This window comes from Cololabis saira, chromosome 12 (assembly GCF_033807715.1).
Source record: "Cololabis saira isolate AMF1-May2022 chromosome 12, fColSai1.1, whole genome shotgun sequence".
Taxonomy (NCBI): domain Eukaryota; kingdom Metazoa; phylum Chordata; class Actinopteri; order Beloniformes; family Belonidae; genus Cololabis; species Cololabis saira.
In genome coordinates, this window is record NC_084598.1 from 1291308 (window position 1) to 1363396 (window position 72089).

A 72089-nucleotide genomic window follows, 5' to 3' on the forward strand; every position below is an offset into this window, starting at 1 on the left:
ACCAGTTCTAAGTTTAGCTGCTAGGCGCCAGTCGAGGCGACTAGGCTCCCCACCCATCCCTTGGAAATACGGAATTGTTACGTAATTGCGAATTAAAAGTTGCGTTCCGTATTGAACCAATAGACACATATTATGCTCTTATTTATTGATGTCATAACATACAGGTGAAGGTCGGAAAAGTTGAATATGTCGCAAAACTTCATTCGTAGTAAATTCAACTAAAGGTGAAACAAATATCTTATTTCCCACTATATTCAAAGTGAGATACTTCAAGCCTTTTGTTATAATTTTGGTGATTACGGCTCACAGTTTATGAAAACCCCAAATAAAAAATCTCAAAAAATTAGATTTTATGAAATCAATAAACAATTCAACCATCAAAATGATAACGAATAAAGGCTTAGGATATCTTGCTTTGCATGCATTGAGACTATGTAATATATTAGTTTCACCTTTTAAATTGAATTATTGAAATAAATTAACTTTTACACCATATTCTAATTTCCCGACCTTCACCTGTAGGATTTATTCTACATCTGGGCTGATGTGGACATACGTAGCATAGGAGACTATTTCAGTTGCTAGTATGGTTGTCTGTCTGTACAGTCGTGCAAGTCCAATGCTATTAAAGCACTTTAAATCAAAGCATTTAGTTTTTTCATATAAAATAAATACATTTCTATGCAGTTTAGACGTTTTGGGGATGTCCCTTTTTTTGGCGTCTCCGCTGCTGAAATCAGGCGTTCCTTATTTCTATTTCTGAAAGGTGGTAACCCTAGAGGGGACCCGCCGGGGGCCCGCGTTAACGGGTCCCCGACGGGCGCCGCAGCTGGGGAGATCCGCGAGAAGGGCCCGGCGCGTCCAGAGTCGCCGCCGCCATCCGCCGTACCCGATCCCCCCCGCTGGTCCGCCTTCCGCGCGGCGCCGGACACCGCCCTGCGAAAAGACCCCCGCCCGATGACGCGCGAACGCCGCCGGACAGAGGCCCCCCGCGAGGCGGGCCGGACAACCGCGCCTCCGGCGGCGGGGAGAGGAGGGCGACGGGGCGACTGCTCCCCCAGCCGCGGCTCGAGCCCAGCCCCGCTTCGCACCCCAGCCCAACCGACCCAGCCCTTAGAGCCAATCCTTATCCCGAAGTTACGGATCTGATTTGCCGATTTCCCTTACTGATCCAACACCTTTTTGATTGGCTAATCCAAGGCTCTGGCAGCTTTATTGGTTTACAACAGCGTCAGTTTAATGCCTAACATGATTTAATTGGCTAGTCTAAACTATACCACAACAAAACGCACATGCAAAGCTTTTTTTTTTCTTCCCTCATTTTCCAATTGACGGAAATCCGTCTAGAGACGGAGAACTTTAATCCCTGTGATAGTGATCGGTGATTGATTTGCCTGGCATCGATTGATTTGGTTTCAGAACCGGACAGCTCCTCCAAAGAGCTTCTGAAAGAGCGAAACTAAAGGACGGTGTTAAGAAGTCATCTGGGAAACACCCGTATCTTAGGGTTCTCTCTTAGTTGAAACCTTCTTTGAACCTCTCTTAAATCCTTAAGAGAGGTTGGATCTGGGAACCCCGGCCCATTTCTATACAAATGGTCACATTGCTGACTTGCAACTACTTTTTTCCAGAATTTTAGATACAAATGGAAGATTGGAAATTGGTCTACCATTAGCTAATATGTCTGGGTCAAGAGAAGGTTTTTTAAGTAAAGGTTTAATTACTGCAACTTTGAAAACGTGTGGTACATATCTTAAGTTTAGGGATAAGATAAGATAAGATAAGATAAGATAAGATAAGATAAGATAAGATAAGATAGGGATACGATAACTAGCAATTCTGCTAAAACCTGGTGTATTTACACTGCTTAATGTAGTGTTCATGAATATGCATTGTCCCGTCTAAATAAACTTTGAAACAAGTTGATCTGGTCCTGACAAAGCGTGACTTTGTCAGCCTGGCTACAGTGCTGAACGAAAACGTGGGTTACTTTTGTTATCCTCTATCAACGATGAATAATAAGCTGTTCTGGCTTTGTGAATGGCTTTTTTATATACAGTACTATTAGAATATCTTTCCATTCACGATAGGAGTCTACAGACTTACAAGAGTACCACTTCCTTTCCATTTTACGCACGTTTTGTTTCAACATGCGGATATCTGAATTATACCAGGGAGTTAAGCTCCTGTGGCTAAAAACCCTCCTTTTCAAAGGAGCAACTTCATCTAAAGCTGAATGCAGCAAATCAGCAGTGTTACTAATGTTGTGCCACAGCGGGTTAGCTTGGCTGTCCAGTTATCGAAGGCTATTAATAATTTTATTAAAGAATTATTAATAATTAATAAAGTCGACTATTTATCAAGTTGAATTATCAAAATGATAATAATTCTCGTATGGGGCACCACCCCGGGGCCTTAGTCCAGGGAAATGATAACTTAACAGCAGAAAATCAGTCTCAGATGATTAGGGTTATTCTGCAGAACAGTAAATCTTACTATCACTTACAGAATAACAATTGAAGGCGTGCAGTTCGAGCACTGAGCTCTGTCAAACAATCAGAATGTGACCAAAATTGCATGAAACAACATAAACAACTCATTAAAAATCATTCAGAATTTATTTACATACGGGTATCAAAGCAGATGTAAATAAATACCCAAATAAATCCTGATGGCACACTACATTATTATAAAACCATTAATTAACCAGAAAACATCAATAGAAATGAAATGAAAGTTAAATGCATGGAATGAAAAAGAAATCAAAGCAATAATAAAGATGATAAAGAACATCTACAGTTCAAACATTTAAGGATGGCGGGGCTTCTGTGGTATTTAAAGATGGCGGCGCCCTCTTTGGGCCACGTGCGATCAGACCAGATGGCAAACGCAGCATTTAAAACGTGCCTACGGCAGAAAACAACGACTACCAAATAGTCAAACACGATAATGATAACAATGATGATGGTGTATGCAGTAATCTCAGTTCGGAACACAGATTTAGCTCTGAAACGCTCCAAGTTACTGATAACCAGGGATCACGACTTCACACTCAGTTCTGAACCGCTCTTAAGTCCTACTGATCACCAGGGCTCACGACCTCACGTCTCCTCGGGATCCAGATCGGTTGTCGACTGCGGGTAGCGGTCCTGCTTGGGAACTTCCCAGTCACTCTCTCGCGTCCCGTCTCTTCCCCTGAAACGTATTAGACAGCGGCGGGGCCGTCTCGTGCCGGGCCGTGCTTCCGGACCAACGGAGGCTCTCATGCATTCCTCGGCGCGGCGGGGGACCGGTCATTCGTTGCCGTGCTTCCCTGCTCGCCGGTCGCCGACGCGCGGCCGTCCGGGCCCCGGGAAAGCTCACAACCGGGCGAGACGCCGGCCGTCCGCCCAGGAAACCGCCATGATTCCTGCGCGATCAGCAGACAGGGGCTCGGACGGGGAAGGGGCTTCAGTCGGAGCGTTCAGTCGCAGCGGTGTCCCAATCTGATGGCCGGGAGCGCGTGGGCGTCATGAGCTCGGATCTGTAAAACTTAAACAGGACAGAGTTTAGTGGGAGCCGGAGGAATCCTCCGGGGATCGCGGCTCCGTGGACCGCAGGTCCAACGGGCGGGCCCGATCTGATGCGGGCCTTACGCCTCCCCCCAGCCGGGGGAGAAAAGGAGATGGGATCTTGGCCCGGAGCCAAAGATCCAGCTCCGATGAAAGGTGGTGTGGAAGAGACAGAAAAAGGAGCAGCGGTGGCGTTTTGATCCTACGGGCGCTGCGGTGACTTCATCAGTGCCTCGTTTGCAATTGGATGCGCGCCGCTTGTAGGCACCGCCCCCCCCACGCAAGGCATGCTGGGGGTTGTAGTTCATGGCAAGGCGGCCATTTTAGGAGGCACATTATAGCCGATTTTCGGTTGGGCAGTTTCAAAGTTGAATATACACATTCACAAAATGTTCATACATTTATAAGTTCAGAGTTCACATGAGCATATGGGGGTGGCCCAACATCCCCCCTCTAGCTGCGAGAGATGGAATGAAAGGGTCCGTTGTCGCAGCTCGAAAATGGTCAGTCCATGTGGTCATGAAACTCTGGTTGAGGGCGTGAGGCTGGCCTGGTTACCTCCACTAGGCGAGCCATGCACGAAAATATGAAAAGAAAAACATATTCAAAGCAATAACATAATTCATTTACCTAACACAGTGATGTCACTCTTAAAGTGCGGTAGATGAAAGATAAAATGAGGGGTTAGTTAGGTTTCAGTATGTACACTGTACCTAAAAACAAAAGCTAACAATTTAACCACTCTTCGATTAATTGCTAGGCGACAAAAACACACAAATTAACTTATGTTGGTTGTGGAAGCCTGGAAAGTGTGTGTAGGTGTGAATTCTTCTTTAACGCCCCAAGGTATCCTACCCCCCCTTCCAGGTGTGGAGCGGAATTCAACTTCTGGGTCAGAAAAATTGCGAGGAGTCCGCTGCATAAAAGGTAATGCAGCTGTTCAGTGTCAGGAGGATCGGATCAGCGGATCGCGCTTTGACGTCCGCCGGCTTGCCTGCAGGGTCTTCGACGCGACACACAAATGCGCGGCTGCAGATAGTCACATCCGCAGCCGGAGAAATCAAAGCGGTTGTGAGCTCTAACGGCCGATTAGACTGATCATTCCACTGGTCCCACTCTGGAGTTGGGTCGGGAGTGAGATCACCCGTCCGCTCTGAGATTCAACCGGGAGCCGTGGTCCGATCACTCAGCAGTGAAAGCTCACAGGCGGAAAACAGTACAAACAACGCGTCACACAATATATAAAACCCAATAAACAGAATGAAAACAACGCAAAACACCTTAAACTAAGTCTGCCCAGACGCTAATTGCCTCTTACTTGGAATTGGACCAGTGAAAGTGGCGGCGTCTTCAAAGGGGGGGGGGGGGGGGGGGATTTAAAGCTCCCAGGCGCGTTCAACCCGTAGCGCGGTCTGCGCTTTCTGAGCGGACCGGGTGGCTCCTGTCTCACTCCGTTCGACTCTGGAAAATGGAAACAAAAGCGGCGTTGCAGGACCGGGCGTGACTGAAGCAGCATGAAAGCTGCACCTTTGATACCGACAGTTTTCTAGGCGTGACAACAGGGTCCTATGATCAACAGTATCAAAGGCAGCGGTCAAATCTAAGGTCACCAGGATAGCAGCACAACCAGAATCAACAGTTAAAACCAGATTGTTAAACACTCTTAAAAGAGCAGTTTCAGTGCTATGACAAGGTTTGAAACCTGGGGTCCGTTTCACAAAGCAGGTTTAGTGAAAACTCTGAGTCTGTTAACCCTGAAATGAGGGAAACTCTGAGTTTTCCGTTTCACAAAGGGAGGTAACTCAAACCAGAGAAAGAGGAGTAACTCTAGCCTGTTTCACAAAGAGAGGTAACTTTAGCTCTCGGTCAGTTACCGTAGTAACAGACTCTCTGAACCTAACCTGGTCGGGACCAGGTTTATTTCAGCGAACCTGGAGTTTCTCTCTGTCTCCTCCCTCAGTGGCGTCAATTCAGCCAATGGGTCTTTACGCAATACGCATCCGTTTTCTGCACCACGGACAGCAAGCGGCAGAGTTAGAGAGCAGAAAAGGCTTATCTAACAAACGCAATTTAACTTGTTCACTTTATTCACTAATATGTGAATAAAGTGTCCAAATCCAAGATGGCCGCTGGTGCAGCAATTTGTTTGTGTCTTTCTCCTTGATCCTTGGATTATGATTTTTATTTGATTGATTCTATTTTCTAAGGGATTTTATTCAGATTTTATTGTTAACTACAAAATCCACAACCAAGAATAGTAGCTGAAATTGCTGGGATGCACATCCTGTGCTTACAAGTGAACAGGAGCTACTGTGGTGGAAAGAGGCCTAGTGAGGCCCATTGAGGTCCAGCACGGCCTCTGCTTTGGCAACATTCAGCCTGCCAGCTGTATTATAACTGGACTCCTGCATTCACCGGAACATCTCACAGGCTAAAGCTGTGAGAACCTTCAGCCTGCCAGCTGGATTATATCTGGACTCCTGCATTCACCAGAACATCTCACATGCAGAAGTTAACTGTGGAGAAGCTCTGAAGCTACACAGAGGCCCTGTCGCCAGCTACATAGAAGATCTGAAGCTACTGCACACTACATTCTCCAAACAATCATGATGACTTGGTGGGTTTATTTATTAATTATCATCACTCTTCTTGGACCTTCTGGACTAGTTTTGTTGCATACATGCCCACTTCCTGACTTTCCAGACTCACACTCTCCTGTTGACAGAGACAATCTTAATCTTCACAATGAAATTCACCCTAGGTTGCAACAAAAACTGTTTAATACGCAAAGGAAGCAAGGAAGCATGTTGTTATATTTGGAGTCGCTAAAAGCACTAAATGACATTTTTAATCCGTATATACACTGGTTGAACAGTATGAACAATGTCAATGTTTCCTCATCTGTCAAAATTTCATGTGCAAAGAAACTCAAGAATGTTATTTTATTGTTGCTGTTGGTTTCAGGTAATATACAGCCAAATCCTGGTCCTGCACAAAGTATTCTTACACCAGAAGATTTCAAAAGTAGATCAGGTCTAGGCTTCATGCACCTCAATGTTAGAAGTCTTTTACCTAAATTAGACATGATAAAGCTATGGACTCTTACAACTGATGTTGATATCTTGGTTCTTTCAGAAACTTGGTTAAAAAGGTCAATATCCGATGATCTAATTGCTATTGATGGCTACAATATTTATAGATCCGACCGAGTAGGTAAAGGAGGCGGGGTTGCAATCTATGTAAAATCAAAATTCTCTGGCTCTGTGTCACTTTCAATCTCCAAAGCTAAACAATTTGAGCTGCTTGCAATTAAAGTCAATTTGAATAAAAATCATCACTTGACTGTAGTTGGATGTTACAGACCCCCATCAGCCACTAAAGAAGCAGTATCCTCACTGTTTGAGGCCCTACAAAATCTCTGTGACACTGAGGTTCTTCTCATGGGCGATCTTAACTGGGACTGGCTTTCCTCTGCATCTGATGGTATCAAAGATTTATGCAATTCATTGAACCTCACACAAATGATAAGTGCTCCTACTAGGCTAAACCCAAAAGATCAGAATAAAGCCACCCTACTAGATCTAATACTTACAAACATGCCCTATAAATATCCATCAACTGCAGTATTCTGCAACGATGTAAGCGATCACTGTACAATTTCCACAGTAAGAGATTCCAAACTAAGTAAATCCAAACCTCGCTATATTTTTAAAAGATACTTCAAACATTTTCAAAAACAAACCTTCCTTGGTGATTTGTATGAAAGTGATATGGGCAGAGTCAGTCTAATAAATGATGTGGAGTGTGCTTGGGAACATTTTTACAAGTCATTTAAAATGATTTGTGACAAACATGCCCCTATAAAGAAATTTAGAATATCTGGAAAAGATAACCCTTGGTTTACAGAAGAACTTGCCAAACTAATCAGGGAAAGAAATTTATCCTGGACTAAAGCACGCTCCACTAATGCACCTGCTGATTGGACAACCTTTAAGGCCTTAAGAAACAAATGCACAGCCTTGACTAAGAAAACAAAATCAGAATACTATATAAATTCTATTTCAGAAAACCTAAACAAGCCAACAAAGTTTTGGAAACAAATAAAATCCTTATCCAATACCAAAATCAAATCAAGCTTACCAGAAAAAATTAAGGTTAATGCAGTTGAAACTACTTCCAAAGAAGGCATTATAAAATGTTTTAATGAGCACTTTAAGTCAGCTGGTTCTGTCTCCAACATATGTGCAGCTGAAAAAACCCCAAGCTCAGCTGGTGAGACGCATTCATATAACACTGACAAAAGTCAAAACTGCTTCTCTTTTCAACCTATTCCATGTGTGGAAATAAGGAAAGCTCTTAAAGCTATTAATCCAAGAAAATCTCCTGGACCAAATCAAATCAAATCAAATAAAACTTTATTTATAAAGCACCTTTCATACAAAAAAAATGTAACACAAAGTGCTTTCCATAAAACATAAACATAAAATGTATTAATGCTCCCCCCCGCCCTCCCCCTCCCCCCTCCCCGCACACACACAGACAGACACACACAGACACACGGTGCAGACATGGCTAGGCACAGAGGATCCAGGTGAGGAAACGGTAACGGGGAGCCGTCCACGCCAGGAGGTCTCATAGCCCGCAGCTACAAGGGGGGGGGGGCCCACAGAGACCATCCCGGCCCGGACGGAAAGAGGAGTCCACACCACAGCGGTGAAGCCGTGGTGCAGAGCTCCACAACCATCCAGGCCAGAACCACCCCCAGGACGACCCCCTGCAGGCCAGAGTCACTCCCAGCATGGAGGCTCCCCATGAGGAAACACTGGAGCTAAAAGCTAAGAAAGCAGGATAAAATACACTAAAAGAGTTTTAAAAAGTATAACATAACATAAAATCCTAAAACTATGTCTAAAAAGCAAGACATTAAAAACTAAAGGAATAAGACAGTAAAATGTATAAAATAGACCATAAATAATGACTAAAATATTTAGATAAAACATTAAGATAAAACAATGAAAATAAAATATGATAAAAAAGGATAAACTAAATATAAAACAGAGCAGTAAGATTCAATAAAAATAAGGGTGAGCATAAGAAATTTAAAAGAGTTAAATGAGTCAGTTAAAAGCCTGATTAAAGAGATGGGTCTTGAGCCTCTTTTTAAAAACATCAACAGTCTCCCTGAGGTTCTCCGGGAGGCTGTTCCACAATCGGGGACCATAAAAACTGAATGCCGCCTCCCCGTGTGTCCTGGTTCTAACTTTTGGTATGGTTAAAAGGCCGGCACCGGAGGACCTCAGGGTCCGTGAGGGTCGATAGGGTAAAAGTAGTGCAGACAAATAAGAAGGCCCAAGACCATTAAGACACTTAAAAACTAGTAAAATAACCTTAAAATCAACCCTGAAGCGCACCGGGAGCCAATGCAGCGATTTTAAAACAGGTGTAATGTGCTCCCGCCCTCTGGTCCTCGTCAGCACGCGTGCGGCTGAATTCTGTAATAATTGTAGATTGTACATGTTCTTTTTGGGAAGACCAGAGAGCAGGGCGTTACAATAATCTAAACGACATGAGATAAAAGCATGCATTAGCACCTCTGTACTAGCCTGAGAGAGAAACGGGCGGACTCTGGCTATGTTCTTAAGATGGTAAAAACCTATCTTTGTTATGTTTTTAATATGTGGAATAAAAGTGAGCTCAGAGTCAAAAATCACGCCCAGATATTTAACTGATTTTGAGGGTTTAAAATCCTGTAACTTTGGTAAAAGTTTCTCTCTCTGGCCTTCAGGACCGATGAGTAAAATCTCTGTTTTGCCCTGGTTGAGCTGTAGGAAGTTTGCTGCCATCCATGACTTGATGTCTAAAATACAGTTAAAAAGGGCATCAATTGGCCCAGTGTCATCAGGAGACACGGCGATGTACAGTTGCGTATCGTCAGCGTAACTATGGAAGCTGATGCCGTGTCTCCTGATGACGTCCCCAAGGGGCAGCATGTACAGATTAAAAAGAGTTGGACCTAAAATTGACCCTTGGGGAACCCCACACCTTATCTTATAGATTCCTGAGGAACATGTATCCAAACTTACAAAGAAACTTCGATCAGTGAGGTAGGACGTGAACCATTTAAGAACAGTACCAGAGAGGCCGACCAGGTGCTTCAGTCTGTTTAATAAAATGTGATGGTCTACTGTATCGAAGGCGGCGGTTAGATCCAGCAGAACCAAGACTGTGAGTTTTTGGTTATCTAAATTGCACCTGATGTCATTTAAAATCTTTAAAAGTGCTGTCTCTGTACTGTGGTTCATCCTAAAACCGGACTGATGAGCCTCTAAAATGTGTGTTGAGTTTAAAAATTCATTCACTTGGTTAAAAACAAGTTTTTCTAAAATTTTACTTAAAAACGGTAAGTTGGATACAGGCCGGTAGTTATTTAAAACATTGGGGTCCAACCCACTCTTCTTCAGAAGGGGCTTCACCACCGCCATTTTAAAGGCGGTGGGGAAGACACCCGTCTGAAGAGAACAGTTGACAAAGTACAAAAGCTGTTCCTCAAAGAATTCATAGAGTGTTTTAAAAAACGGTGTGGGAATGGGGTCTAAAAGGCAGGTTGTGGGCTTTACCTTGGAGAAAACTCTACAAAGTGTCCCCGCATCAACCAAGGCAAAAGTCTCCAGTGTTTCCTCAGGTAAAAGCACTGATCCAGGTGTGTTAAGAGTTAAAATCTGTTGAGATAAAAGACTGGATCTAATGTCATCAATTTTACCCCTGAAGTGGTCTGCAAAATCCTCACAGTAACGGTCTGTTGCTGTCTTATGGGATCTGTCAGGGTTTCCATTTGTTAAAAAATCTATTGTGGAGAATAGGAATTTGGAATTGTTTTTGTTATTTAAAATTAAGTTTTTGAAATGTGAAATGTGAAATGTGACCAGATAATTTGGACCCTTATCTCCTGAAAACTGCAGCTGATTTTATTGCTGAACCCATTTCTCATATTTTTAATCTGAGCCTCCAAATGAATATCATCCCCACAATATGGAAATCAGCTTTTGTTGTGCAACTTTTTAAAGGTGGGGACCCAACTGATCTCAACAACTATCGCCCTATCTCAAAATTGCCAATTCTAGCTAAAATATTAGAATCTCAAGTAAATTTTCAGATAAAACAGTACTTGGTAAACAATAATATTCTGTATGAAACGCAGTCTGGTTTTAGGGCAGGACATAGCACCATAACTGCAACGATGTCTGTGCTTAATGACATCTGTAATGCTTTAGACCAGAAGAAACACTGTGCTGCACTGTTTATTGATTTAACCAAGGCTTTTGATTCTGTTAACCATGGATTACTGCTTAAAAAACTCAAAGATATTGGCTTTTCTGACCCAGCGGTTCACTGGTTCAGGAATTATCTTACAGACAGGACCCAATGTGTAGCTACAGATGGGCACCAGTCAGACCTTATCACAATTTCCAATGGGGTCCCTCAAGGTTCTGTTTTGGCTCCTGTCCTATTTACAGTTTTTATTAATGACATCGGGAGGAATCTGAACAGTGCAAAAATCCATCTCTACGCAGATGACACAGTTATTCATTCGATCGCCCCCTCTCTTTCCCAAGCCATCAATGATCTCCAGTCTGCTTTTGAACAGCTCCAGACATCACTGACTGAACTAAAGTTGGTCCTCAACGCCAAAAAGACCAAATTTATGACTTTTACCAGAACCCGTTCAACCAACACCATCCATCCTGGTATACAAACTACAGGAGGAGAAACTATTGAAAGAGTAGCATCATATAAATACCTGGGTATCTGGTTGGATGACAAACTGTCATTTTCAGAACATGTGTCTCATCTGGTAAAGAAACTGAGGGCTTTGCTGGGGTTTTATTATAGAAACAAAACCTGTTTTAACATTGTTGCCAAGAAAAAGCTGGTACAGGCAACTTTTTTAAGCACTCTGGACTACGGGGACATTATTTATATGCATGCTGCCTCCTCAAAACTTCATTACCTTGATACAGTTTATCACAGTGCTTTGCGTTTCATTACCAACTCAGCGTTTAGGACACATCACTGTGTTCTCTATTCTCTGGTCTCCTGGCCCTCACTGACCCTAAGGAGACAACAACATTGGATTATTTTTATTTACAAAGCCATTCTGAATAAACTCCCCACATATCTGTCCAACTTGTTGTCTCCAGCTCATAGTGTTTACAGCTCCCGCTCTTCCACACGGAAGCTGTATAAAGTCCCCAGGATTCATACAGAACTTGGCAAAGCAGCTTTCTCCTACGCTGCTCCCTGGTCCTGGAACAACATTCAGAACTGTCTTAAACTTTCTGGACTCATCTCCTTGGGTGAATTCAAGGTTCTTCTCAAACAGAAACTAACAGAAATGTGCACCTGCTATTTTTAATGTAAGGTATTGTAATGTTGTTTGCACTGTTTGTTGTTGTTGTTAAATTGATTTTATTGTTGTTGCACCAGTTAAGCCTCTTGGCCAGGTCTCCCTCGTAAAAGAGATTCAGTCTCAAGGGATTTTCCTGGTAAAATAAAGGTAAAATAAATAAATATGTCAGTGCAACAATATCACAGGGACATCCCAGTTTAACTTCAAACAGTTAAAGTCCAAATGCAAAAAGGAGAGGGAGAGTAAAAAAAAGTCAAATATTTCCCTTAAACAGTATAAGAGGATTTATATCTTACTTTGAGATGAACTTGCATAATTAATCCATCAGTGGCTAACAGCCTCGTTAATATCTTCTGGACCCATCACTTGCTTTCTTTCTTTTTTTTATTGCGTGGTTGTCTGCTTCCTTTTCATTTTTGTAAGTTAGTAACACTGCAGAGCGCACTAAAAACGAGATTGATAGCGACCACTGTCGTCAGGGACGCTGGGACATTTCAAGATATGAGGGGGGTACAAGTGTTGGGAAAGATAATACCTAGTGAAATCCATCATGTTGTTCTGATATGCATTTGTAGTTATTTTATATGTATGAAGTAATAGAATAAATCAATACAAATAGATGCAGAGTAATTCCATAAATGTATTTTTTTTTTAAAACATTTACATTTTCCCCTGAAGCCGAGGTGTGGCAGCTGCCGTACCCAATTGACGGCCCTGATCTAAATGACAATAACATTTCTTTTTTTTTTCTCCAAAATATGCTCTCATACTCGCCATATGCACGTATTAACACTTCTAACTCCAGTGGCGTGAAGTATGTGGATCTTGAGATGCAAACTAATGTTTCCTCAAAGGGATTTTGTAAATTGAAAAGATAAATAAAGTTAAAAAGAAAAAAAAGAAAAAGTATGTCGCTCTTTTGTGTCGCCGGTTGCCATGGTGAATCCTTGTATCAGCGCTCTACTGATGATGGCTTTTTATTTCCCTCACGCTCTCGCTTAACTCCAGGTGAAACTACTTAGAGTTGAGTAAATTACCTAAAATCCGCTGTTCTGGAAACGAAAACTCAGAGTTTCTGATCTCAGAGTAGATCAACTAAGAGTTCAGGATTAGACTCAGAGTTTGTTGAACCTGCTTTGTGAAACGGACCCCAGACTGAAACTTCTCATAAATATCATTGTTTTCTAAAAACGAGTTTAACTGAATAGAAATTACTTTCTCCAACACTTTGGACAGAAAGGGCAATTTAGAGATGGGCTTGAAATTAGAAAGAACGGAGGGGTCCAGATTTGGCTTTTTGATTAGTGGCTGCACAATAGCATGTTTAAAAAGAGCTGGAAAACACTCTGTGCTAAAACAGGCATGAATCAAAACAAGAATAAAAGTGAATCAAAAACCTATTTAAAAAGGTGAGAGGGAATACTGTCCGAGAAGCAGTTAGTGGGCCGTAGCTCACGAACAACATCAGACAGTGAGGACAGTGATATGGGCTCAAACTGTTCAAAAACAGCTAGGCATGTAGGAGGAACAGAAGAGTCAGGAGCTGCTAGGGATGGTACAGCCCAAAGAGAGGAGATTTTGACAATAAAGAAATTTAAAAAGTCACCACAGAGAACAGCCGTGGGTACAAGGGGGGAAGTATCAAGAGGGTTAACAAGTAGCTGTAGTTTTTGGGGTTAGGTAGCGGTAGCGGTAGCTTAGCTCAGACTGCGATCAGATCTCAAGATTTGGGTCGATTGCTTCTCGTGTGTCGAGTGGTGTTTTGTTGTTGGACTTCTGTGCGAGTCACAGTTTGTCCATCACGAACACCATGTTCAGGCATAAGGGTGTCTATCAGTGCACGTGGCACCAGGACACCCTAGGCCGGAGGTCAATGATCGACTTTGTTGTCGTTTCATCTGACCTTCGGCCGCATGTCTTTGACACTCGGGTGAAGAGAGGGGCTGAGCTGTCAACTGATCACCACCTGGTGGTGAGTTGGATGCGCTGGCGGAGGAGGAGGTTGGACAGACCGGGCAGACCCAAACGGATTGTGAGGGTCTGTTGGGAACGTCTGGCTGAGCCCTCTGTCAGGGACATCTTCAACTCCCACCTCCGGGAGAGCTTCTCTCGGATCCCGGGGGAGGCGGGGGACATTGAGTCCGAGTGGACCATGTTCTCTGCCTCCATTGCCAACGCGGCGGCTCGAAGCTGTGGACGCAAGGTCTCCGGTGCCTGTCGTGGCGGCAATCCTAGAACCCGGTGGTGGACACCGGAAGTACAGGATGCCGTCAGACTGAAGAAGGAGTCCTACCGGGCTATGTTGGCCGGTGGGACTCCTGACGCAGTAGACGGGTACCGGCAGGCCAAGCGGGCCGCGGCTCGGGCAGTCTTGGAGGCAAAAACTCGGGTCTGGGAGGAGTTCGGGGAGGCCATGGAGGAGGACTTTCGGTCGGCCTCGAGGAAATTCTGGAGGACCGTTCGGCGCCTCAGAAGGGGGAAGCAGTACTCTGCCGGCACCATTTATGGTGCTGGTGGGGAGCTGTTGACCTCGACTGGGGACATTGTCGGACGGTGGAAGGAATACTTTGAGGATCTCCTTAACCCGACTGACATGCCTTCCACTGAGGAAGCAGAGGGTTGGGGCTCGGAGGCGTGCTCATCCATCACCCAAGCCGAGGTCACCGAGGTGGTTCGTAAGCTCCTCGGTGGCCGGGCACCGGGGGTGGATGAGATTCGCCCTGAGTACCTCAAGTCTCTGGATGTCGTAGGGCTGTCTTGGTTGACACGCCTCTGCGACATTGCATGGAGGAAGGGGACAGTACCGCTGGGGTGGCAAACCGGGGTGGTGGTCCCTCTGTTTAAAAAGGGGGACCGGAGAGTGTGTTCCAACTACAGGGGGATCACACTTCTCAGCCTCCCGGGGAAAGTCTACGCCAGGGTACTGGAGAGGAGATTACGGCCGATAGTCGAACCTCGGATTCAGGAGGAACAATGCGGTTTTCGTCCCGGTCGTGGAACACTGGACCAGCTCTATACCCTCCGCAGGGTGCTCGAGGGTTCATGGGAATTTGCCCAACCAGTCTACATGTGCTTTGTGGATCTGGAGAAGGCATTTGACCGTGTCCCTCGTGCCATTCTGTGGGGGGTGCTGAGTGAGTATGGAGTCCGGGGCCCTCTACTAAGGGCTGTCCGGTCTCTGTACGATCGAAGCAGGAGTCTGGTTCGCATTGCCGGCAGTAAGTCAGACTTGTTCCCGGTGCATGTTGGACTCCGGCAGGGCTGCCCTTTGTCACCGGTCCTGTTCATAATTTTTATGGACAGGATTTCTAGGCGCATCCAGGGGCCGGAGGGGATCCGGTTTGGGAACCTCAGGATTTCATCTCTGCTTTTTGCAGATGATGTTGTCCTGTTGGCTTCATCAGACCGGGACCTCCAGCATGTGCTGGGGCGGTTTGCGGCCGAGTGCGACGCGGCAGGGATGAGAATCAGCACCTCCAAGACCGAGGCCATGGTTCTCGACCGGAAAAGGGTGGCATGCCTTCTCCGGGTGGGTAGAGAAGTCCTGCCTCAGGTGGAGGAGTTCAAGTATCTCGGGATCTTGTTCACGAGTGAGGGAACAATGGAGCGTGAGATTGACAGGCGGATCGGTGCAGCGTCCGCAGTAATGCGGTCGATGTACTGGACCGTCGTGGTAAAGAGGGAGCTGAGTCGAAAGGCGAAGCTCTCGATTTACCGGTCAATCTACGCCCCTACCCTCACCTATGGTCATGAACTTTGGGTAGTGACCGAAAGGACAAGATCGCGGATACAAGCGGCCGAGATGAGTTTCCTCCGCAGGGTGGCTGGACGCTCCCTTAGAGATAGGGTGAGGAGTTCGGTCACCCGGGAGGAGCTCGGAGTCGAGCCGCTACTCCTCCACATTGAGAGGAGTCAGCTGAGGTGGCTTGGGCATCTCCCCTTTACCCCGCAATTAGAAAGTTGGACCACACCCCCTCACATATCCCTCCTCACACACACCTCCTCACACACACCCCCTCACACACACCCCCTCACACACACCCCCTCACACACCACCACCACCTTGTAACAAATACGCCAAAACAGGTGATCCGTCAAAGACTTTTTTTTTCTTCAAAAGGATAAAGAAAAAAATACAAATTTCTGTATAAAAACATATTGTACAGTGTAAAACGTATTGCATAAAAACATAAAACTAGGCACAGTGTTGAAAATATAGGCACATTCAGTCAATCAATGCAACAAATAAAAAATACAGTGCATTCAATAACGATATAACAACATATTTAGATCTCAAACTGGCATGTCAAGGACCCCAGTATTATCTGCATTTGGCCATCACCCTTAATCTCAATTTTTTTTTTCAGAGACCCTCACAGAAGCAAAGATTTGAGACATGCAAACAACAAAAACACGGGGCGAACCACAATAAAATAACAATAATAAACAAATAATAATTCACAAGTTTCAACACAAAATATGACAAGTTAATCATTTGTTTGCATATTTTACCAACTCTGGAGCAGCGATAGCATGCTGCTAAGCTAGGACGGGAACAGGAAGTTAAGCTTCGTCAATAACGGAAGTAACAGAGGAAGAACGGTGCTCTTCAAAATAAAAGCATAAAAATAGAATGTAAAATGACAGAAGTGCTTAATTCACTCTGCACGTAATCTGCTGCCATTTACACGCACCACCAGCTGAAAAATAGCAGATCTACAAACTTATAGCGCAGCACTCTGCCCTGAGTGCAGCGATATGAGCTTGTAGATCTGCTATTTTTTAACACCTACTTTAAATATTGTAAAGTAGCTCAATGGGCATTATGGGCGGGCGCCGAGGGGCCCACACGCATCTAGGGGCCCATGGCCGAGCCTCTTTGTTTTTGTTTTTTTTTGTTTTTGTTTTTGTTTTTTTGTTTCTTTGAGGGATTGGGGCAGCTAGAATTGGAGAAACCCGGAAGACTGTATAACCAATAAAAATCACATAGATTTTTTTTTTTACCAAAATGGAATGTTTTGATTGGTCAAACAGCTAGCAGTCGGATGTCACTGTCCTTATAAACGCAGCACTGACAGCACCGAGTTGTGGGAAAGTAGGAGTGGGATTAGAGAAAGATGAGTGAGAGAAGCGGTTGCAGTAAGAGAAAGCGGAAAAGAAAAAAGGAGGAGAGGGAGGCAACTTTTTTAAAAAGTGTGCCTTCCATTCACAACTTTTTTTCCAAAAGAAGCAGGGATGAGGAGGAAGAGCCATCGTCGGCCCCGTTGGTACAGCCACAGGGACAGCTATCACCGCCACCACCGTCGCCAGTCCCGCCGGTACAGCCACAGGGACAGCTATCACCGCCACCACCGTCGCCAGTCCCGCCGGTACAGCCACAGGGACAGCTATCACCGCCACCACCGTCGCCAGTCCCGCCGGTACAGCCACAGGGACAGCTATCACCGCCACCACCGTCGCCAGTCCCGCCGGTACAGCCACAGGGACAGCTATCACCGCCACCACCGTCGCCAGTCCCGCCGGTACAGCCACAGGGACAGCTATCACCGCCACCACCGTCGTACGTATTTTTCTGCCGGTACAGCCACAGGGACAGCTATCACCGCCACCACCGTCGTACGTATTTTTCTGCCGGTACAGCCACAGGGACAGCTATCACCGCCACCACCGTCGTACGTATTTTTCTGCCGGTACAGCCACAGGGACAGCTATCACCGCCACCACCGTCGTATGTATTTTTCTGACCCTACCAGTCACAAACTGTGAAGGAGAAAGATCATTTTCACAGATGGCAAGATATAAAAATGAACTCCGAACAACACAAACACAACAGTGTCTTAGTGCACTGTCACTGATGAGTCTCAGCTTGTCAAGAAGTTGGACTTTGATGAGATTGTAACTGAGTTTTGCTAATAAGAAAGCAATTCCCACCAATAATTTCTGCCCAGGGGCCCCTGCCCTCTTAATCCAGGCCTGCCTCTCGTGACTTAAATCCAATAGGAGCTGAGTTGAAAGGCGAAGCTCTCGATTTACCGGTCAATCTACGCACCTCCCCTCACCTATGGTCATGAACTTTGGGTAGTGACCGAAAGGACAAGATCGCGGATACAAGCGGCCGAGATGAGTTTCCTCCGCAGGGTGGCTGGACGCTCCCTTAGAGATAGGGTGAGGAGTTCGGTCACCCGGGAGGAGCTCGGAGTCGAGCCACTGCTCCTTCACATTGAGAGGAGTCAGCTGAGGTGGCTTGGGCATCTGTACCGTATCCTCCTGGACGCCTCCCTAGGGAGGTGTTCCAGGCATGTCCCACCTCCCTAGGGAGGTGTTCCAGGCATGTCCCTCCGGGAGGAGACCCCGGGGAAGACCCAGGACACGCTGGAGAGACTATGTCTCTCGGCTGGCCTGGGAACGCCTCGGACTCCCCTGGAAGAGCTGGAGGAAGAGATGGAGGAAGAGCTGGAGGAAGAGATGGAGGAAGAGATGGAGGAAGAGATGGAGGAAGAGATGGAGGAAGAGCTGGAGGAAGAGCTGGAGGAAGAGATGGAGGAAGAGCTGGAGGAAGTGTTTGGGGTGAAGGAAGTCTGGGCATCTCTGTCGAGGCTGCTGCCGCCGCGACCCGGGAACGGATGAGTGGTGGAAAATGGCTGAATGGATGGATGGATGGATGGACCTAAATCCAGTCGTCATCCTGGACCAGCAGATCTGCGTGGTCCCTGAAGACTCGCTCCCTCCAAACTCTTCGATGTCTTCTAGTTGTGCCAAAGCTTCCTCAGTTATACAATTAGAGGTGTCATTTGTAGGAAATATATACTTGTCTGACCTTGTCATTCTTGTTCTTAGTTAACATGATCAACAATGCTGTTTTCTTTGCATTTCATGTCTGTGCTCCTTGAAACACACATCAATGAACCAATCAGTCATTGCTGTGTCAAAATCTTCATGTGAAATAAACAGAGAAAACTTATCAGTTTACTTTGGATTTAGGTTGTGGCAATCATTTTAATGCATTTATGTGAAAAAAATGTGGTTCCAGTGGTATTTGGTATGTGGTATTTCATTGTGTTTCATTGTGTATGTATAAGTGAATAAGTGGAACGTGGAGACTTTTTTTTCAAATCCCAATTTTGCTGCGTAAAAGTGAGTTTCACTACTTTATTGTTGGGCACTGTGAAGTGACATTTGCGAGGTGGAATTCACATTTTCACACCAGGTCAGAAATGTGTGTGCCAGTATGCACAAATCCAAAATCCATTTTTTAACATCCCAACGTGTGCGGGGAAAATGACGTCCCCTGATGGGTGCAAAATTTGGTGAGTTGTCATGTTAAGGCCTCCAAAAAGGCGATTCAATTAGGAGAATAATAATGATGATAACAATGACAATAATAATAATAATAATAATAATAATAATAATAAATATTGCAGGTACAGTTGGGTCTTCACACCCTCAGTGCTCAGGCCTTAATAAACAGAGCAATTACAAAAGGGTCCTTGAACCCTCAGTGCGCGGACCCTAATTAATAAATGACAGTTCCATATTTCATCCATCTCCTTTGTTTGTGATATTTACAATGGGGAGAAGAGGCTGGATCCAGGTTAGCTCAAGGATGCAGCAAGGTGGCCCATCCAATGTCCAGAAAATTGTCTTTTCTGGGGTTTGCTGACTTTTATTGCAGATTCATCAGGAACTAAAGACAGGAAGCTGCACTTCACACCAAGCTCACCTCTTCCTCTGTCCCATTTTTCAGCAGTGTTTGTCAAAACATCCCTACTGTAGTCATCGTTTCAGAACTCGCATTGGTTTGCTCAGATGATATTTTGCAAACCTAATCTGGGGTGTTCTTTTTAGAGAGATGAAAGATGAATTATCCTGATGACCTTTCCAGAGAAGCCTCACATGTGCAGTCCCTTCCAAAAGGGAATAAATATATAAACAAAAATAAAATCAAAACAAAAGGAAAGCATGATCATTTTGGATTTGCTTTCACTATGTCATAGTGTAATTGTGTATGTTCAGATAGTGCGTGCGTGTGTTTCAGGGGGGGGTGGGCAGAACAAACAGCTGAAAACAATACCAGGAAGAGCTCCCCATCCCCTTCTGTGCTCTCAGCACAGCCAGAACATATCAGGAGGTGAGCAGACCGGGCTGCATGAACCTCAGCGGGGAAGGGAAGTATTTAGACATGCACACACATCCTCACCATTGCATTAAAACAACATCCTTGAAACTGAGCTACAGATTGATGTTGCTTTAGCTAAGTAGTAGGTAGCAGGTAGCAGGTAGTAACTGAGCACATACCTGGTTTATTGAAGTAAACATTTAGATGAGCAGGTTCAGAAAGGACATGGAAGATGATGGCTTCACAGGAAGAACAATCACTTCTGTTTAAATGATGCAACTTACTTGCCTAAAGAAGCTACTGCTGACTGATCTCAGATATATCCTCACATGTAGGTGAACCGAGGTTGACACTGTTGTCAGTGTCATATGGAGAGACCACGGACGTTTTGTGTTGGCCATAATTCATACTGATAAATGGGGGGTACTTGCTGAACATGGTGTTCTTATTGCTGCCACAGATCATCAGCAGTTTTTATCTGACTGACCCTTGTAGCTGTACCCTCTGTGCTGCTGCTCTTCCTGTGTGAATAGCATTGTCTCAATCAACTTGTTTTTCTGGTGAAATGAGGAGGAATCAGTCAGCAAATTTTGTCTGCTCTGAAGAAAAAAAGGAAGGAACCAGTCAGCAGAAACAAGTCTATTGGAATGGGAAAGGGCAGGGGGGAGGGGTCTCTTTTTCTAAGAAAAACAGTGTCAGCAACTACAGTTTCCAACCAGTCTCATGACACAATGCATGATAGCCATGTTGCTAATACACACATACACTCAATGGTTGCTCAAATAGGATTTACTCAACACTGATAATACAAAAACAAACAAATATTTCTCTTGAATTGTGCCTGAATGGGTTCATACGTGAATCAGATTCATTCTGAGTCTTTTCATATCAAAGAAGTGTCTCAGGATAAAGTTAAAAAAGTGATTGTGAACATGAGTAACTCCATGTCAAAGGACATTCATAATCTACATGCTGTCTTAATCAAGAAGCATCTGAATTGTCTGCTGGAGCCAATTACTTATTTAGTAAACCTGTCAATAAAAACAAAATCATTTCCAGACAGATGGAAAACTGCAATAATTACTCCGGTCTATAAATCAGGAGACAAGGAGATAGCAAGTAACTATAGGCCTATTGCTACCCTCCCTGTAATATCAAAAGTCCTGGAGAAAATTGTAGCTGAGCAATTGATGGAACATTTAGAGTCTAACCAATTGCTTTACTCACGGCAGTTTGGATTTAGACAAAAATACTCCACAGAAACAGCTAATTGCTATTTGCTTGAAAGAGTCAAAGGTCTACTGGATAAAGGACTTGTTGTGGGGGCAGTGTTCTTGGATCTAAAAAAGGCCTTTGATACTGTTAACCATAGCATCCTACTGAGTAAGTTAAATCAATTCAAAATGTCACCAGAAGCTCTGCAGTGGTTTAAGTCTTACCTGGAGGGGAGACAACAATGTGTCAGGGTCAATGGGGTGAAGTCAAGCCTTCATACTAACAGCATGGGAGTACCACAAGGGTCTGTACTCGGACCACTGTTGTTTTCCATGTACATTAATGACTTACCAAACTGCTGTCCGCGTGTCAACTGCCAGATGTATGCTGATGACACTGTCATCTACGTGTCCGCAAAAACACCAAGCTTGGCAGGCGAGCAGCTGACACAGGCACTACTAAACATTCATAAATGGCTTGAGCTGTCATATTTAACTCTTAATGTAAAGAAAACTGTCTCCATGTGTTTCTCTATACGTGATAGGGCTGCTAATGACATATTTGAGGTATGGATCGACCAGGAAAAAATTGATGTAGTGACTGAAGTCAAGTACCTAGGCATTATTCTGGACAAGAATTTAAAATTCAACAGTCAGGTTAAGCAAATTTCCAAGAAGGTCAAACCAAATCTAAATTTATTTCGTTATATTCGAAGGAATTTGTCATGTCAAACTGCTCGATTATACATGCATGCAATGATCTTTTCACATTTGTCATATTGCATCACATCATGGTCATTTGCCTCTCAAACAACTGTAAAACCTATAACATCATTATACAAGCAGGCAATAAAAATTATGGATCAGAAACCTATGAGATGGCACCGCTGTGAAATTTTAAGAAAACACAACCTTTTAACTTTTGAAAACTTTGTGAATTTTAGTAGTCTTAAACTGGTTTGTAAATGTTTACATAATCATGTTTCTCCCCTGTTCTCTGAAGTGGTTATTAGGCATCAGAGCTCTGGTAGAGTAACCACACGGGCCTGCACCAATGGTGATTGTCGTATCCCAAAGTATAAGACCTCTTTTGGTGAGTCGGCTTTTTCTGTGAAGGTGCAAAACTCTGGAATTCTTTACCGACTAATTTAAAATTAGAAACGTGTGGCAATATTTTCAACAGAGGACTCAAACTATGGCTCAAGTCTAAACAGTGCGTACATGAATAGGTCAGGTCTGGTTCTGCTCTTGAATGTTGTCTTTGCTTTATATCTTATGTCATCCTCTAATTTTATTGTATATCTTATTGTATTGTATTTATATTATTTTTTTAAAAGCCTCCTGTGGACAAGTGTTGCAAATTAGCATGTATGCTAAAACACTCAAACAGTGCATTTGGTTTGTCCTATGTTATTGTGATGTCCATACCAAATAAAGAAATATAGGCTAATAATAATAATAATAATAATAATAATAATAATAATAATAATAATAATTAATAATAATAATAATAAATAAAAATAGAAACTAAGGAAATTAGGCCTGAAATTTGAAAAAACAAAATGGGACCCTTAACTTAATATTGTGTCATGCAATTTCTGCGACTATCAATGAGACTTCTACACAGGACACACACGCACACGCACGCACGCACGCACGCACGCACGCACGCACGCACGCACGCACGCACGCACGCACGCACGCACGCACGCACGCACGCACGCACACACGCACACAATGTCACAAAAACTGACTTATCTGTCAGGAGCAGAGAAAAGAAGGAGGATGAAAGATGAAGAGGAAAAAAAACGGAAAGATAAAGGTATGTTTGCATGTCTTAGTGTAACGTTTGGTGTCAAGGAAATTGTGAAAAGTTTCCTCAAGTTAGGAAAGTCCCCAGTGGGGGCAGTTGCCGACTTTGCAAAATATTAATTGAAAGATTTTTCTGCAAGTTTGTTAATCTGTTGTTCTGCTTCCATGGTCTTAATCACTGTGGATTGCAATCTAACTACAACAAAAAGTTCTTTCATCTAGTTTTACAAGTGTATTTGTAATGACAGGGAAGAACATGAAATAAGTTTATAGTGGGTGTGTGACTGATCAATAATCAGTATTATTGGCAGTAATAGAGGGCCCCCTAGGGCCCCATGGAGGCTTGGGCCCTGTCCTGTTCCCTCTCAGGATGTGGAGACGCGGCTGAGCCTCCTCTAGGACCGCTGTGCTGTCGTGTGCCCAGGAACTCAGAGATCTGGACTCCCAGGAACTAGAACTGGAGAGGGAAGTGGGACGGTTCTGTTCCTCCTGAAGTCTACGATGATCTGCTCTGTTTCTGCTGAGTTCAGTGTCAGATTGTTGTGTGAACACCAGACTGCTGATCATCTGCCTTGGAAATGAGTCCAACCACGCTGGTGTCGTCACAATGTTATTTAAGTTTAAGATTAAGATTCCCAGAATATTCTAATTTTTTTAGATAGGATATTTGAGTTTTCTTAAGCTGTAAGCCATGATCAGCAATATTAAAATAATAAAAGCCTTGCAATATTTCAGTTGATTTCAGTTGACATTTTTGTTTTTGTAATTGCATTACAGAAAATCACAATATTCTAATTTTCTGAGACAGTCCTGTAGATCAAATAAAATAATTGTTGGTTGTTTTCCTAGCGTGAGAATCCGGTGTGGCGTAAGAGCGTGTGAATGCTCTCATGCTCAGCTGTGCTGCGGTTGCTGGGGTTTTCTTCTGAATAACTCTCCACTTTATCTGTTACAGTAATAACATTAAAGTATGTAACACCAACTGTATAACCACAATAGTTCTATATTTTCTTATTAAATTCTGTAAGTTTGAATGTACAAAGAATTGATGCACATAAACCAATTTACTCCCAATATGCATTTACTTTAACAAACACATCGCTGGAGTTTAAATCAACAGACTCAAATCTCCAGTGCAGACTCTCAGTCAAACAGATGTGGTGAATGAAAAAGGCTTGAATCAGTTCCTTTTTACCTGGTTTTGGAAGACATTTCACCTCCACCCAGAGGGCATCCTTAGTTCAAGTGAAGCTCCTGGATCAAAGATGACTGTCTGAAAGTTTCCTTTCAAGCTTTTGTGGCAAACTGAACTCTCCAGATTTAAATCAGGGTACACACACACCCACACCCCTTTTCTCCATCCACATTATGTGTAGTTTTGTGCAGTTAGAACTAGGGCTGTCAGTTCAGTGCGTTAATTAGATTAATTCATGACACTGCTAATTAACGCGTTATGAAAATTAAACGCAATTAATTATGAGTGGCTAAATGCGGGGGTATTTTAAATGTGTCCCATTGAGGGAGCCGTAGTTCACTGGGCAGTAACAGGTCACTTCCCTCCTGCTGCTGGTCAAACTAACAAAGACCTGGACGACTCAGGGGAGACTCAGCTAATCTCTACTGGGCCTTTGAACGGCAAGTTTATGTATAAAAAGAAAGAACACGGGACTATCAACAATAACGCTGTGATTTGTACATTTTGTATAAAAGAATGTTCCTATCAGCGGAGCTGCTCCAGCCTGAATTATCATTTAAACACTAAACATGTCCGGACAAGTTCCACTGTAAACGTTACAGCTACTAGTACTTGAATTGCTGTATTGAGTCAGCTTTAGTTTTCATTCTGAATTGAGAGTCTGCTTAAGTGCCTATTTGAGACTCGGCTGTATTATATTTCTGAATTTTATTTATTTAACTGTATTTGTATTGCATTTTTGAATAATGCACCTGGCCTAATTGGTTTGCTGATCAGCTTGAGCTTTTTCTTTTGAATTTCATTCATGAAACAAACCAATAAAAATGTGGATTTCAAATCTTCTCTTCCTGTATTGTGTATTTAATTGATTAGTCATGCACTGCAATTTTGCAATGTCCTACAATTCTAATTCTTTATTTGGAGACCTTTAGCAGATATGAGATTCAAATGTGATTAATAATAAATCGTGTAATTAATTAGATTCATTTTTTTTAATCACCTGACAGCACTAGTTAAAACTGAGATAAAACTTTCCTGCCAATCATGTGCAAACACAAAACATTTTCATGAAAATAACAAGTCAAACACTTTCCATAAACTTAAAATATATTTTGGTCAAAAAGCTGATTTAAAGAAAAAATAAAATAAGATACATGTCCAGTTACTGGGTGGACGAGGCGTCGTACAGAGAAGATCCTCGCATCTCCACTGCCCCGTCGGCATTTAGGAATGGTGAATCATCTCATTGTTGCGTTAAGGCCAAGATGCTGAAATTTAGTGTTCCTGTCAATGTTTAACATAGCACACTTTCTATAAGGAAATATTAAATGTTAAATTGCTTGATGGTCCCTATTACTACTCTTTTCTAAAACCTTGCTTATCACAATGCTTCATGCAGTATTGCCACTTCAAAACACACTTTTACAATGTATTCATAAAGTCTTTTCAGAAGTATGATGGAAAGGTTAACCTTCAGGAAGTTCTCATATTAAATCAAACAGTGACAAAGGCTTCATGATGACAGGAATGATCCGGTTCCTTCATGAGCAGCTCCAGCGTTGTGGCTGCAGACGTACCAGCTCATTCTCTCCAGGCCCTGCCGTCTGAACAGTCCAGGCAGGAAGACTGTTCACAGGCCAAATCCTTTCACACAGTAGACATTTCGTCAATCAAATGAAGATTTTCTGAAAATGTAAGGAATTTATCAACATTTCTAGAAAAAATAAATATTTGATCTATTGGAATAGTTTCCTCTGCTCTGCCACCAAGCCAAATCAACTAGATGTAAAGTGCAAAATCTGCTTTGATAAAGCTTATGTCCCAAACATATGGCACTAAAAATCCAGATAGCCTACATCTATAAACATATGTAATGTTCAATCATCTCAACTAAAGCCATTTATCAATTCTACCTTCTATTAATGTTTAGAGTTCAAGAAATAACTCAGAAAATGCCCAAAGGCTTGTTACCCATCTGTGTTGCTCTTATTAGAGAGATTATTCATTTCCAATGTTTAATGAGACTGATATAAATATATCATATATCCTTGAAAGCTTCAGGATATTTTCATTTTAACATTTGAGGTGGAAACAGCTAGTTATGTTACCTTTGAATAAAGCTAGACTTGTTATACCAAGCTAAGCACGCCATCTGAAAACTACTGTTCATGTATGTGAGTTATATTTATTTTCATCTAAGTCAGTGTGAAAAAACAAATCTTTAAATAAACATTTTCTATTAACTTCAGCTTATGGCTAGAAATCCTGAGCAAAATGAAAAGGGGAAATCTAATCTGCTGCTAACATAATTTAATAGTTTCCAACACTAATCAGCTCTCAGATAAACTATTGCTCCAGGGTGACTCCTTTAATAGTGTTTAACATCTATAGAAATGCATCCTCAATAAATATATGCATCATAAGTATTAAATGATATTGCTACAACTAAAATTTTGCCTTAGATCATCAAATTGAAGAATGATCCATGTCTGTGTACTAGCATTGGTCTATAGTCCGAGTCTTTAGCCATCAGCTGAAGTGACTTGTGGCAGTGTTTCCGCTCAAGTGTTATGCAAAAATGTTGGTAATGAAGTCACGAAAACGTTTGGCATATTGCTCAGGGTGGACTGTGGATATTTCAGCGCCAGCCTGCAACAGAGAGAAGAGAAGCCACAAAGAGGAAATCAGCATCATCTGGATTGACTAAACATTTATGGAAATGTAAGCAGAAACTGTTATTCTGTGCGTGAGAGCAAAGGAGTGTGTTGGAGATCCTGCAGCTCGCTCTTCTCCTGTGCTACTCACCCCATGTTTGACAGTTTTGGCTGCATGAGCAGCTTTTTTCTTGGTGTCGTACTGTGTGAGGACATCTATCAGGCCCATAAAGTAGACCTCTCTCTGAGGGGCTCCTGAAATTAAAATCAGAAAATACCTGGGGTTATTTTACCGAGCCCGTGTCAACAGCTGCAGTCAAAGACACGGAGCCAGAAGCTTGTTGTTTAAAAATTAATATCATCAATATAGTCATTTCCTTCAGTGTGTTATAGTCAAAATAATAAGATACTAGGGCGGCCCCAGATACCGATACCAGTATTGGTATCTGGGGCCGATACTGCTCTCATATACTCGTACTCGCAAAATGTACTGTAATTATTTTCTGTATAAAAATTGAAGTTTGGTGTTCAAAGTCCTTTTTCAAACTTGAGTCTTGAAAGAGAGGGCATTGTCTTATATTCGGGCCAATACGGTATATGTTTGATATTTTCTTAAATGTGAAGACAGTGCCAGTGTGGAGACTTTTTATTTACACAAAAGATTATTTTTTGTTTGAAATAGTTATTCTACTAATTTTATTTATTTTTATTGAATTTATCTGTTGCAAATAAAACTTGTCTTCCAAATCATTGCATTTTTCGTGCATTTTTAGCCTAGTTATTCTTGTGGTAGAAGTATCGTATCAGTACTCTGTATCAGCAAGTACAAAAATTAAAATACTCGTACTCGGTGTGAAAAAAATGGTATGGGGTCATCCCTGAGAGATAACAATTAGCACAATGGCTTCCATTTCAACCTGAATCTATATCATGTTTATAGCAGGAGGCTTTTCAGGGGAGAGAGAAAAGCCCAGGGTCCACTCTTCTTCTTAGCATGGTGTGATCTGGTAATACAGTAGTGCGGATTGCCCTAACACACAGACACACACACACACACACACACACACACAGTCAGACAGACATATACACACACAGTAGGGCTGGGCGATATGGCAAAAAAAGTGATCACGATTTTTTTTCCCATATTGAATTATCTCGATTTTTAATTACGATTTTTTAAATCAGAAGATCCCCCCTCCCTTCTGGAATAAAATAGAAAGAAACCAGAGATTAGTTTTTTTTTTTATTAACAAATAAAGCAAATAGCATGTTTTAACAAGAATCCAGAATGCTACCAGTGGTACCCACCGAAAAAACTAGGGATGCACCGAAATGAAAATTTGAGGCCGAAACTGAAGCGGAATAAAATTTAAAGACTTGGCTGAATACCGAGTACCGAATAGCCTACGGAATGCGGTTGTTCACAGTTTTTCATTTATTTTGCCATTTTTTTCACAATTGCATAGATAAAATTGCAATTTTTGGCATTATTAACAACAAAAACAGTAAACTAATGAGTTGAGCCACTGTCAAGCAGCTGGCGATGCTGTTGCTTAAATTGACCAAAAGGTGGCTCTCTAACATCACAGTTTGTGTACTGTGCGTGACTCTGACGCTGGTTAGTAATTAAGGAGTTAAAATTCACTCGCCACTTACGGGACTCAGTAGCCAGCAGAAACGGCAGTAGGAGCATTTATTACATTTATTAACTGTAGTACCGCTATTATGAGAGGTTATTTCTCACAGTATTAGCCTAAAGGGACTTAAGGCTGATTTATGGTCCCGCGTTACAAACGCAGGGCCTACGGTGTCATCTGGTGAGCTCTGCTTGTTGCCTCCGCGTTCCGACACATTCACTCCGCTGAGCGCACGCGCGCGCACGCACTGGATCGTCTGGATCCTTACCGACTGCCTAAGCAAAGCATCATGGTGTCAGAAGAGTGCTGAATCCCGTCTCGGAGGGTCGCTCGGAAGAAGTTGTCCGGCAAAATAAATAAATAAATAACCGCTAACCGTGAGTCCCGGTCGGCTCGAAGCTAAGCTAACGCTAGCCTGCGGTTGTTGATGTCTTGTAGTTTTATTCTCTCTGGTCACGCTTGCTCCCACCGGTGCAGGGGAGGCAGATGTTTACTGCCTATGGTCATGCAACTTGCCGCAGCATGTCATGCGCATGATCAATTAATGCAGACAGCGCGGTGCCAGGAAAGCGGGTTGTGATTGGTTGTCGTGCACTTTGCTGCAGCATGTTTTGCACGTGATAGTGAAGTATACCCACAGCTGATCACCATGATCGAACTTAATTTGATCGCCATCACAAATCGAGATCGTATAATCGCCCAGCCCTAACACACAGTCACACAGACATATACACACACACACACACACACACACACACACACACACACAGAGACATATATATACACACACACACACACACACACACACACACACACAGAGACATATATACACACACACACACACACACACACACACACACACACACACACACACACACACACACACAGTCACACGGACATATACACACACACACACAGACACACACACACACACAGAGACATATATATACACACACACACACACACACACAGACATATACACACACACAGTCACACGGACATATACACACACACACACAGACATATACACACACACACACAGTCACACAGACATATACACATACACACACAGTCACACAGACATATACACATACACACACACAGCCACACAGATATACACACACACAGCCACACAGATATAAACACACACACACACACACACATACACGGGTATGAACGTAGCACTTCACCTGGGCAGCTCCTGAATGCGTACACGTCCACGTAGGGGTCGAACTCCCCGGGCCCCAGGGGCTTGCAGGAGGACATGTAACCAGCTATTCCTTCAGGAGACGTGCTGTAAGAGCCCACGGTGGGAGCCGGCACCAGACCGTTCTCCGTCTCTGCTTCCTCCTCGTTGGACACCTCTTCCACCTCCTCGTCTTCCCGCTCGGCCCGGCCAACATCATGGATGCCCAGCAGCAAGCTGTAGTCCATGATCTTCAGCTTCACTAGAAACTGGTGGGATACAAGCCATGAGTGTGTTAGAGGAAGCTTTCCAAAAGACTTGATCACTCCACGATAGATGCACTGCATGTGTACTACACAGCCACCATCATCTGCTTGGTGTCATGGTGTGCACCAAACCGGATGTGGACTCACTTTGGCAGATAAGAATGTATCAATTATTGTGCTTGGTTCCTGCTTGTGTCTCTGCCTGGTCTCGTGTCTGATTGGTTTTTCTCTTACAGATCTCCAAGACTCGTGTGCTTGTTGTGCGTTTCCCTGTGTTTTTTGCGTTTTAGACTAGCAGCGGATGTCACCCCTCACCCCCCGACACCCCCTTCACACAAAATACTTGTGCATTTTGCCCCTCATAATTAACTGCGTCCATTTTCATAATGCGTTAATTAACAGTGTTTTAATCTTTAGCGCGTTAATTAATGCGCTAAACTGACAGCCCTAATGGATATACACATACATACACACACACATTATTTATATATATATATATATATATATATATACACACACATACATATATATATATACACATACATATATATATATATATACATACATACATACATACATACATACATACACACACACACACATATATATATATATATATATTTTCTTTAATTAAAAAAATAAATAAATAAAAAAAAGCTTCATACAATGAAGAGAAGACTGGCTTATAGGCTTCTGGCCTGTTATTGCTGGTACCTCCATGTATTAAAAAGAAAGAGAAAAAAAAAAGCAGAAACAATAGAAGAAAAATAAAAAAGAATGTAACCCTGGATCCACACTGAAAGTGTCACAGGCGTCCGGCTGCCATTCATGCGAGACGCGTCTCGACGCGTCGAGAGGCGTCAGGAGCAGCGCGTCCAGATCGTCAATTTGAAGTTGAAAAATCTGAAAAATCTGTCCAATCACAGACCGGGATTCCCGAAGCGAGAAGCCTCAATGCAGATACTTTCATGAACACACAAACATACACTCATTCACATGCATACAGGAGCAGAGCTGTGCACTAACACACTTATTAGGAATTAATACATTTCATCCAGGAAACTGACATTTTTGTTGATTTAACTGCCGTTTTTACCTGAACTGCTCATGTGAAACAATTGGAGCTGTATGGTCCGAATGATTTTATTTGTTACATCGATCCAACGCAAAATAATTAAAAACCGTGCTAATTAATCACAAAACACAATATGACCAAATCCGCTGGGACCCGGTGTGTTTGGTGTTCACCGCAGACAGACTGCAGCTTCACCGGGACCAACGATGATGGTTGATGTTGATCCAGGACCGACCTGGTTAAGGATCAAACTCACTCTTATCTACACAGAAATAACGCTGAAATATAAAGAAGGTTCCCAACGTGTGATCCCTGGTGAGAGAGGAAACTGAAGATGTGCAGCCATATATAGATATATAGACTATATGCACTAGTTTCCCTCCAGTTCTGCAGCTTGAAGCCCCGCCCCCTAAATGCCCCGCCCCTGCAGGCCCCGCCTCCTGCAGCGTCAACAGACTAGTATGAATCTACCAAGCAGCGATGCAGGCATGAGGAGATTTTTTACGCTTTCAGTGTGAATCCAGGGTAACAATATTCAACATTGCTATCAATACATTTTTCAAGAAATCCGTTGCTGTGCAAAATGTGTTAAAAATATGAACAACTCCCCATCAAACAAGCCCCGTCAAAAACCTGTCCATTATGCTTAGAGGCAATTGAGCAGTGTCTGGGAACTCTGCAAACACTCACAGTGAGCCCCTTCAACTAATCAGTCAGCCTTAAATAGTAACATCTGACACTAACCAAAAATAGGACAGAAAAACATGTTTTATATAGTGCAATGGAGTGTAGCGTGAGCAGTGATCCTGCATTACTGAGTAGGAGACACCACTCTCACCTCCACGTCCCTGTTGAGCTTCTCCATAAACTTATCCCTTTGCTCCTCAGTTACATACACTTTCTGCATGTTGTTCCTGAAGTCCATGTCCTTGAAGGTGGGAAGCTCTTTTTCCTTCAGGATAAATAATACATGTTTAGCAGAGCCAGAGGGATAAGGATAAGATGGTTATTAAAATGAAACGATACGGGTTGAAGACATTTCTTATACCCTTTCCTTGTCACTTGCTTCACGATCCACCAAAGAGCCCTGCAAGAAGGAAGAACTTAGTATTATCACTGAAACATTGAACCCTTCATGCTCTGAACAAGTAGATTGTATAAATAAATAAAGGCGGCACAAACTTTCAATGATGTCAGTGTACATTTTTTCTAATCTAAACTTAGAAATATTGCTTTAAAAAGAAATTGCGAGAAAAAAGATCCAACCATATTATGAAATTTAATTGAAAGAATGGAATTTGAAGCTTCTTTTCTGCAGCTGACAATCAAATTCAAACAAACCTTTAATGCTGCAGCGGCCTGTCTCCTTCCTGCCTGTTCATCTAATCAGTTTGCATCAGTTTGTGTATAGAAAGATGTGTTTGTTCCAACAGTTCCTCCTCACCTTTAGGTCATACTTCCTGTGCACCACCAGCCTGTGGCTGAACATGTTCCTCATGACGATCAGGTACGTCTCCTCACTCTCCACGCTGACCCGGTACATGCCCAGGAACTGGGGCAGCAGGGTGCTGCCGTGGCATTTCACGATATGCTGCAGGAAGGGAAGGACCGGCAAGTTATATGTCACATATCTGCAACATCAAAGTCAAATACATATATATATATATATATATATATATATATATATATATATATATATATATATATACACACACACACACACATACTATATACATCAGGGCTCCAGACTGCGACCAATTGGTTGCATTTTGCGACCTTTTCTGGTGGCCGTGCAACATAGTTTTTTAACTAGGAGCACCAGCGCGACTTACAAATCCACCCCTCTCCATCATTTTCTTTTCTTTTTGTAATTTTGTGGAGGAGGGGAAGCAGGTGTCTGTGTATGTGCCTGTCATGTGTCTGGATGCGGGGGGGCGGGGTTGGGGGGGGTCGCCAGTAACCATAGCAACGCGCAGCATTTTTAGTACGTGTGCACTGTGCGCAAGATTAGGGTTACAGGATTCAGGAGTCGTGTCGAGTAGAAAGTGCTGTGTCGTTGGACCATAAAGTGACGCTATGAAAGGAACTATAGCAGCAGTGGGAAACTCGCGGCTCTTTGCCCGGTGTCAGGCGGCTCTTTGCCCGGTGTCAGGCGGCTCTTTGCCCGGTGTCAGGCGGCTCTTTGCCCGGTGTCAGGCGGCTCTTTGCCCGGTGTCAGGCGGCTCTTTGCCCGGTGTCAGGCGGCTCTTTGCCCGGTGTCAGGCGGCTCTTTGCCCGGTGTCAGGCGGCTCTTTGCCCGGTGTCAGGCGGCTCTTTGCCCGGTGTCAGGCGGCTCTTTGCCCGGTGTCAGGCGGATCTGTCGACTTTATTTGATAGGTGCAGTGAAAGACAGACACGTAGGAAGTGAGGGCAAAATATGCTGCAACTGGAATCCAACCCGCCTCGCCTGCTCAACCCGTTGAGCTATATATAAAACTTTTCTCAGAATTCTGAGATAATTATCTCGTTAATTCAGAAAAAACAGAGCAGGTTTTTTTTTTTTCTTTAAAACTTTCTCGGAATTCTGAGATAATTATCTCGTTAATTCAGAAAAACAGAGCAGATTTTTTTTCTCAAGTGAATGCAACACGCTTCCGTACATATCTCCAAGGAGGAGTTGCCATCCACAAAATTCAGGGGCCTGATAACATTTTTGCTAAATTTTGTGCTGGTGCTCCTGAAATTTTCAGCAAGACGCACTGCTGCTCCTAGTGGAAAAATTTAGTCTGGAGCCCCATATATACACATACAATATATAGCCATTACTTCCCACGCTCTTTGCCTTTTTTTTCCTGGAAGAGCGCCGCTAACAGTGGCAGCTTGCTGCAGTAGCTCGATTGTTTTACTATTGTTTTTTGGAGTTTTTCGAGAAGTCTCTTCATTAATATCATTGCTTTTTGAATTACTTTATCCCTGTTGTGTTGTTGTATTGCTTGAAGGATTTCCTTTGTTGCCGTTTCATTTCTGATCATCTTTATGAGTAATAATAGCAACAAAGGAGTGTACAAGAAGGAGCAGCTGATTGAGATATCAAGAAGCCAAATTACACCAAGACCCCAAATCCCACACAAGATGGAGAGGAGACGTCATGGATGTTGAGCAGGAGCAAAGCGGAGAGAAAGGAAGAGGAAGTTTAAACCAGCGCTTCCAAATGTGATCATCAGTAACGCCTGGTCTGTCGCAAATAAGATGGACAACCATTTTCTTTGCATTGCATTCTTTCCTCTAGTGCTGTAATTCTATTCAATTGTATTATTATTTTATAAAGCTTCCTCATTGCCAATTACACAATTTCCCTCCTCGTCTTTCAGGTCAAGCCAGCGAGTGAACGCCGGGCCAATATTTATTCTTGTCCGGGCATTTTATTTTTTTTGTCCGGGTATTTAGCTTGTTACTCTCCCGCTTTCTTTTTTAGCCTCCTCCGATAAAACTTATTTTCTTGGGTTTTTCCGCTGCTTCGGCCATGATACCAGCTTTTGCTGAGCTCTGCGCTCCACGCCCCGCCTTGGTCTGGACTATGAATGGGGAAGGAGGGGGAAGTGACGTATGCCGTAAAGCAGTCAAAGCCGTAAAAATGTGTAGTTTTTTAGTGTGGAAGGGTTCCTACCATGCTCCTCAAAGTTACATAGTACCAGTGAAGGAGATACAGACCCCTCAGACCATGACAGAGGTTCATTAAACCTGTTGGAAGTTGATGTACCATCACAATGATGATGATGAAATATTAGATTAAGGTGGAAAAGTGCTTTAAAGTAGACAGATGGAGGTCTGGACAGATCCAATGAATTGAACACATTCTTCCACAGGTTCAGTTGAGAAACCAGCTCAACATCCTCCTCTCCTGCCCCCAGCCATCCTCCCTGAAGACACAGCCTCCCTGTCCCATCCTCCACATCAGTCCTGGATCCTGCTGCTGCTCCATCACTAGCTCCTGCCACATCAGAAGATGCTGGGCCCACCTCCACCTGCCCCTCCCCGTCCCGTCTGCCTGTCTCAAGCCGTCAGGGAAGAAGCAACTGAGGAGAGACCGCAACAAAGCTGCAGGCCCAGCTGGTGTCAGAGTCTTCAGGCACCCTTGAAAAACTGTTGTCTCTGAGACGTCACTCCTTCAGCATGCTGTCATTTCGGGACGCCATTCAAACTTTAAATAAGTCACAAGACTTTGGACTACAACATACTGAAGCGGCGTGGTAACGAGGTTTAGAGTCTTCAAGGAATAGCAGTTTAAGTTGAAGGATTTTTTTAAAGGGAACCCTGCGTATTAAGACATGTAGGTCTTAAAAGATAAATGTTGGTATCAATTATAACAATGTGATATAAAAAACCTTTTTGATGTCTTCGTTTTTATAAAATTTGAAAATATAATTTAACTCGTAGGTCGCCATTGTTGTTTACACCGCAATGCATTCTGGGTAGTGACGTCACACGGTTGCACCTGCTGGCCCCCGTACACTGTTTTGACTGTTCAACGAGATAATCCAGAGGATAAACATGTCATCTGTTCAGCCATTTCAATTTGAACCCGAGCACAAGGTCAATGAGGAAGACAACACTGAAAACATATCTCAAAACGAGCCAAATGAAGACCAAAAAAGACGGGATGAGGCGAGAGTGGGACAAAATCCCAGCAACTGCGTCTCAATGCAAACAGAGGAGGAGAGCGTTTGCTGTCAAGAGCTCGTGTTTTTGTCAGCAGCTGTTCACTTTAAGCTATTATGTGATAAAACGTATTCCAATATCAATAATTTTGGAGATTATTAGCATCCACCGCTGTCCTATGCTTTATAAATCATTAGGACAGGTGGCGCCGCCAGGATTCAATTTCGTAATAGGCACAGAAACAGTCCGTCCACTGCTCTATTTCAGAGTCTCACTCTGCCTGAATATTACACTATCCATTAGGGAGAGGATAGGTTGGTTGGCTATTCAGTGTTCAATAAGTATTTCAAAGATCTTTTTTTCTCAAACAAAACTTTGCAGTGACAAATTGGATAAAGTGCGCACGGCGCACTACACATGGTGACATTATTATGCGCACCTCCCCACAGATGCAAACATGGTGTCAGCGCATCAGAAACCCAGATGAAACCACAACTAAACATTAAAGGTGATGGCGCACCCAGAAACGAATGAAAACACGTCTAAACAGGTGGCGGCGCAACAGAAACCCATATGAAAATGCAGCTAAAAACATTAAGGTGACGGCGCACCTACAAAAAAGAAAAAAAAAAAAAAAAAGATCAAGTCGTGCGCATATTACCAGTGCATTAAACTGTATATAATGCAGCGGCGCAGCAGCCGGAATCCTGTACGCACTGTGCATACCCTTTTTTTGAAGGATTTATTTTTGGTACGTGCTGGGTCCATCGTTTGATGACAGACCCGAGGCTGAGTGGACTGGCCCGGGACTTTGACGAAACGGGAGGCGCAGACTTCGCGTCAAATAGGCAAGAACATCTTTATTTAATTTAGGGTGCTTTCACACCTGTACCGTTTCAAGCAGTTGTACCGGAACAGGGAACGTTTCCCCCTAAAGATCGGAACGTTTGGTATATGTGAACACAACAATCGCGCTCTGAAACGGTACAAAACAAGCGATCCGAGATCACCTAGGAGAGGTGGTCTCGGAACGATTCCAATCGAGACGTGAAACGGTTAATTTTTTTTATTTGGAGTGAGAACATGATCCACACAGCAACCGATACAACTCCATTCATTGTGTATGTGCGACCGCGGCGCAAGAACAGTCGGTGCAGCCTCCACCACCTTCTCTCCTATTGGACGTGCCGGGATGTCGTCCCAGCACGGCACAAATTAAACATTGTTTGAAATTAAACAATGTTCAATTCGGCAAACCCTGCCCGAATTGAACAGCAGCGCAAACCCGGCTGCGGCAGGCGGCCTCTCGTCCGCTGCCAGGCTCCGCTCTGCGCCGAGCGCATAAGCCTGATTTATGGTTCCGCGTTAAATCGACGCAGTGCCTACGCCGTACTTTACGCCGTAGGCTCTACGTTGGTGTAACGCGGAACCATAAATCAGCCAAAGCCAACGGCTGCAGTCTGTGCTGCGCTGAAAGGGGCGTGCTGTTTATCCCGTGGTGCGGAAGAGGAAACTCCTTCCGCGTTCATTTGACCAATCAGAGAGCAGCTGGTTAGCGCATGGAATTTGTTATCAGCTTTGAAACGGTACAGACGTTTGCCTTGTGAACACAAACTCCACAAACGAGAAACGGAACAACTGTATCGATTCAGCCCCTGAAACGGAACAAAACAAACGGGCCACAGGTGTGAAAGCACCCTTAATGACGCCAGATCTGGCTGGGGTTTTTATTGTAGCATTGGCTAGTTGCATCTGCTAGTTGTAACGTGTGGTCGGTTAGTCTATCTGAGTTTTGGGGTGTTTTTATAGTTCATGCTTTATGGTGCTGTACTTTTCTTTTTTTCTTTTTTACTTATTTGTAGGTGCGCCGTCACCTTAATGTTTTTAGCTGCATTTTCATATGGGTTTCTGTTGCACCGCCACCTGTTTAGACGTGTTTTCATTCGTTTCTGGGTGCGCCATCACCTTTAATGTTTAGTTGTGTTTTCATCTGTGTTTCTGATGCGCTGACACCATGTTTGCATCTGTGTGGAGGTGCGCATAATAATGTCACCATGTGTAGTGCGCCGTGCGCACTTTATCCAATTTGTCACTGCAAAGTTTTGTTTGAGGAAAAAAGATCTTTGAAATACTTATTGAACTCTCCCTAATGGATAGTGTAATATTCAGGCGGAGTGAGACTCTGAAATAGAGCAGTGGACGGACTGTTTCTGTGCCTATTACGAAATTGAATCCTGGCGGCGCCACCTGTCCTAATGATTTATAAAGCGTAGGACAGCGGTGGATGCTAATAATCTCCAAAATTATTGATATTGGAATACGTTTTATCACATAATAGCTTAAAGTGAACAGCTGCTGACAAAAACACGAGCTCTTGACAGCAAACGCTCTCCTCCTCTGTTTGCATTGAGACGCAGTTGCTGGGATTTTGTCCCACTCTCGCCTCATCCCGTCTTTTTTGGTCTTCATTTGGCTCGTTTTGAGATATGTTTTCAGTGTTGTCTTCCTCATTGACCTTGTGTTCGGGTTCAAATTGAAATGGCTGAACAGATGACATGTTTATCCTCTGGATTATCTCGTTGAACAGTCAAAACAGTGTACGGGGGCCAGCAGGTGCAACCGTGTGACGTCACTACCCAGAATGCATTGCGGTGTAAACAACAATGGCGACCTACGAGTTAAATTATATTTTCAAATTTTATAAAAACGAAGACATCAAAAAGGTTTTTTATATCACATTGTTATAATTGATACCAACATTTATCTTTTAAGACCTACATGTCTTAATACGCAGGGTTCCCTTTAATGAATTTACCAGCCACAGCTTTACATGAGCTGATGATGTCATTCACTGTAAGCTTCTGAGGAAGAAGAATAATCCTAAAGATTCTGTTTGGAACATCTTTTTTGTCAAGACATAGGCTGTTTCTTTGCTGCGTCAAGCGATGGATCTGCAAGGGCCCTCAGAACGGAGCAGATTACATATGTAAACGACACAGAAGATGGACGGGAGGATCCATCCGTCTTGTGCATTGAAAATCAATGGGCCTTAAGACAGAGACGTGCATGTCCACCACACACACTGTTCTATTCATGGGTTTCAGTCACGTGACATTTTTTGTTGTCAGCGCCATCTTGAGGACCGACCGGGGACCTTCGCGTTGCGCAGCCAATATGACGTCTCACCTAATAACTCACTTAACTCCCGAAGAACAGCAATGGTATCTACAGAAAACTGACACTTTAGGTTTCGATCCGTATATAATATCTAATCAATTACTGACTCCACTCCAGTCTACCAAAAACCTGCCAGATTTGTCGTTTGCGGACATATATATCTACCTGGTCCACAATCCTTCTCCATACACCGGCGAAGCTCTCAAAGCTTTTAAAAGTACCGAAGCTTACCGCTACTTCACATCAGGCTGTGAAATTAGAAAAATTTGAATATGGTGTAAAAGTTAATTTATTTCAATAATTAGACTTACAAGGTGAAACTAATATATTACATAGTCTCATTACATGCAAAGCAAGATATATTAAGCCTTTATCTGTTATCATTTTGATGATTGAATTGTTTAATGATTTTATAAAATATTCTAATTTTTTGAGATTTTTTATTTGGGCTTTTCATAAACTGTGAGCCATAATCATCAGAAATATAATAAATAAAAGCTTGGAATATATCACTTTGCATGCAGTGGGAAATAATATATCTAATATATTTGTTTTTACCTTAGTTGAATTTACTGAAACGAATGAAATGACATGACATTAATAAATAACAGAGCGAACCAACACATGTTGCTGTCTTTAATATATCCTCTCCTTTATTTTGTTTATTACTGTTAGTTTGTTGTTCCTGTGTGTGACAGACGTGCATGGGACAATTGTGAAATACAGAATAAACTGCGTTCCGTTTTGGTTCAATACGGAACGCAACTTTTAATTCCCGTAACAATTCTGTATTTCAAGGGATGGGTGGCGAGCCTGGTTATTTACCCGAAACAAAGTGCTCACTGCAAAGTCTGGATTGCTCTGTAGAAGTCCAGTGGTCCCTCCTGATAGCAGCAAACCATTTCTCTCGACGCTCAGTGTTTTTGGGGACATTATAAAAGTTCAATCCCGTTTTTTTAGACATATTGTTGTCGCATCCCACGGCACAACAGATAGACGGCATGTTGCAAGTCGGTCCTCAAGATGGCGCTGCGAGTACTGTGTGACGTCACATGATATCGATGAATAAAAAGACCTGATGTCCCGTCAGCTCCTGTGATCCATAGCTGGAGCTCACATATCACTCTCATTTCTCATGTAATAAATGTACTTGAGGAGGAGACTTCTGTCTTTCTCTCTGTATGTTTCTGTCTATATGGGGCGGCAGTAGCTCAGGGGGTAGAGCGGGTGGTCCAATGATCGGAAAGATTGGTTAGAATCCCGCTCCGTCCCAGTTGCTGTCGTAGTGTCCTTGGGCAAGACACCTTACCCACATTGCCCCGTTTAAATGTGTATGAATGTTGGTGGTGGTCGGAGGGGCCGTTTGGTCAATATGGCAGCCACGCTTCTGTCAGTCTGCCCCAGGGCAGCTGTGGCTACAAACGTAGCTACCACCACCAGTGAGGATGTGTATGAATGAATAATGATCTCTGTAAAGATCTGGGTGCCTTGAAGGGCGCTATATAAAACCAAGTCATCATTATTATTATTATATCTCCGTCTGTCTACTTTCATACGTGTCCATACGTGGTCCATAGGCATAAGCTTCTTAACGATGATGTAGGCTCTCACTTTGTGGTGTTGCTAGGGACACGAACGGACAGAAACATTGGCACCACTTTAAAATTTCTTCAGATATGCTCTAGTGTTGTTATTTATAAATGACAAGGAGATATATCTAATCAACTTTATGTGTGAGGATGCAATGGGTATTTGCATAGTCAAATGCTTTTTGAATGTATGATAAAGCAGGGGTCCTGCCAGTAAGGAGCAGCAGATAACACAGTGAGGGCAACATGGACTTTTTTTAAACAAGTGCCAATAATCTTTTTTTGTTTTGTAAAAATGGCTTAACTTGTACAAGGCTTAAGACCGAAATAAAGACTATTCATTCATTCATTCATTCATTCATTCATTCATTCATTGATGTTACCTGGTGATACTCTGATAGGATGCTGTGCATGTCTGCAACATCTTCGCTGGAGATCTGCTTGATAACCAGCGTCCGGTCGTAAGAGTTGAGGAGCAGGCCTTCTCCCTGGTTATCGCTGCTTCTCATCGGGGGACTACGGGTCATTGACACCTGGGAATTAGAAAGCCAGAGTACACAGCTTAGTTACTACGGGATCCGGAAGATTTGCCAGTACAAAGGTCAAGCAAAGCAATTGTGATTAAGGAACGTAAAAACACCTGGTAATCCAGATCCTCAATACCAAATCGCTCCCTTAAATTGCGAAAAACCTGAGGACAGTATTCTTTGAACTTGAAATGTCCTGGTAGATTTTCTCTGCCAAAAGAGAGGAGGTGGGAAAGTTGTTTTAATTTCCTTTAACACACAGTACAGTGTACCTATGAACTGATCACTTTTCACAGAATTTTCCAAACTATTCCAAAATATCAAACTTCCTAGTCCACTCCAATATAGACTGCTTATTCACACTGCAGGTCTCAATGCTCAGTTTGGATTTTTTACCAATATGTGATCTATTTTTGTGATTGTACACATTATTTTTTTAAATGCATCTTATAATTGGACTTTTTTGTGAACAGGCTTCTGTTTTGAAGTGACCCGCAAGCGCAGTAAGATGAAGTGACTTCAAAAACAGTACAGGTGTTTTAAAGTACACCTGCATCATCAAATGAGCCTGTATGATTTATTTTTGAAGTTGTACAGTGAAAGCAGAGAAATTCATAAATGTATATGTATATATATATATATATATATATATATATATATATATATATATATGAAGAAGACTGAGAAGAAGGAAAATTCTGCCAACTCAGAATGGTAGCATTAATCACATATCACTGATGTTAATGACGGATGAAATGCGATCTGACAGTTCACAATGAAATTGATGTGGAAGAAGAAGAAAAGGCTTTTGTCTTAAGTGTGAACAATGCCTATGTAACTAGTTTAAAATATTTTGGATACATTTCTCATTTGTTGCATTCTCAAAAACATTTGTATATTAAAACAGGTGTATACTGGCATGTCTTACTTGTTAAAGAGGTGGTTGTTGACTTTGATTTTTGTGTTTGCTTTGAAGTCATCAGGCAGCAACATGACCGGAACGGGAACCTGGTTGAGATCATTGATCTGCAGAAGTACGAGTTTGAGAAAGGAGATTTTTGTGTCTGAGAAAAAATCTACCAGCTAAAAAACTTGATTTATATGTATTTTTTAAAACAAACACACAATTCCTCTCCTAATTCAATTATCTGATGATGCCCAGGTCAGTGAGCCATTCAAATTTGCAAGCTGCTGTTGCATCACAGAACCAGCTAAAGGCTCATTTAAGGCAGCGCAAAGGTATCCATGTACAGGACTGTCTCTGAAAATTAGAATATTGTGGTTTTCTGTAAGACAATTACAAAAACAAAAATGTAATACATTCTGGATTCATTACAAATCAACTGAAATATTGCAAGCCTTTTATTATTTTAATATTGCTGATCATGACTTACAGTTTAAGAAAACTCAAATATCCTATCTCAAAAAATTTGAATATTCTGGGAATCTTAATCCTAAACTGTAAGCCATAATCAGCAATATTACAATAATAAAAGGCAATATTTCAGTTGATTTGTAATAGGGTTGCCACCCGTCCCTTGAAATACTTTTATTATTTTAATATTGCTGATCATAATAATAATAATGACTTGGATTTATATAGCGCCCTTCAAGACAGCCAGAGCGCTTTACAGAGATCATTATTCATTCATACACATCCTCACTGGTGGTGGTAGCTACATTTGTAGCCACAGCTGCCCTGGGGCAGACTGACGGAAGCGTGGCTGCCATATCGCGCAAAACGGCCCCTCCGACCACCACCAACATTCATACACATTCAAACACATTCACACGGGGCAAGGTGGGTAAGGTGTCTTGCCCAAGGACACTACGACAGCAAACTGGGACAGAGCGGGATTCGAACCGCCGACCTTCCGATCATTGGACGACCCGCTCTACCACCTGAGCTACTGCCGCCCCATAACCATGGCTTACAGCTTAAGAAAACTCAAATATCCTATCTCAAAACATTAGAATATTCTGGGAATCTTAAGATGTAAGCCATGATCACCAATATCAAAATAATAAAAGGCTTGCAATATTTCAGTTGATTTGTAATGAATCCAGAATGTATGACATTTCTGTTTGTTTTTTTTTTTTTTAAATTGCATTACAGAAAATAAAGAACTTTATCACAATATTCTAATTTTCGGAGACAGTCCTGTATGTCACTTAAACAGCATGTCTAGTGAAGGATTTTGGGCATTCAACCAATGTAGATGGATTTACAAAAGGTTCACAACATATTGCACTCTGAGATAATAATACTTGTAGTTCAAACAATCATTAAGTAAAAATTCACCAAACAACACTGGACAATCTTTATAGTCCTGCCAATAAAATTCACAACATCAAAAAGTCAATCTTTGTTACATTATGATGACCTCTGGGAAGGAGACTGATACATACATATACTCCACTGTGTGTGTATAGTGTATATGTATGTATATATATATATATATATATATATATATATATTATACACACACACACACAGGCACATATGTTTTAATTTAGTATATCAACACTCTTTGTTTTAACACTTGTTTCATAAGCTGATGGGTTTTTTTTTAAATATTTAACAGGACAGGTAGAATTACAGTGAGAAAGGACAAACTGCGATTTCCCAAACAAGTTCCTGTTTTACATGTATTTAACTTATTCTGGTTTTAAGTAAGGGTCATTTAAAAGTTTTACAGGAAATAGGGGATTTTAAACTAAATTCAAGACGAGTTGAAGAATAATGTAAGAGGATATATAGAGCAGAATAGAAAGTATGATAATGAGCCTGAGCAGCTGGACCACTTTACTACTAACACACAGCTGAGCACAAACCCCTCTAAAACTGCTTAAACAGTCAAATCCGGCTCGGTTTTTCAGTAGGGTTGGTAGCAAAACATTTTGGAATCACTGTTCTCGGTGTTAACGCCGTCATTTTGAGTGGAACTGCGGAATAAAAGCTACGGAAGAGATGACAGGCTGTTTGTGATGCTAACAATACCTGACACTGACATGAGCACTCTGTAGAGAGATTTACTGACTCACCGAGTGATTGACACCCCACATGACAACACTCAGGACAGGATCACTCGCTCGAAACACTTTCACTTTCTGCTGCACGAAGTGTTTCTTTTTAGTTTTAGTCTTGGGCCCCAGGATGACCAGAGGGCTGGACGCAGCCCCAGAGTTCCCGAGAGCAGCCATGACACCAGACTGCTTCTCCTCGCTTCCTGCTGGAGAGGGCGCGTCCGCTTCTTCCTCCTGCTGGGTCTCGGAACTTCTCGCGATACTCTTTCACGGCTTTACATCGTTTTATAATAGATCCATGCCATGGATGTATTGATCATGGATGTATTATGGTATTGATCCATGCTTTACATCAACGTGACTCGGACCAGTTTTTTTTCTCCAAACTTTATTCACAACAAACCAAAACAACAGAGAACAAATTCACAACACAAGACAGAGCAAATCTGAATAATCCCACTCATTGCGTGATGAAAAAAATCCACATTGCATCCACTGACATATATAAATATATAAACCAATATATAATCTATATAGACAAAGAGTAAGGAATAAAAGGGGTTGATTAAATCAAATAAAATGGAAATAAATAAAACAAATAAATAAAATAATACATACATATATATATGTAAATATATATATATATATATATATTTATATAAATATATATATATATATATATATATATATATATATATATATATATATATATATATATATATATATATATATGTGTGTGTGTGTGTGTGTGTGTGTGTGTGTGTGTGTGTAACGGAGTAGGATAATGGTGATTAAATTATAGTGCAACACTGCCATCTATTGGCGCAGTGGTTGTATATATACGTATATATATGTATATATATATATATATACGGTATATATGATCCCACAGACTAGTGAGGATTTCGCTGTGGTAAGTTGTGCTCTTGCATGGTCCGGGATGTTAATTGATTTTATTTCGTTCCAACTGTCTGTAGTAAAGACTGTGATTATTTGTTACTAAAATTGTGTTTGAAGATTGGATAAGCGATTTTTTGTGTTAACCTATCTTAATTGGTTGCACGTGTTATTCAGACGGCATCCTGAGACCACTGCAGATCCCCTGTCTTCATACCACTGTTTTATATGTGTTGCAGAGTGCTGAGGATTAAAGATACCTGTAGTCTACCTGGTTGGCGTCTGTCTTGTGTACTGTCAGGTTTTTCTTTCAGCATCACACCAAATCTTATGTCTTTGAAAGAGTAAAATTCTGTATCTACGGATTCTTTTCATGTATCATTAGCCACAGGCTATTAATCCCCTCAAATCCCCTCCCTGAGTTCTGTTGATTTAATATTATCATCACCAGTGTTGGGTGTAACGCGTTACAAAGTAACGCGTTACTTTGTAACGCGTTACAAAGTAACGCGTTACAAAGTAACGCGTTACTGTAACGAGATTACATTCGCCAGTAACGCAGTAATGTAACGCGTTAAAATTGTAATTTGGGTAATCCCGTTATAGTTACTCTGAGACAAAAAAAATACGTTACTTTAGTTACTTTAAGCTTTTCAGCTACATGTAGAACGGGAGAACAGAAAACAAAATCAAACTTGCCTTTCATGCGTCTTCACGCGTTATGCAACACTTGTCTGACTTAAGGCTGATTTATGGTTCCGCGTTAAATCGATGCAGAGCCTACGGCGTAGGGTACGCGGCGACGCACACCATACGGTGCGCGTCGCCGCGTACCCTACGCCGCAAGTTCTGCGTTGGTGTAACGCAGAACCATAAATCAGCCTTTAACGTGATCTTACAGGATTTTACGGGACTTCTGGTGCTGATCTGGGCACTGCAGTAATAAGGTTCCAACTACAGGACTGTCTCAGAAAATTAGAATATTATGATAAAGTTCTTTATTTTCTGTTATGCAATTAAAAAAACAAAAATGTCATACATTCATTACAAATCAACTGAAATATTGCAAGCATTTTATTATTTTAATATAGCTGATTATGGTTTACATTTTAAGATTAAGATTCCCAGAATATTCAAATTTTTTGAGATAAGATATTTGAGTTTTCTTAAACTGTAAACCATGATCAGCAATATTAAAAATAATTAAAGCTGCAAGCAGCGATGAACAGGCCCTCGCACTCACGGCCACCGCCCCCCATAAGCATATCAGAAATGACACCACCCATGACTTCCTATATCAAACCATTCAAAAGTTATAGCAGAAAAAAGGGACAACCAATCAGAAGAAGGGGCGGGGCTAATTCAGGCCAATGAAGGTCAAGGAGTCCATACAGAGTCTGAAGACACCACCCACGACTCTCTATGTCAAACCATTCAAAAGTTATAGCAGAAAATCGGACAACCTATCAGGAGAAAGGGCGGGGCTAATTCAGGCCAATGAAGCTCAAGGACTCAATACAGAGCCAGATGACACCACCTACTACTCTCTATGTCAAAACATTCAAAAGTTATAGCAGGAAATAGGGACAACCAATCAAAAGAAGGGGCGGGGCTAATTCAGGCCAATGAAGGTCAAGGAGTCCATACAGAGTCTGATGACACCACCCACGACTCTCTATGTCAAACCATTCAAAAGTTATAGCAGAAAATCGGACAACCTATCAGAAGAAGGGGCGGGGCTAATTCAGGCCAATGAAGCTCAAGGACTCAATACAGAGTCTCATGACACCACCCACTACTCTCTATGTCAAAACATTCAAAAGTTATGGCAGAGAATAGTATTCTAGGGGGCGCTGTTGAGCCGTTAGGCCACGCCCATTAATGCAAACCATGAAATATCAAATGTATCGCCAGGCCTGGCTTGCATGCAAAATTAGGTGACTATCAAATATGGACCAATTAGATGAAGGGGGGGCGCGCCTTTTGGCGTCTAGCGTCGCCACGGTAACACTTTTGAAAGAGAAAAGTAATGCGCGGAGACCCAGGATGGAGACGCACATTTTGATGTATAACACACCTGGGTGCAAGTTACGGTTCGGGCCGTATTAATTGCCGAAGGAATGGCATAAATTGCGCCAAAATTACACAATTAATTCAAAATGGCCGATTTCCTGTTCGATTTTGGGCCATGGCGCCAAGAGACCTTTCTTTAAGTTGCGACATGATACAGGTGTGTACCGATTTTTTTGCATGTACGTCAAACCGTATTGTGAGGCTTGAGGCGCAAAGTTTTTTCTGTCTGAACCAATCAGATGAAGGGTGGGCGCGCTTTTTGGCGTCTAGCGGTTGGTTGTCCCTATTTTCTGCTATAACTTTTGAATCGTTTGACATACAGAGTCGTGGGTGGGGTCATCAGACTCGGTTTTGAGTCCTTGACCATAATTAGTGAAAATTAGCCCCGCCCCTTCTTCTGATTGGTTGTCCCTATTTTCTGCCATAACTTTTGGATGGTTTGACATAGAGAGTCGTGGGTGGTGTCATGGGAATCTGTAATGAGTCCTTGAGCTTTTTTGGCCTTAATTAGCCCCGCCCCTTCTTCTGATTGGTTGTCCCGATTTTCTGCTGTAACTTTTGAATGGTTTGACATAGAGAGTCGTGGGTGGTGTCATCAGACTCTGTATGGACTCCTTGACCTTCATTGGCCTGAATTAGCCCCGCCCCTTCTTTTGATTGGTTGTCCCTATTTCCTGCTATAACTTTTGAATGTTTTGACATAGAGAGTCGTGGGTGGTGTCATCAGATTCTGTATGGAGTCCTTGGCCTTCCTTGGCCTGAATTAGCCCCGCCCCTTCTTCTTCTTCTTCTTCTTCTTCTTCTTCTTCTTCTTCTTCTTCTTCTTCCTGTGAGAGGAGTGTGAGTGGAAGAGCTGAGAGTGGATGGTAGATTTTTTCTCTTTTCTGTCCTTTGTTCTTTTCATGTATTGTTAGTGGTGTTTGTGTCAGTTGTTTAGTGTTTTGTTTGGTTAGTTTTATTTAAGTTTGTAGTTGTTTTTGTGTGTTTTTGCCAGCCAGGCTTTGTCTGGCTGGAGGACCACTCAAAGCCAAAATGGCTGCCAGTGGCTTCTCCAAGCTGTCCCGGAAGCATGGCATCAAAGTCGGTGCCGGCTCTCCGTGCAGCGTGGAGGAGGTGGCTTTGGCTGTGGGGGAGATCATCGGGCACAGCTCTGTCATGTCTGCTGCCCGCATGAACAAAGCTGTGGTTTTGTTTTTGGAGAAGGAGGACCAGGTGAAATGTTTGGTGGAGAAGGGTATCACCGTCAATGGGCTGTTTGAGCCTGTGCTGCCGCTGACGCAGCCAGCAACTAAAATAACACTCTCAAACGTTCCTCCCTTCATCAGTGATGAGTTCCTGATAAGAGAGCTGTCTCGGCACGGTAAGGTGATATCACCAATAAAAAAGATCTTATCTGGTTGCAAGTCACCACTCTTAAAACATGTTGTATCGTACCGGAGACAGCTCTTTATGATCTTGAACAACAAGACCGAAGAGTTCAATTATCGTTTTTTTGTTCGTGTGGACGATTTTGATTATGTTTTGTTTGCGACTTCTTCCCTGGTGAAGTGTTTCGGCTGTGGTGAGGAGGGACACCTCATTAAGGCCTGTCCTAACCGCGCCGGCTCGGCTGGGGGGACGGCGACGGCGGGCGCTGCCGCCGAGCGGCCGGCTCCTGCTGCGCGGCGGCGGAGTCCTGGTGCCGCGGGGGGGGATGGGGCTGTGGGGGGAGCTGACTCAGACGCTCCGTCCGGGTCGGGCCCCCCTGCGGCTTCATCCGCTCCGGTGGTTGAGAGTCAGGTGGAGAAGGAACAGTAAGAGAAGGAACAGAGCCATGACAGTGGTCATTCTGAGGTGAGTGGTGAGAGGGAGAGTGGAGCAGGTAAAGGTGGTGAAATGGCAGCTGAGGTGACAGGTGGGCTTGGACCTGAGCTGGCTGAACCAGGTGAGGTGACAAGTGAGTTGGGTGAGGTGACAAGTGTGCTGGGTGAGGTGACAAGTGAGTTGGGTGAGGTGACAAGTGTGCTGGATGAGGTAGGTGAGCTGGGTGAAACTGGTAAAGTAATGGGTGAAACAGAAAAAATAACAGGTGAGCTGGGTGAAACCGGTAAAGTGCCTGGTGAGTTGTGTGAGGCTGGTGCAGCTACTGAGGCTGAGGTCATGGAGGTCTGTGCTCCTCATCCTTTAAAACGGCGCAGCAAGCGAAAAAATACGCAGAAAGATGTTGTGGGCTCTAAGGCTGGTCGGCTGTGGGCAAAACCGAGTGCTGCAGACAGCAGTGACAGTGAAGGCTGCATATCTGACTGCAGTGACATGTCGTGCAGTCAGATGACGGCAAGTCAGGACAAGAAACTCTACTCAGAAACCATGTTTAAAGCGTTCCTGCAGCAGACAAAAGGCATGAAAGGCCTTGATATAGAACAGCATTTTCCTGACAAGCTCATTTTTTATAACTCAGCAAAACGTGTGATTAAAAACCGAGCTACATCAGATCTCACTGATCAGGAAATTTTTAGACTAAGAAAACAGATGCTTAAGGTGAGAAAACAACTCGGGTTTTAATGATGTTGAAGCTGTTGGTTTTACTCTTATTTATCTCTTTTACTGTTTTTGCTTTTAAAATCTCCATAACAATGGATTCTTTTAGAGTGGGGACGTTAAATGTGAATGGTGCCAGAGAGGCAAGGAAGAGGGCACTGGTGTTTGACACAGCAAGGATGAAAAACATTGATGTTCTGTTTTTACAAGAAACACACAGTGATGAAGGCAATGAGGTGGATTGGAACAAAGAGTGGGAAGGAGAGGTGGCTTTGAGCCATAACACCACACTCAGCGGTGGAGTGGCCTTCCTGTTCTCTCGGAACTTTACTCCATCCTCCCTGGAGGTCGAGCATGTGGTGAAGGGGAGGTGTCTTTTAGTAAAGGCACAGTTTGAACATCACACCTTGTTTTTTATGAATATTTACGCTCCAACGAACGGTACAGAGAGGAAGAGCTTTCTAGAAAAAGTCAATACTAGACTGAATTGCTGTGGCTCGGAGGATTTTTTATTCTTGGGTGGGGATTTTAACTGTACCGAGTACGAGTTTTTAGACCGTAATCATGCAGAGCCTCATCCAGCCTCCCAACACGCTCTGAAGCAGCTGGTCTACTCCCACGGCCTGGTGGATGTGTGGCGAAGGATGCACACAGACTGTAGACAGTACACGTGGTCCCACCTGAGAGAGGACAGAATCTCCTTAGCCAGACTGGATCGTTTTTATTGTTTTAAGCACCATTTTAATGTTTTTAAGCTGTGTAAAATAATGCCAGCTGGTTTTACAGATCATTCTTTGGTTTTATGTCATGTCAACATAAAGAACATTTTACCTAAGAGTGCGTACTGGCATTTTAATTCAGTTTTAACATTTGATAAAGGTTTTAGCGAGGCTTTTAGATTTTTTTGGACTGGTTTTAGAAACAGGAAAGCTGATTTTACATGTCTTAGGCAGTGGTGGGACCATGGCAAGACTGAGATCAAGCTTTTGTGTCAGCAGTATACTCTCAATGTCACACGTGACATCTGTCGATCTATGAAAGACCTGGAGACTGAGATCGTGGAGCTAGAAACAATGAGTGCTTCCACAGGAAATCGAGGATATATTGAAATCCTCAAGTCCAAAAAAATGGCTTTAGCCAACCTGCTGGACACCAGGGTACAGGGTGCACTGGTCCGGTCCCGGGTCCAGAACATCACAGCGATGGATGCTCCCTCTAGCTTCTTCTTTGGCCTGGAGAAGAAGCATGGACAGAGGAAAGTGATCCACTCTCTGCTCTCTGACACTGGGCAGGAGCTCACTGAACCTGGTCAGATACGAAGGCGAGCTGTGCAGTTTTATTCATCTCTCTATACGAGCGAGTACGTGGAGGATGATGATCTGTTCGAGGGGTTCTGTGGTGAACTGCCTCTGGTCTCTGAGGAGACCAACTCACAGCTGGACAGGCCCCTGCAGATGGAGGAGCTACACGCCGCTCTGCAGGGTATGCAGGGACGGCGGTCTCCTGGCATCGATGGCCTGACTGTCGAATTTTATAAAGCCTTCTGGGGTATTTTAGCACCTGACATCCTAGATGTGTTTAATGACAGTCTGACTTCAGGTTCTCTGCCACTGTCCTGTCGCAGGGCTGTTGTTGCCCTGCTGCCAAAAAAAGGGAATCTGCAGGACATCAAGAACTGGCGCCCCGTGTCACTGTTGTGCACAGATTACAAGATCCTGTCCAAGGCTTTGGCCAACAGGCTTAGAGAAGCTATGGAGCAGGTCATCCACCGGGATCAGACCTACTGTGTGCCCGGCAGGTCCATGGTAGACAATGTCTACCTAATTCGAGATGTTTTGGAGGTCTCTAGATCATTGGGTATAAATACTGGTCTCATTTCGCTAGATCAGGAAAAGGCATTTGACCGTGTTGAGCACGGCTTCCTCTGGAAAACCATGGGGAAGTTTGGGTTCAGCACTGGTTTCATTGCCAAGATCCGGGTGTTATATAGTGACATTGAGAGTGTACTGAAGTTTAATGGCAGTCTGTGTGCTCCTTTTGGGGTGCGTAGAGGCATCCGGCAGGGCTGCGCTCTGTCTGGGATGCTCTACGCACTCTCCCTGGAACCCCTCCTCTGCAAGATCCGCACAAGAATCCGTGGCCTGATTTTACCTGGTTTTAGTGAAAACATCATTTTATCTGCTTACGCGGACAGGGCTCCAGACTGCGACCAAATGCTCGCATTTTGCGACCAAAATTTGAGTATGTGCGACTGAATTTCATGTCCACTCGCACACGTGCGACCAGTAAATTTGCCAGTGTTACACCAACGCCGTAGGCTCTGCATTGGTGTAACGCGGAACCATAAATCAGCCGTTAGACTATCCAATTAAATCATGTTGGATATTAAACTGACACTGTTGTAAACCAATAAAGCTGCCAGAGCCTTGGTATCAGCCAATCAGAATCAGAGGAGGGCGGGTTCGCCCCCGTCCCTCAGGGAAGACGACTTGTCAGAGACTGGGGGACCAGTAGTCACGTCATTTAATTCACATATGTGCGTGGTGTGAAACTATCAAACAATGAACACGGCGTCAAGGAGCAGCGGTAGCGTTAACAAAGCGCTGGTTTTTAAAACTCGAACTAAATTAAGTTTTCTTTTGAAAAAATGCTGAAAAAAGGGTCGCTAAGAGCCGGGGACACTGCGCTTCTTTCCCCCGCCCGCCCCCACTGCCCTCGTGAAGAAAACAAACATGTGGAAGCGGCCGCCTGAGAAACCAGCGCAGAAAATACAGAACCAAAGTTTACTCCGTACAGACAGCGGGCTGAGCAGGACTGTTAATGCTGGAAGTTACTTGCTGTTTGAGACTGCGTTAATGCTGTCATGTGCGTTAACGTCCGCTCACACAGACAACCAGCTGCGTTAAGAAACAGACCCCGCTCTCGCGCTCCACGTGAGGAGAGCGCGTCGTACTGTAATACACACTCATACACACCCCCACCCGTGCAAAACCAGTGTTCAGTGTTTTGGATATTTCAGCTTAAATTTCAAAATGTTATATAAGTTCAATGAAGTTCATAGCTTGTTTGGTTTCTTCTGTTATTGGACACACAGTTTGTCATGACATACCTGAAAAATCCCTGATGCTTCATGTCCAGCTGTGTGTCAGGTGACAGAATAAATTAGACAAGCTAAAATTATTTGTTGACTGCATAGGCTATTGATATTTCCTTCTTTTTTGCACTTTAAATGGATATTGAAAGACCCATTTGAGTTATTTATTTTTTAGTTATTTCACAATAATTATTGTGAAATTATTATTTCACTAGTTATTTTACAGTCGTATAATTCAGGCAACAGCTCAAAAAACATTTTTAATAACACTAACCCACATTAATATCGGATCGGATCGAATCAAATGGTGATAAAAAACAGAAAACAGAAGGGCTAATACAGCATTTAACTTTTTTACTTGAAACCTTTGGGAAACGACCGCAGGGCAAAAAAGGGGCCATTCTTAAAGTGTGGTGCAGCGCATAGATGGAGGGGGAATATGAACTGGCCTGAAAATTTTTTTTCAGTCAAATATGTTTTTTTTTGCTTTAATCCCTGAATTCATTAATCTATTATGAAATACGTATTACTAATACACTGAAATGTAGTAGAAATGTAAAAATTTGGTTAGCGTGTCGATAAACGATGTGCGCTCCTAAAATTTCTGATTGTGCCCCTAAAAATTTTCAGTTAGGGGCTACTGTGCTCCTAGTGAAAAAAGTTAGTCTGGAGCCCTGTACGCGGATGATGTTATTGTTTTAATTAAAAACCAAAATGATATTGATATTTTATCGGATTTAACAGTTTCATTCAACACTCTGTCTGCAGGGAGGGTGAATTGGAGCAAGAGTGAAGCCCTTGCTGTCGGTAGTTGGCGTGACGGTCTCCCGGTTCTTCCCCAGGGTCTGCCCTGGAAAACTGACGGCCTTAAATACCTCGGTGTCTTCCTCGGGAACGGGGCTACGGTCCGGAGGAACTGGGAGGGCGTCACTGAAAAAATTGAAGCCAAACTAAAAAACTGGAAATGGCTGCTCCCTCAGATGTCTTATCGAGGCAGGGTTCTTGTGCTGAACAATCTTGTGGCCTCCCTGCTTTGGCACCGTTTAACCTGTATGGATCCTCCATCAGGTCTTTTAGCCCAGATCCAAGCAAAGCTTGTCAACTTTTTCTGGGATGGCTTTCACTGGGTGCCACAGGGAGTGCTGTTTTTACCCAGAGAGGAGGGGGGACAGGGCCTCATCCACTTGGCCAGCAGAACTGCCACCTTCAGGCTACAGTTTATTCAGAGGTTTTTGTCAGGGCCGGCAGATCTGGTGTGGAGAGAAGTGGCCAGCTGCATACTCAGACGTGTGAGTAACTTGGGACTGGATGCTGCTCTGTTTTTAACCGATTTTAAATTTTTAAGGTTAAATGGGTTACCTCCATTTTATCAGGGTGTTTTTAAATCATGGGCCCTTTTTAAATGTGATTCAGGAAAAAGCTCTAACTCTCTGTTCTGGCTGTTGAGAGAACCACTAGTTCATGGAGCCAGGCTGGATGTCTGCAGTGGAGCTGTGCCTGGGCTGACGGCAGCGCTGTGCAGGACCAAGACCCTGGTCCTGAAACAGCTGGTGGACATCGCGGGGCCGGCGCTGTCGGACTCTCAGGCGGTGGGCTCTCTGCTGGGCATCCAGTCCACCAGGATAACCCAAAGGATTCTGGAGCTGTGGAGGCAGAGGCTCTCTGGGAGGGAGAGAAGCCTCCTGATGGACTACGGCAGAGGGACTGAACCTGATCACAGGGACCCGTTCCCAGAGGTGTTGATTTGTCCCCAACTTGGAGAGCTGGACGGACCTCTCCTCAACGACACTCAGTGGCTCAGCTTACACACAGCCGACAGAAAATCCCTCTACAGAAACTGTGTGAAAGCTGTCAACAAGAGGGGACTGTGTGACAGGGCGTCCACTGTATGGACTGACAAGCTGGGAGATGGAGAGCGTCCGCAGTGGAGAATACTATACAAACCTCCCCTCAAGAAGAGAACAGCCGACCTCCAGTGGAGGATTTTACACGGAGCCATCGCCACCAATGCCTTCATCTCTGTTATTAATCCTGCTGTGTCAAACCAGTGCCCTTTCTGTCACCTTCACGAGACGGTTTTCCATGTTTTTAGTGAGTGTAAGAGACTTTCACAGCTCTTCACTCTTTTAACCACTGTTTTTAGTCTTTTTAATGAAACATTTTGCAACACAACGTTTATTTATGGTGCAGGATACAGGAGGAGAAGTCAAACAAAGTGGCAACTCCTAAACTTTATTTCTGGTGAAGCCAAGATGGCGATTTATATATCCAGAAAGAACAAAATAGAGGACAGAGCAGTTCAGGAGGCCGCCTCAGTGTGGCGCTGCAACACCAGATGTAGACTGAGACTGGAGTACAATTTTTACAAGTTAATGAATGATTTGGATTGTTTTAAGAACATCTGGTGTTACAACAATGTCCTGTGTAATGTTTTAAATGATGAACTGCACTTTGCACTCTTTCTTCAAGACTGAAATGCTGACGTAGCCATTTATTTATTTATTGGGTGTTCTGTTTTGTTTCAGGCACTTCAGCACTTTATAATGTGAACTGTATCCTGTGAAAATGTGAATAAAGTGTGTTTGTAAAAATCAAAAAAAAAAAATCTTCTTCTTCTTCTTCTTCTTCTTCTTCTTCTTCTTCTTCTTCTTTCTGTGGGAGGAGGTTGAATGAGGAAGTGGAGAGAGTGGTGTTTGGTTTACTATCTTTTCTTGAATACTGTCCTGTTCACGGTGGTGGGTTGTTTATTATTTTTTTTAGTTAAGTCTGTTAGGTTAATGGTAATTTGTTAAGTTTTTGTTTTAAGTGTGCTTTGTGGCCAGACTTGGTCTGGTCGGGAGGAGGAGGCCAGGTGAGGCCGTTATGGCAGCCCCAGGTTTCTCCACCCTTTCAAGGAAAAATGGAATTAAGTTGTTGGCCAGTTCCTCTTGCAGTGTGGAGGATGCGGCACTGGCCGTGGGCGAGCGGATCGGCCACGGATCAATTAAGTCCGCGGCTCGGGTGAACCGATCCGTGGTCATGTTTGTAGAGAAGGTGGAACAGGTTAAACAGCTGGTGGAGTCGGGGCTGACTGTGAACGGGCTGTTTGAGGAAGTGCAGCCGCTGGCGCAGCCTGCAGCCCGGATCACTCTGTCTAATGTGCCCCCCTTCATCAGCGATGATTTTCTGCTGCGGGAGTTGTCCCGGCATGGCAAAGTGGTGTCCCCGATCAGAAAGCTGTTCTCAGGATTTAAATCTCCGCTGCTTCGTCATGTGGTGTCACACCGGAGGCAGGTTTATATGATTCTCAAAAACCGGGCAGAAGAATTTAACTACAAGTTTATTGTGAGGATTGAAGATTTTGATTATACTCTGTTTGCAACGTCATCAAATGCAAAATGTTTCGGCTGCGGGGAGGAGGGCCATCTAATCAGAGCTTGCATGAACCGAGCTCCGCCGGATCCGGCCGCGGGCGCTGCCGCTGCCGCCCCTCCGCCGGAGGGTGCGGGGGTTACGGTCGGATCGGGAAGCAGCCCCGACCCGGCTCCGCAGCGGCCGGCTCTCGCAGATGCGGGTATTACGGCTGGATTGGAAGGAAAAGAGAGAGCAGGGTCTGATTTAGAGAGACAGGTACGAGAACAAGAGGTAACTGGGACAGATGGAGTTGCAGAGATGGAGGAAGGTGAACTGCGAGACACGGGTAAGGAGAAGGAAAATGTGGAGGCGGCAGAAGTAACGAGTCAGATCGTACTTGAAGAACCGTTGGCTGCAGGGAGTGTAGGTGAAACACTGGGTGATGAGTCTGAGAAGACTGGGGAAGGGTCTGCTGGTGTGTGTGAGCAGGCTGCTGGTGTGAGTGAAATGACATCAGCTGAGTGTGTGCAGGCTGATCGGGTGTGTGCGCAGGCTGCCGGTGTAAGTGAACTGACGTTGGGTGTGTGTGGGCAGGCTGATGGGGAAGGTGAAGGAGCCTTAAGCTGGAAACCAGTGCTGACTAGGAGCAGTAAGCGAAAAAATGTGGAGGTGGAGGGAGGAGCAAAAGCGGGACGGTTGGGAGATGGAGCAGCTGCAGCAGATACCAGCGACAGTGAAGTCTCCATGTCGGACATCAGTGAGCTCTCTCTCTCACAGAGCCAAGAAGTAACTGCTAGTCAAGAGAAAAAACTATACACCTCTCAGATGGTTAAGAGCTTCTTGCAGAGGACAAAAGGTGTAAAAAGACTCAACATTGATCAGCATTTCTCTGACAAGTTGACCTTTTTCCTGTCAGCCAAAAATATAATAAAGCATAGAGAATCATCTCAGCTAACTGAACAAGAAATATACAGGTTAAAAAAGCACATGTTTAAAGTTTGAAAGCTCATAAACATGTAAAGATGATGATGCAGTCCATGGTTTTATTTATCTTATTTTTGTATTCTTTTTTAACCTCCCATATGGATAGGTTCAGGATGGGAACTCTGAATGTCAATGGAGCGAGAGAGGTAAAGAAGAGGGCACTTGTGTTGGACGCAGCAAGGACTAAATGTATTGATGTGCTGTTTTTGCAAGAGGTTCATAGTGACCAGTGTAATGAGGGAGACTGGAAGAAAGCATGGGAGGGCCAAGTGGTTTTAAGCCATGGCACCACACTGAGTGGTGGGGTGGGTATACTCTTCTCCAGGAGGTTCACTCCGTCCTCTCTAGAAGTAGAGCAGGTGGTCGAGGGGAGGTGCCTACTTGTTAAAGCTACATTTGATGTTTTTACCCTGGTTTTTATGAATATTTATGCTCCAAATAACGGAGCAGAAAGAAAGGTTTTTTTAGAAAAAGTTAATTCTAATCTTAACGGCCACAGTTCGGAGGATTATTTATTTTTGGGTGGGGATTTTAATTGTACAGAGTCAGAGTTTTTAGATCGAAATCATGCAGAGCCACATCCAGCTTCCCAAAACACTCTGAAGCAGGTGATTTACTCGCATGGCCTCGTGGATGTATGGAGGAGGACGCATGCAGACTGTCGTCAATACACCTGGTCCCACGTAAATGATGGAGTGATCTCCTTAGCTAGACTGGATAGGTTTTATTGTTTTAAACATCATTTTAATGTGGTTAAGGAGTGCAGAATAGTGCCAGTAGGTTTTACAGATCATTCTTTGGTTTTTTGTGACGGGTTTTTTAAGAATAGTGTGCCAAGGAGTGCGTACTGGCATTTTAACTCTGTATTGATTTTGGATAAAGGTTTTAAGGAGGTTTTAGACTATTTTTGGTGTGGTTTTAGAAATAGGAAAAATGAATTTGATTGCCTTAAGCAGTGGTGGGACCATGGGAAAGTCCAGATAAAACTTTTGTGCCAGCAGTACACTCTCAATGTCACACAGCACATGTGTAGATCTATTAAAGACCTGGAGAGTGAAATCGTGGAATTAGAAGCACTTAGCTATTCCACAGGAAATCGAGGACATATTGAAGTTCTCAACTCAAAAAAGATGGCTTTAGCCAACCTGCTGGACTCTAAAGTGCAAGGCGCGCTGGTCCGGTCTAGGTATCAGAACATCAGTGAGATGGACGCTCCCTCTGGTTTCTTCTTTGGTCTTGAAAGGAAACAAGGGCAGAGGAAGATAATCCATGCACTTCTGTCTGACAAAGGTCAAGAGCTGACAGAACCAAGCCAGATCCGAAAAAGGGCTGTGCAGTTTTTCTCCTCCCTCTACTCATCGGAGTATGAGGGCAACAAATCGCTGGAGAGGGAGTTTTGTGAAGGGCTGCCTCAGGTAGCTGAGGACACAAACGCTCAGCTGAGCCAACCTCTCCAGCTGGAGGAACTGGCGGCCGCCCTGCATGGTATGCAGGGAAGGAAAGCCCCAGGTATCGATGGACTCACAGTGGAGTTCTATAAGCAATACTGGGACATCTTGGGTCCTGATCTGTTGCATGTCTTGAATGAGAGTTTGGCCAGCGGTTCGCTCCCTCTCTCATGTCGCAGAGCAGTGGTGACCCTTCTCCCCAAAAAGGGGAACCTGCAGGAGGTAAAGAACTGGCGCCCTGTGTCGCTGTTGTGCGTGGATTATAAGATTATGTCCAAAGTTTTGGCCTGCAGGCTGAGGGGGGCCATGGAGCAAGTAATCCACTGTGACCAGACCTACTGCGTGCCCGGCAGGTCTATGGTAGATAATGTCTACCTAATTAGGGATATTTTGGAGCTCTCCAGCTCATTGGACAGTGAGGTTGGTCTCATTTCGTTAGACCAAGAGAAGGCTTTTGACCGGGTTGAACACCAGTTCCTTTGGAGAGTGATGGAGAGGTTTGGGTTCAACTCTGGTTTCATTGCCATGATCCGTGTGCTGTACAAAGACATTGAGAGTCTACTGAAATTTAACGGCAGTCTGTGTGCTCCTTTCAGGGTGCATAGAGGCGTTCGGCAGGGCTGTTCCTTGTCCGGGATGCTCTATGCACTCTCCCTCGAACCCCTCCTCTCAAGGATACGATCCAGTATTGATGGACTGTTTTTACCAGGTTTTAATAGTAACATTGTTTTATCTGCTTATGCAGACGATGTAATTGTTGCAGTCACTACTCAAAATGAGGTTGATACACTCATTAATTTGACTGAAAAATACAAAGTTTTGTCTGCTGCAAAAGTTAATTGGGACAAAAGCGATGCAATTGCAGTTGGGAATTGGCCCAATGGCCTCCCTACACTCCCCCAGAACATGGCCTGGAAGAGAGAAGGGTTGAAATACCTTGGAGTGTTCCTTGGAAGCAAAGCCATGGAAAAAAAGAATTGGGAAGGAGTGGAAGAAAAGATTTGTGGAAAAATGAAGAAGTGGAAATGGCTACTGCCACAAATGTCCTATAGGGGCAGAGTCCTGATTTTAAATAACTTGTGTGCGTCACTTTTGTGGCACCGACTGTCCTGCTTAGATCCTCCTAGTGGTCTCTTAGCAAGGATCCAGGAGAAAATTGTAAATTTTTTTTGGGGAGGTTTACATTGGGTGCCACAAAGTGTGTTGTTTTTACCGAGAGAGGAGGGGGGGCAGGGCCTCATCCACCTGGCCAGCAGAGCGGCAGCGTTTAGGCTGTTGTTCCTGCAGAGGCTCATAGCTGGCCCAGCAGACCTGGTGTGGAGAGGTGTGGCCAGCTGTATCTTTAGAAGGGTGAGTAACTTGGGACTGGATACTGCTCTGTTTTTTATTGATTCAAAATTTTTAAAAGTTAAAGGGGCACCTCCATTTTATCAAAGTATTTTTAAAGTGTGGGCTTTTTTCAAGTCCAGCAGAGGTAAGGACAGCTCCGGCTCTCTGTACTGGCTTCTAAAAGAACCTTTGATATATGGAGCCAGACTGGACATCTCCAGTGAAAGTACGCCCGGGTTGACGGCTGCGCTTCTCCGGTCCAAGACCATCGACCTGCAACATTTGATCCAAGCTGCAGGACCAGCCCTTACGGATTGTGGGACCGTAAGACGTGTGCTGGGCTTCCAATCCGTCAGGATGGTCCAGAGGATAATGCAGCTCTGGAGGGGAACACTGACTCTAAAGGAGAAGAGGCTTCTCTTGCAGTGTGGCACAGAGAAAGAACCGGACCCGACAGACCCCCCCCCAGGGTTTCATCTCAGCCCGCAGTTCGAGCAGGAAGGCCCTCTCCTAAAAGACACAACTTTCAACCTACACACAGTTGACAGAAAGACTGTATATAAAACATGTGTGCAGGTCTTGAACGGAAAGATTTTGGGAGGTAGAGCCCCATGTGCATGGACTGAGAGGATGGGAGGCGCTACTCCGCATTGGAGGGTTATTTACAAACCCCCATTGAAAAAAAGAACGGGGGATTTGCAATGGAGAGTCCTTCATGGTGCCATTGCATCAAATTCCTTTTTATCCGTCATTAACCCTGCTGTGTCCAACCAGTGCCCTTTTTGTAGTATGAGAGAGACGACCTTCCACATATTCAGTGACTGCTTAAGGCTGACAGGTTTCTTCACTCTGCTAGCACGTGTTTTTAAACTGTTCAATCAGACGTTTTCCACCACAACTTTTATCTATGGGGTGGGGTACAGAAAAGAAAGCAAGACAATGTGGCAGCTTCTAAATTTTATTGTTGGGGAAGCAAAAATGGCGGTCTACATCTCCAGGAGGAATAAGGTGGAAGGTCTATCCTGTGTAGATCCAACACAGGATGTGGCGCTGTAACGTCCGCTGTAGAATGAGACTGGAGTTCTCGTTTTACAGGATGATAAAGGACTTGGGAAGCTTCTCAGATTTATGGTGTCATCAGAACATTTTGTGTGCTGTGTTGAACAAGGAGCTTGTGTTTAATGATATTCTGAGAGACTGAATGGTTTTATATATATATATATATATATATATATATATATATATATCGGGAGATTTGAAGGTTTGTGTATATGTGTGTGTTGATTATGTGTTGAATTTCAATTATGAATCTGTGGTGAAGTAAAATGATGATTGACACTGTATATTGAAAGTGTTGAATAAAATGGGTTTGTAAAAATCAAAAATCTTCTTCTTCTTCTTCTTCTTCTTCTTCTTCTTATTGTTCTGACAAAAGGAAGGCCTTTTTGCCCCCCTAAACGTGCCCAAAAAGTCACCAAATTTGGCATGCAAGCCAGGCCTGGCGAAAAATTTGATATTTAATGGTTTGCATTCATGGGCGTGGCAAAATGGCTCAACAGCCCCCCCTTGAAAACTTTGTGCCTCAAGCCCCACGATACGGTTTGACGTACATGCACGAAAATCGGTACACACCTGTATCATGGCACAACTTAAAGAAAAGTCTCTTGGAGCCATGGCCGAAACCGAACAGGATGTCGGCCATTTTGAATTAATCGTGTCATTTTGGCGAAATTTATGCCATTCCTTCGGCAGTTAACTCAGCCCGAACCGTAACGTGCACCCAGCTGTGTTATCAAAATGTGCGTCTCCATCCTCCGACACCAGGCATTACTTTTCTCTTTCAAAAGCGTTACCGTGGCGACGCTAGACGCCAAAAGGCCCGCCCCCCCTTCATCTGATTGGTCCATATTTGATAGTCACCAAATTTTGCATGCAAGCCAGGCCTGGCGATACATTTGATATTTCATGGTTTGCATTAATGGTCGTGGCCTAACGGCTCAACAGCGCCCCCTAGAATACTATTCTCTGCCATAACTTTTGAATGGTTTGACATAAAGAGTCGTGGGTGGTGTCATGGGACTCGGTATTGAGTCCTTTACCATAATTGGTGAAAATTAACCCCGCCCCTTCTTCTGATTGGTTGTCCAATTTTCTGCTATAACTTTTGAATGGTTTGACATAGAGAGTCGTGGGTGGTGTCATGGGAATCTGTAATGAGTCCTTGAGCTTTTTTGGCCTTAATTAGCCCCGCCCCTTCTTCTGATTGGTTGTCCCGATTTTCTGCTGTAACTTTTGAATGGTTTGACATAGAGAGTCGTGGGTGGTGTCATCAGATTCTGTAGTCCTTGGCCTTCCTTGGCCTGAATTAGCCCCGCCCCTTCTTCTGATTGGTTGTCCCTTTTTTCTGCTATATCTTTTGAATGGTTTGACACAGGAAGTCATGGGTGGTGTCGTTTCTGATATGCTTATGGGGGGCGGTGGCCGTGATTGCGAGGGCCCGTTCATCGCTGCTTGCAGCTTTAATTCTTTTTCTTCTTCTTCTTCTTCTTCTTCTTCTTCTTCTTCTTCTTCTTCTTCTTCTTCGTGTGAGAGGTGGTTGAATGAGGGAGAGAGTGTGAGAGAAAGATTTTGGGGAAAATTTCAGTTTTTTTATGTCTTTTTTTCTTTCACATTTTGTGTATGGTGGTGGTTTATGTAGGTGTTTGTGCTTTCACGGTTTTAGTTTGATTTTTGGGTTAGGTGTTTGTGTATTTTTGTCCACACCAGCCTGAGGCTGGTGGCAGCCGTCATGGCAGCCGACGGGCTGGCCCGGCTGTCCCGGCAGCACGGCGTGAAGGTGGGGGCTGGATCACTGTGCGGCGTGGAGGAGGTGGCGCTGGCGGCGGGGGAGGTGGTGGGGCACGGCTCCATCAAATCCGCCGCCCGCATGAACAAATCAGTTGTCCTCTTTCTAGAGAAGGTAGAACAGGCAAACCGTCTGGTGGAGAGCGGGATCACTGTGAACGGCTTGTTTGAGTCAGTGCTGCCGCTCATGCAGCCCACAAGCCGGATCACGCTGTCAAACGTCCCGCCTTTCATCAGCGACGCCTTTCTAGTTAATGAGCTCTCTCGTCACGGTAAAGTTGTGTCTCCGATGAGGAAGATGCTGGCCGGGTGTAAATCACCTTTGTTAAAGCATGTTGTGTCGCATCGGAGACAGGTGATGATGATCCTGAACAACAGGACAGAAGAGTTCAACTGTGTGTTCAAAGTGCGGGTGGACGGGTTTGATTATGTCCTGTACGCCACCTCCTCCCTGCTGAAGTGCTTTGGCTGCGGGGAAGAGGGACACCAAGACCGGGCCTGCCCGAAACGGGCCGGCTCGGCCGAGGCGGGGCCCGCCCCGCAGAGCGCGGGGGACGCGGCGGCGGCAGGCGGGGCAGCCCCGTACCTGCGGCCCCGAGCCGGACTCCCGACGCAGCACAGCGGGAGGGGGACGGGGGAGACAGAGAGAGGCGGGAGGAGCAGAGCAGACACACGGCGGGGAGTGAGGAGGGGAAGCGTGAGGCTGAGAGAGGTGGCACGGGTGAGGTGGTGGGAGAGGCAGCTGAGGTGAGGGATGAGACAGGTAAGGTGGGGGACGAGACAGGTGAGGTGGAAGGTGAGAAAGATGAAGAGAGTGGTGGGAAAAAGGGGGATGAGGTGGAAACAAGAGAGGTGGAGGGTAAAATTAGCGAGGAGAGGGGTCAAAAAGTGAGGAGAGGAGTAAAAAAAGTGAGGAGAGGGGTAAAAAAAATGAGGTGGAGGGAGAGAAAGGCGTGGTGGAAGGTGAAACAGCGGCAGGTCAGATTTTAGATTTAGGAGCAAAAAAGAATGTGACAGATGAAGCAGAAAGGTTGGAGGAAGAGATGGAGATAGGTGAGCTGATGGGAGAGAAGAGGGAAACTGTGGTGATGATAGGCGAGATAGGTGGTGAAGGGAGTGGGAGGGAGAAAGTGTTGGACAAACAAGAAAAAGCTGATTTTTCTGGGGACAGAATGGGCGAGTCCAACAACGACGGTGCGTCAGGAAGTGTGTGTGAGAGTGCACGCTTTCCTGCGCAGAGACGCAGCAAGAGGCAGAGCTCGCTGTCTGAGGAGGGAGGCTGTAAGGCCGGGCGGATGGACCCCCCAGCAGCCACCACAGCAGACAGCGACAGTGATGCTGAGGCATACCTGTCTGACTGCAGTGGCGTTTCTAGCGTCACTGCAAGTCAAGAAAAAAGATTGTATCCAGAAAAAATGCTGAAAAGTTATCTGGAGCAAATAAAAGGTATAAGAGGAATAAATATTGAAAAACATTTCCCAGATAAGCTGCTATTTTTGAAGTCAGCAAAACATGTTATTAAGAATAAAGCATCCTCTGATTTAACAAATCAGGAGGTTTTTAGACTGAAAAAACTCATGGTTAAAGTGAAAAAAGAGCTTGATTTTTAGTAACATGTCTGCTTTAATACTGTCTTTTTATCTTTTTTACAGTTGTTTTTTTAGCCTCTCCAGAATGGATTCTTTTAAAGTGGGGACGCTGAACGTAAACGGCGCCAGGGTGGCAGAGAAGCGGGCTTTGGTCTTTGACACAGCAAGGAGGAAGAAGGTGGATGTATTGTTCCTGCAAGAGACACACAGCGATGTAGACAATGCACCTGACTGGGAGAGGGAATGGGAGGGACAGGTGGTTCTGAGCCACCATAGGTCTGCAAGTGGGGGGGTAGGACTCCTACTGTCCCGGTCCTTCACTCCTTCTCCACTTGAAGTGGAGCACGTGGAACCAGGGAGATGTCTCGTAGTTAAGGCACTTTTTGAAGATAGAACACTGGTTTTTATCAATATTTATGCCCCGAATAATGGAGCAGAGAGGAAGAGCTTCTTAGAAAAAGTAAGTGAAAAACTGAACAGCTGTTCATTGGAGGATTTTTTAATTTTGGGTGGGGATTTTAACTGTACAGAAAATGGTTTGGTGGACAGAAACCACACAGAGCCCCATCTGGGATCCCAATATGCACTGAGGCAGCTGGTCCACTCTCATGGTCTCGTGGATGTGTGGAGGCGGACGCACACAGACTGCCGTCACATGGTCTCACCTAGGGGAGGGGATCATTTCTATGGCTAGACTTGATCAGTTTTATGTTTTTAAGAATCATTTTAACGCATGTAAAGGTTGTCGCATTGTGCCAGCCGGTTTTACAGATCATGCTCTAGTTTTATGTAATGTTTTTATCAAAAATATTTTACCTAAAAGTGCTTATTGGCATTTTAACTCGGTTTTAACATTTGATAAGGGTTTTAGAGAGGCTTTTATTTTTTTCTGGAAAGGTTTTAGACTTAGGAAAAATGATTTTAAATGTCTTAGTCAATGGTGGGACCATGGCAAGACTTTAATCAAACTTCTATGCCAACAGTATACGCTCAATGTCACACGCGATGCATGCAGATCTATTAGAGAGCTGGAGAATGAGATTGTGGACTTGGAAACATTAAGTGTGTCCACCGAAAATCGAGGATATGTTGAAATCCTCAAATCCAAAAAAATGGCCCTGAGAGACCTGCTGGGTACTAAGGTACAAGGTGCATTGGTCAGGTCACGGATCCAGAACATAACGGAGATGGATGCCCCCTCCAGCTTCTTCTTCAGCCTGGAAAAGCAGAATGCGCAAAGCAAGCACATACACTCGTTTTTGAGTGACACGGGGCAGGAGATAATGGAGCCTGGCCAGCTCAGGAAACATGCCACAGAGTTCTACTCCAAACTCTATTCTAGTGAATATGAGGAGAGGGGGGAACTGCTGGACGATTTCTGTGGCGACCTGCCTCAGGTCTCAGAGGCCACGAACAACCTCCTTGACAGAGCCGGAGCTTTGCGCCGCCCTGACTAAGATGCAGGGACGGCGGGCTCCAGGCCTGGACGGCCTGACTGTTGAGTTTTACAAGGCCTTCTGGGACATTATATCAGCTGATGTGCTGGAGGTATTCGATGAGAGCTTGGCCGAAGGCTCAATGCCAGTGTCCTGTGGGAGAGCGGTGGTGACCCTCTTGCCAAAAAAAGGTGATCCCCAGGACATCAAAAACTGGCGCCCCGTGTCACTCCTTTGTACGGATTACAAGATTCTATCCAAAGTGCTGGCTACCAGGCTGGGGGAGGCGCTGGAGGAGGTCATCCACCGTGACCAGACTTACTGTGTACCCGGTAGGTCCATGGTGGACAACGTCCACTTAATTCGAGACGTTTTGGACATCTCCAACCTTTTGGGACTTAACACTGGTTTGATTTCACTGGACCAGGAAAAGGCATTTGACCGTGTTGAACACTGCTTCCTCTGGAAAACTATGGAGAAGTTTGGGTTCCGCATGAGTTTTATTGCCAAGATCCAGGCATTGTACGGAGGCATTGAGTCTATACTGAAGCTGAACGGCAGTCTGTGTGCTCCCTTCAGGGTGTTTAGAGGCGTCCGGCAGGGCTGTGCTATGTCCGGCATGCTCTATACACTCGCCCTCGAACCCCTCCTCTGCAAAATACGCTCAAGTATTGACGGTTTGATTTTACCTGGTTTTAATAGGAAAATAGTTTTATCCGCTTATGCCGATGATGTAATTGTGATAATAAGAACTCAAAAGGATGTTGACATTTTAAATATTCTTATTTATTCTTTTCATGTTTTATCAGCGGCAAAAGTCAACTGGCACAAAAGCGAAGCCCTCGCTGTCGGCCAGTGGAGTGGGAGCCTCCCAGTACTACCCCAGAACCTTTCATGGAAAAAATCAGGTATAAAATATTTAGGGGTGTATCTGGGAGAGCACAGCACAGTCCAGAAGAACTGGGAGGACGTACCATCAAAAATTGAAAACAAGATAAAAAAGTGGAAATGGTTACGTCCTCAAATGTCCTTCAGAGGTCGTGTCCTGGTGGCAAACAACGTAGTAGCTTCTACACTATGGCACAGGTTAATGTGCCTGGAGCCGCCACCAGGACTACTGGACAAGATCCAGAGTGCACTGGTAAAGTTCTTCTGGGACAACAAACACTGGGTGTCTAAGGGGGTTTTATCTTTGACAAGAGAGGAGGGGGGACAGGGCCTCATCCACTTGACCAGTAGAACTGCCACCTTTAGAATTCAGTTTGTTCAAAGGTTTTTAACAGGTCCGACAGATCTTATGTGGAGAGACGTGGCCAGCTGCATGTTTAGACGAGTGGGTGATTTGGGCCTGGATGCTGCTCTGTTTTTAACTGATCTTAAATTGATAACGTTTAATGGGGTTGTGGCAGGGTGCGTGCCACGGGGGCCCGACCGAAGGACGGAGAGACACAGAAATCGTGCAGAACCTGTTTATTTAATAAGCACCCACACACAGTGCACAAGCATCCCCAGGACACAGCTCCTCCGAACCCTCGCTGCTGTCCAGCTCCGCCTTATAAGGCAGGCAGGTGGAGAGAATCAGCCACTCAGGCGGATGGGACACAGGTGCATGTTCCATCCATCTCTCCAACCTGCCACACACCCCCAACGCCAACTTCGAGCCGGGGTCCGTCCGGCCGAGCCTACTCCCCCCCCCGCCCCCTCGGAGCGGGAGAGGAACCCTCCGGGCTTCCTGGTCGGGGGGTCGTCCCCGGCGTCGGCCTGACCTGCGGCACGGTCGCGGGGGTCGCCCCCGGCGTCGGCCCGCCCGCCGGGGAAGACGCTCTCGGGGCCGGGCCCATGGTGGCCTCGGGCCACCCGGTGCGTCCAGGACCGCGTCCCTCGCGGCGCAGCCCCGCTCTGGAGCTGGTGCGTCCCAGACCACGTCCTCCTTCGTGACGCGGCCCCGCGCCAGCTGCCGGTCCGCCTCCGGGACCGCCTCCTCCTCCTCCGCGACGCAGCCCTGCGCGGGCTGCTGGTCCGCCCCCTTCTTCGCGGGACCCGCCGTCGCTGCGGAGGCGCAGCCTCCTCCCCAGCCAACTCCGCCTCCGCCGCTGACTCCATCCCAGGAGCCGTCGCCTGGCGGCCCGCAGCTTTTGCCTCGCGGCCCCAAAGCTGCGGCGCTACCAGCGCTGCCGCGGCGAACCTCAGACGGGGTGCAGGGATGGGTCGCTCCGTCGGTCCCGCCGTCTCGGGAGCCGTCGCCGCCAGCTCCTCCCGCGCTGCTGGCGCAGGGGTGGGTCTCCCCGCGGCCACGAGCGCCTCCATCGCGGCCAGCTGCCGCTCGCCCTGGTCCCGGAACATGGCCGACATGCCCGCCATGGCCTTGGCGAGCGCGTCCAGGGCCCGCTCCATGCGTCCCCTCCTCCGCCCTTCGAAGCCCTACGTTGGGTGCCAGAGTAGCAGTGTGAGTGCCACGGGGGCCCGACCGACAGGATGGAGAGGACACGGAGCTTTGTGCAGACCCTTTTATTTAATAATCACCCAGATCACAGCCACACACGTGCAGAAGCACCTTCTCCCACAGCATCAGCCACCAGCAGCTCCTCCGAACCCTCGCTGCTGTCCAGCTCCGCCTTATAAGGCAGGCAGGTGGAGAGAATCAGCCACTCAGGCGGATGGGACACAGGTGCGTGTTCCATCCATCTCTCCAACCTGCCACAGGGGTTCCTCCATTTTATAAAAGTGTTTTTAAAGCATGGGGCCTTTTTAAGAGCTGTTCAGGTGGAAGCTCTAACTCTCTGTTCTGGCTTTTACAACAACCGGTGATTCATGGTGCCAGACTGGACATCTCCTTGGAGGCCATGCCGGGCCTGACGGCAGCCCTGCTCCGCTCCAGGACGCTACAGCTGAGGCACCTGGTGGATGCAGCTGGACCCGATCTACAGGGAGCAGAGGCCTTGGCCGCACATCTGGGGGTCCGGTCTACCAAGCTCATCCAGAAGGCCCTTCAACTCTGGAAAGAGAGACTGGACAACAAAGAGAAAGTCCTCCTCCAGAAATACAGCGGAGGGACAGAGCCCGTACAAAGAGACCCTTTTCCGGACCTCCAACTGACCCCCTAGCTGGGAGAAACATCTGGCCCGTTGCTGGAGAGGGCGACAACAGTGTCTCTGCATAACAACATCAAGAAGACGTTGTATAATAACTGTGTAAAAGTGTTGTGCAGGAAGGAGTTGGAGAAAAGGACTGTGTGCGCATGGAGCAGGAGGATTGGAGATGGAGAAACTCCATGTTGGGAGATCCTTTATACCAGGGGTTCTTAACCTTTCTGACCTTGGGGCCCAATTTTTTCAGTACAGAGTGGCCCGGGGCCCATTAAATATTAACACTGTATAGCAGGGGTATTCAACTAAAACTTTAAGAGGCCCATTTAGAGAAAATTTACTCAAGCGAAGGTCCAGAACATCATAATATATATATATATATATATATATATATATATATATATGTGTGTGTGTGTGTTTGTGTGTGTGTGTGTGTGTGTGTGTGTGTGTATATATTATATTTGCCAATTAACATGTTTAACTTGAATTAAACATATTTTTTTCTCTTAAAAATAAAGTAGATTTTATTTTATTTTTCAAATGCTATCTTATTTTATTTCTCTACCAGCAGTTTGAATTTCCCCTTTTCTTTGTTAATTGTCTCAACACATTTTTATACTAAATTAATATAAACACATCTTAACAATTGAACAGTTTTGCAGTTTCTCTTTCTTCCCCTTAATCTTATGCCCTCACTTTCTGTCGTTCAGTGAGAGAACTGAGCTCTAACTTCTCCTGTCAGGACTTTAAATCTGGGCTGGATTGTGTCAGGTTCTCATGTGAAGGTGCTCATTGGTGAACCTGGAACGATATTTAGTTTTAATTATGTTCACTGTGGAGAAAGCTGCTTCACAGCTGCATCTGTATCTGTATCTGCGTTTCACTTTCGCACTTTGAACGCCACGGTCTCTGAACGTATGAGACACTGGTTTTGTCCCAGTGGGAAGACTGAACAGGATGAATTTGTCCATTCCGGGTTGCATATTTAAAAATACAGCGAGGACAAAACTTAGTTTGATTTTACTTTAAGTTATTTACATAATAAGTTGTCAGGACTCAGTGTGTCGGGTTCATCCGAGCCTGAGCGGGCACAGCCCGCACCGCAGCTCTCTGGTCGCGCTGCAGCAGTTACTTTCCGATGCTTTTTCGAAAGCCCGAACAGTCCAGTCCAGCAGACACGACAGCCCACGCATCTACATCTACCATCCTTCAGCAGTAACGACGGAGCCCACCGCCCGAGCGGCAGCCTCAGCCGACCTCCCCGGCCGCGGGGACGCGTCAGGATAAATGAGCACGCCGCGCTCGCTTGCTCTGGGCGCAGACCCAAGTAATCGATCCCTAATCCTGGCGGATCTAAACCTACTCTGGGCAAAATGAAGGATTTTCTCTGTAAAGACACACCATTTGTCTTACTATTACACGTACAGCTAGCTGAGTGTCTTCTTCTCCTCATTTGGTCGGGAGTTGCTATGCAGTCCCGCGGCCCTCGCGGCCCACACGTACAAAACTGATTTTTTTTTGGCGGCCCACTAGATGGCGCTCGCGGCCCAAGTGTGGGCCGCGGCCCTATGGTTAAGAATCACTGCTTTATACCCCCCCAATCAAGAAGCAGACTGCAGACCTACAATGGAGGGTGTTACATGGTGCCATTGCCTGCAACGCTGTGGTCTCTGTTATAAATCCAGCTGTGTCAAATGCCTGCCCGTTTTGCCACCCTGAAACAATTTTTCATTTTTTTATTGAGTGTGAGAGACTTTTGAACTTCCACACTCTTTTAACTCAAGTTTTTAGCTCTTTTAATGTACAGTTTTCAGAAAAAGTTTTTATTTATGGACACAGAGAGAGAAAGACGAACAAAAAGAAGTGGCAGCTCCTCAACTTTGTTTCTGGCACAGCAAAGCTGGCCATTTACGTGTCCAGGGGGAACAGGGTTGAGGGGCGGCCAGGTCAGGACGCAGTCTCTTTGTGGCGCTGCAACCTCCGCTGCAGACTGAGGCTGGAGTTCGAGTTTTATAAAATGTCCAGTGATGTGCAAGCTTTTAAAAATGTTTGGTGTCACGATAATATTTTATGCACCACTGTTGAAGACAACCACATTTTAAATTTCACTCGGTTCTTAAAAAGTGAATTTATTGAAGAGTTGTGTGAAAATAAGTGTATTTAAATGTGTTGTTCTTAATAGTGCTCTTAACTGAAAACTGTACATGTGTAAAATAAAGTTGATTTAAAAATCAAAAATCTTCTTCTTCTTCTTCTTCTTCTTCTTCTTCTTCTTCTTCTTCTTCTTCTTCTTCTTCTTCTTCTTCTTCTTCTTCTTCTTCTTCTTCTTCTTCTTCTTCTTCTTCTTCTTCTTCTTCTTCTTCTTCTTCTTCTTCTTCTTCTTCTTCTTCTTCTTATTGTTCTGACAAAAGGAAGGCCTTTTTGCCCCCCTAAACGTGCCCAAAAAGTCACCAAATTTGGCATGCAAGCCAGGCCTGGCGAAAAATTTGATATTTAATGGTTTGCATTCATGGGCGTCGCAAAATGGCTCAACAGCGCCCCCTTGAAAACTTTGTGCCTCAAGCCCCACGATACGGTTTGACGTGCATGCACGAAAATCGGTACACACCTGTATCATGGCACAACTTAAAGAAAAGTCTCTTGGCCTCATGCCCGAAACCGAACAGGAAGTCGGCCATTTTGAATTAATTGTGTAATTTTGGCGCAATTTATGCCATTCCTTAGGCAGTTAATACGGCCCGAACCGTAACGTGCCCCCAGGTGTGTTATACATCAAAATGTGCGTCTCCATCCTCCGACACCACGCATTACTTTTCTCTTTCAAAAGCGTTACCTTGGCGACGCTAGACGCCAAAAAGTGCGCCCACCCTTCATCTGATTGGTTCAGACAGAAAAAAATTTGCGCCTCAAGCCCCATAATACGGTTTGACGTACATGGACGAAAATCGGTACACACCTGTATCATGTCGCTACTTAAAGAAAAGTCTCTTGGCGCCATGGCCGAAACCGAACAGGAAGTCGGCCATTTTGAACATTCTGAATTAATCGCGTCATTTTGGAGCAATATATGCCATTCCTTCGAGAATTAATACGGCCCTAACCGTATCGTGAACCCAGATGTGTTATACATCAAAATGTGCGTCTCCATCTTGCGACTACGTGCATTACTTTTCTCCTTCAAAAGTGTTACCGTGGCGACGCTAGACGCCAACAAGCGCTCCCCCCCTTCATCTGATTGGTCCATATTTGATAGTCACCAAATTTTGCATGCAAGCCAGGCCTGGCGATACATTTGATATTTCATGGTTTGCATTAATGGGCGTGGCCTAACGGCTCAACAGCGCCCCCTAGAATACTTTTCTGTGCCATAACTTTTGAATGGTTTGAC

General features: G+C 44.4%; 1 protein-coding gene across 1 annotated transcript; it reads right to left on the reverse strand.

Moving 5' to 3' along the window:
- Window positions 1-25390: 25390 nt before the first annotated feature.
- On the reverse strand, window positions 25391-44419 carry pip4k2ca (phosphatidylinositol-5-phosphate 4-kinase, type II, gamma a). Its single transcript, XM_061735146.1, has 10 exons — window positions 44090-44419; window positions 41973-42070; window positions 41158-41254; window positions 40901-41050; window positions 32558-32704; window positions 32162-32200; window positions 31952-32065; window positions 29777-30041; window positions 27101-27204; window positions 25391-26944 (listed from the first exon to the last, which is right to left on the reverse strand). The coding sequence occupies exons 1-10, from the start codon at window positions 44246-44248 to the stop codon at window positions 26864-26866; spliced, it is 1254 nt and encodes a 417-aa protein (XP_061591130.1). The 5' UTR covers window positions 44249-44419; the 3' UTR covers window positions 25391-26863.
- Between the last annotated feature and the right edge of the window lie 27670 nt (window positions 44420-72089).

Excerpts from the sequence above, each read along its gene's own strand:
- pip4k2ca (XM_061735146.1), bottom strand. The coding sequence starts at position 44,248 with ATGGCTGCTCTCGGGAACTCTGGGGCTGCGTCCAGCCCTCTGGTCATC. Across the intron at positions 42,071-44,089 it reads TGTGGGGTGTCAATCACTCG|ATCAATGATCTCAACCAGGT; the intron begins GTGAGTCAGTAA and ends GTACTTCTGCAG. Across the intron at positions 27,205-29,776 it reads CGCATTCAGGAGCTGCCCAG|GAGCCCCTCAGAGAGAGGTC; the intron begins GTGAAGTGCTAC and ends TTTTAATTTCAG.